Source organism: Epinephelus lanceolatus, chromosome 1 (genome assembly GCF_041903045.1).
Source record: "Epinephelus lanceolatus isolate andai-2023 chromosome 1, ASM4190304v1, whole genome shotgun sequence".
NCBI classification, from domain to species: Eukaryota; Metazoa; Chordata; class Actinopteri; order Perciformes; family Serranidae; genus Epinephelus; species Epinephelus lanceolatus.
In genome coordinates this window covers 37923631-37984578 of record NC_135734.1, presented here as the reverse complement: position 1 = coordinate 37984578, position 60948 = coordinate 37923631, and the positions used below count along the sequence as shown (strand labels likewise).

General features: G+C 40.2%; 3 protein-coding genes across 5 annotated transcripts; 1 reads left to right on the top strand and 2 right to left on the bottom strand.

The window, feature by feature from the left end:
* The first annotated feature begins 397 nt into the window (after nt 1–397).
* slc5a8l (solute carrier family 5 member 8, like) lies at nt 398–12152 on the top strand. Of its 3 annotated transcripts, none has more exons than XM_078170074.1 (18): nt 398–1250; nt 2249–2314; nt 2573–2624; nt 3004–3071; nt 3894–4048; nt 4335–4475; nt 4564–4693; nt 4804–4892; nt 5219–5331; nt 6335–6402; nt 6503–6589; nt 6725–6915; nt 8485–8594; nt 8731–8816; nt 8901–9961; nt 10301–10793; nt 10892–11044; nt 11132–12152. In XM_078170074.1, exons 1-15 carry the CDS (start codon nt 897–899, stop codon nt 9012–9014), a joined length of 1824 nt encoding a protein of 607 aa, XP_078026200.1. In that variant the 5' UTR covers nt 398–896; the 3' UTR covers nt 9015–9961; nt 10301–10793; nt 10892–11044; nt 11132–12152. The 3 variants fall into 3 exon arrangements, with proteins under 3 accessions (XP_078026200.1, XP_033482839.1, XP_078026197.1); XM_033626948.2 differs by having other exon boundaries at nt 11129–12152; XM_078170071.1 differs by having other exon boundaries at nt 10296–10793; nt 11129–12152.
* Nucleotides 12153–12224: 72 nt separating this feature from the next.
* sycp1 (synaptonemal complex protein 1) lies at nt 12225–23289 on the bottom strand. Its single transcript, XM_078166130.1, has 34 exons — nt 23218–23289; nt 22823–22907; nt 20331–20374; nt 20055–20219; nt 19837–19904; nt 19655–19728; nt 19474–19532; nt 19284–19350; nt 19037–19110; nt 18843–18951; nt 18084–18178; nt 17810–17994; nt 17649–17716; nt 17508–17569; nt 17275–17391; nt 17066–17170; nt 16810–16913; nt 16581–16698; nt 16394–16464; nt 16208–16289; nt 16041–16103; nt 15896–15958; nt 15755–15817; nt 15537–15653; nt 15343–15453; nt 15140–15232; nt 14955–15029; nt 14768–14854; nt 14530–14676; nt 13106–13174; nt 12898–12969; nt 12701–12808; nt 12535–12600; nt 12225–12421 (listed from the first exon to the last, which is right to left on the bottom strand). Exons 1-34 carry the CDS (start codon nt 23287–23289, stop codon nt 12281–12283), a joined length of 3099 nt encoding a protein of 1032 aa, XP_078022256.1. The 3' UTR covers nt 12225–12280.
* Nucleotides 23290–27611: 4322 nt separating this feature from the next.
* On the bottom strand, nt 27612–42821 carry slc16a1a (solute carrier family 16 member 1a). The gene is made up of 5 exons (XM_033626167.2): nt 42376–42821; nt 35100–35366; nt 31037–31180; nt 30054–30827; nt 27612–28655 (listed from the first exon to the last, which is right to left on the bottom strand). The coding sequence occupies exons 2-5, from the start codon at nt 35314–35316 to the stop codon at nt 28429–28431; spliced, it is 1362 nt and encodes a 453-aa protein (XP_033482058.1). The 5' UTR covers nt 35317–35366; nt 42376–42821; the 3' UTR covers nt 27612–28428.
* Between the last annotated feature and the right edge of the window lie 18127 nt (nt 42822–60948).

Sequence of the window (60948 nt, the reverse complement as noted above, 5' to 3'; positions counted from 1 at the left end):
CAGAACTCCTGATCTCACCAAGAGTGACTTGAACAAAATCATCCTTAAAATCCAAATATATTAGTTTACTAATACAAGTCATGACACTTAGTATCTGCTAGCGTACAGGTCCAACAGCTAACGCCTACTTTTCCTTCTTATCTGCAATATTTTTACAAAAGTTGTCACATTTGTGAGTTTTTGAAATCACACGACCCCAAAGTGACCCAATCATTAAGGTTTAACCTGCCCTGCCTCCTTAAATTACTTACATAATCAACACTACCGAGTAACCTGGAATTGTATAAAGACCACTCCTGGATGTGTCACCTCATTTCATTGGGAATGAAGACGTCTTGACAACAGGAAGTCTCTTGTTTGTCATCAGAACAAACCACTGGATCATCACTTTTTACTATCACTGAAATTATGGCTGTCCTCAATGCTGTGTGTCCTTGATGGATTATTAACTAACGTGAGCTGATCTTTATAGTCTGCCGAAAGCATCGGAGTGGTTCATACACTCTGAGATTTGCAGTGGCACTGGTTAAACTTTCTCATTCTCCTATCAGTCGGAGGGAAACTTATAGCTGATAGCTGGCTTGGCCGAGCGGAAAGTAACAGAGGACTAAAACAGTGGGCTCTCTGGATTTTTCTATTCTTTGTTGAAGGTTTGAAGAGAAACTTTTTATACGACAGCAGCTGATTTAAATATGCCTCACAGTTGACGGTCTGCATTTTTCTTGCTGTCTTTGTTGTTAATATAGGCTCTTGGTTTATGTATAACTAAAGTTGAGGAGAATTTAAGAATAAATTAGAGGGAAGAGCAAGGTTGCACAATATAGAAATCCCTCTGGATCTAAGCATTCTTAACAACAGTTTAGAAAAAAGTGTCAGCTCCTTCTGCTGAACTAACCATGGTTGGTACAGGTGGCCCTGTGGCCACTTTCTCTGTGTGGGATTATGTTGTGTTTGCTGCAACAATTTTGGGGGCAGCCGGCATCGGCCTTTTCCAAGCCATTCGAAGCCGTAAGGAGACCAGCAGCGCTGAATTCTTGCTGGGTGGACGGCAAATGACAGCTGTGCCGGTTGCCATGTCGCTCACTGCCAGCTTCATGTCTGGCATCACAGTCATTGGCACACCGACTGAGGCCTACCGGTTTGGAGCCGCCTTCTGGATCTTTGCCTTCGCCTATACCATCATGTCTACCGTCACTGCTGAGATCTTTGTCCCGCTTTTCTACAGACTGGGAATCACCAGCGCCTATGAGGTGAGGAAAATGTCACAGGCTGTAAATCAGGGGTGTCAAATTCATTTTGGTTCATGGACCACATACAGCCCTATTTGATTTAATGTGGGCCAGACCTGTAAAACTGTGTAAAAACCTGAAAGTAACAACACCTTCAAATCTACCCTTTTTAGTGTGAAGAAGAATACATTTTGCATCATGCATTTTTCCACACTCACTCAGTCCTCTACTCAGTGTCATTACATTTGAATATTTCTCCATGCCTTACACTACAGTGTAGTAATGCTTGCATCACCACCACAAAGTACAATGAAAGCATTTGAGGAAGGAGGTGAAGTTATTGACTAAATCTAACGTTTTGGCAGTGCCTTTACGGTTCCATCAATACTGATTAAAGTCTGATACAGATTCTTTTGTACTGAAGCTGCTGATTGACGATATTTTGCACAATATTCAGTATCTTTAAACAAGACCACAACAGGTATTCATTGTTTTTTCAAAGAGCTGTAATCTGGTGAGGGTGGAAAAGCCCCTGAAGCAGCATTTAACATGAAGTAGGATACATAAGTGCATCAATATTAGGTGTGCAAAGCCATCCAGTGGGTCACAGTGGACTCTTTGGAAGGTCGGTTCTGGCCCTCAGGCCCTGAGTTTGACACCCCTGCTGTAAATGATTATAATGGTTATGGTTGATCATAAGGGCTGACACGTGCAGCACCAAACAACTTAAGGTGTAAAGATCAATACAGCAAGCATGCTTCATTGATAGGCTACAGAAATACAAGACTTTAAAAGTTAATGTGGTTAATGATTCATCAACCATGGTAGGCAACGCAGTTGATTTATTTAAGTGATCAGGGGTGCATGGCTATCAAAGGCTGCACAGAATTTAAGTGCTATAAAAGTACTTCCTTCCCAAAAACACCTTTAATAGTTCGTTAAGCTGGATGTTAATCACTGTGTCATTTCAAATCATTTTAATGATGTCTGACTTTGGAGGTTTTCCTTTTTATTTCTAGTACCTGGAGTTGCGCTTCAACCGGCTCATCAGGATAATCGGGACATCAATGTACATTGTACAGACGGTAAATAAAACATGGCTTAATTTTCATAAAAAAGAATTATTCAATGACTTGTTATATTTAGATAATTAAAAACAAAAGTGCCAAACCACGATGAATGGGAAATCATTCCTAATCATCATGGTAAATGTAGCATAGTAAAAAGCAGCTGTCTTTTTCCTTTTTGACTTTATGTAAAATTGATTGATACCAATTACATATGAATCATATGCTTGTTGTTGCGTTTCCACCTAATCAACTAATGGTGGGCTCTCTTCTCAGGCCCTGTACACCGGGTTGGTCATCTACGCTCCAGCTCTAGCACTAAATCAAAGTAAGTGTATCTGTGGGCTCTTCTTGGAACAGTTATGAATAAAAAGTACTTTATGATGCGACTGTTTTCCAAAGGTACCTGTGTTAGTGTTGATTTGACCTGATAACAGAGTTTATATACTACTGACAGTAGCCAAGGGATATATTTGTGTTTCTCTCTGTCTTTTGTTTATGTCAAACACAGACTGAACCTAAAACAAAAGAGGTGACCACGTGTGTTTTTGTTTTAAACAAAGGGAACATTCACTGCTAGTGCCGTGTTGAAATAAATGGCTAAACACACCATTTCAGAGACTTGGCTTGAAGTAACTTAAACTGTCATGTTATGTCTAAAATAGGTTTATTCTGAATCATAATGGAGCTTTTTTGTCATTACTCAGTCACAGGACTTAATCTATGGGGAGTGCTGGTGGCTACAGGAGCAGTGTGCATCCTCTACTGCACGTTGGTTGGTATTGTGCATTTCAAGACCTTTTATGTACTGTATTGAAGTGATGATCTGCGTACCAAACAATAATATAAATGTTAAACTCACAGCTGTCCGGTTCATTGTGGTTTTATACTCTGGTGTCATCATCGTCCTGTTCCCTTGTCTCAAAGTCAGTGGGTTATTGGTTAGATACCCGACATAAGGTCTATGGTTAACACAAGTTGTAAGACTGCCAGGTTTTGTTCTACGACATAAAATACGTGAGTAAATGCCCCACTCGTAAATGTTGAAGCTTTTACAGTAGGCATCTTAAAAAGGTGGTTGCCAACAAGTGGCTGAATGAGACTGTGGAACGTGAGCACACCAGATATGGCTTTACAGCCTTGTTGTGGTGGTGATGATGAAGTCACGTGGTCTTTGTGTAGTTAGTTTATAGCCCAACATTAGATGTTTCTGTAGCTCTGGCTACTGAATTTACACATCAAAAATCATATAACTGGTGTTCTTTTGTGAAGATTACCCTACTGAACAAAACTTACAAGTATCATAAACTTCTGACTGCCACAGATTTTATTTCCTGCAATAATCAGAAATCCAATAGAAAAATCCCATTGGATTTTTAACAAGGGAACAAGGGTGATATTAACTTCCTGGTTAGCCTACAAAGAATGTCATCCGTGCACCACTCTATAAAACTGTCCGATCTACTTGTGATGCAAGTTCTCTTCATGATAACGTATAATTTTAACATCACAGTAAGCCTCGACTGGAACTAAATTGGAAAGACTTTAAAGTAGTGCTGGGAAATGATAAGCTGAATCAACATGGGTTTTGTTTCAGGGCGGACTGAAAGCAGTAATCTGGACAGACGTGCTGCAGATGGTGATCATGCTGGCAGGTTTTGTGGCTGTTATAGCTAGAGGAGCCGTACTGCAGGGAGGCCTGACAAAGATTTGGGAGGATGCCCGCCAAGGAGGGAGACTAGAGGCGTTTGAGTACGTACTCAAGCAGTGTCAGATAGCATTTGTTGTGAATTTGTTTAAACCAACTGTGATAACAGATAGATCAACTTTCCTATAATTGTTTCTTGTACCTATTGCTCTAGTATCCCAGAAAGTTCACTGGGAACTGTTCTGCATGCAATAATCAAGGAAACTGACTATCAGTGATACCTGCTTTCTGCCTCAAACGTGTCATCTTACATAATCAGATGTTTGTACTGTTGATGGCCCGTGACATTACATTCAGTATTCTTTGACGTCTTGTTGACTTTTGTCACAGTTTTGACCCAGATCCTCTGAAGCGTCACACTTTCTGGACTATCGTGGTTGGTGGCAGCATCATGTGGGTGTCCATCTACGCAATTAACCAGTCCCAGGTGCAACGCTACATCTCCTGCAAAACCTTGGGACATGCCAAGATGTGAGCGTTCCTGCAATGCAATGCAAACAGGATATTATAAGCTGTGAGCCAAGGTTCATGCACTGACAAGTCTTCTTTCACTTCTCAGGTCTTTGTATGTGAACATGGTTGGCTTGTGGGTGACTGTGAGCCTGGCTGTGTTTTCTGGCCTCACCATGTTCTCCATTTATAAAAACTGTGACCCATATACAAACAGCGATATAGGCACACATGACCAGGTAACTGCAGTTGTATCTGTCTCTTTACATTTCAACACATTGAAGGAATGCTGTTTGTTGTGTAACAAAGCAGCACTGTTAACGGTAAATGGATTGTGTCTGTGAACCAGCTGCTGCCATACCTCGTGATGGATATTCTGGCAGACTACCCAGGAATCCCTGGCTTGTTTGTGGCTGCTGCATACAGTGGCACCCTCAGGTGAGGCCTGGGGCAAACAAGGAAAAATGCATCATTTTAAGTTAGAAATGCTGTGTTGATAAGGAAATAATCTTGTAGATAAGGTGCAAAGGTGAGGAAAGAATGAGCTGTCCATACCTGGGTTATGTTTCTTCCTGGGAAAAATCCATGTCACTGTCTCACCAACGACTGAACAACTTATTGTTTACATTTCAAGTCATTACAATACGTGATGCAGGACATTACCACCTGCATGCTACCTGAGACTTATCTTATCTATATTCCAATCATTTCAAGTCTTCCTGTTCTGTCCAGTGACTAAGAGCTTACTGTTGCATATTTTTCAGCACGGTGTCTTCCAGCATTAATGCCCTGGTTGCTGTCACTGTGGAAGACTTTATTCTCCCAGTGTTCAAAAACCTCACAGAGAGACAAGTGACCTGGATGAACATGGGCCTGAGTAAGTTGTGTAAAAACTACTTGCACACAGCGTGATGAAATAAAATCATAAAATACCGCAGTAATCATCAAACGGTATGACACAAAGAAGCTCAAAAGATACCAGTAGACACCAAGATAACCATTATCATGTTATTCTTAGGTCATTTTAAGTGTTTCCAGTTCCACTGTGTGAGTTACGACATGATGAGAAATGTGCTAAAAAATAGATATCCTGATAGCGGATGAAATGAAATCATATTTTGGGAAGAGTTTGTATGTACAAGCAGACTTCACAGGGCGTGTTGTACAAGCTGCGGTTACAATAATCTACAGTGTTTCATTAGATAGATTTACTGTGGGAACACCTCCACAGGCTGGAACACGTAGGTCCTGTGAACTTCTTTTGGGAGGATAAGATAAAGGGTGTGGCTCCATTCAGCTGTCAAACAGGATCACAGTGTTCTTGTTCACTGTTATAGTCTTTAAACAGAGCTGATGTGACTTTGTAAAACCGCATGGAACGCAATTTAATACCTGTTTCACAACCAAGTGTGAAAGTAGGATATGGTGATATATAAATAAATAAATTTAAGGATGCATCGATTTATCACTTAAAGGATTAATTTAAGGTTTTGCTAAAACTGACACTTGCCTGTTATGACATGATAAGCTTCCTACTGCAGCCACCAGTGGTGACAGTACTTGCTATAAGTCTGGTGGTGCTGACTGAAATGTCACAAAAAATGGACAGATCAGTCCCTGTCACATCAGTCCTATTTTTATTTATTGTATGTGTAACATCTAACAGCCTTCAAACAGATAAAAAGATATTTTTTTAAACTAACATTAGTTTTTAAAACTGAAACTCACTGCTTTTTAAGACGTTCAAGATGTGCAGATACTGTGGAAAAGCATGACAAAACTTTAATTAAATATATGTAAAAGCACTAATTTCCTATTAAAATCAGACCTCAGTTACCACTATGACTAAATTCTGCTGAGAACATTTAAATATGTCGCAGGTGTATTCTTTGGTGCCCTGTGTATTGCAATGGCTGGGGTTGCTTCAGTGATGGGCGGCGTTTTGCAGGTAAAAACCACACACCAACACCACTGCAGCCATTTGTTGCTCTACTGCACCACCAAGAGCTGAATATTAAGAACTACAAGCCTCCTGTTTCTACTTTCAGGCAGCCCTGTCTGTATTCGGCATGATCAGCGGGCCTCTTCTTGGTCTTTACCTTTTAGGCATGCTATTCCGCACATCTAATTCAATAGTGAGTATGTTCTTTTTACTGGAACATTCGCCTGCACAACTGCACCCTCTGACAACACAAAGAAATCTGCCTCATAAAACAAATGTGACACATACACAAAGTATTTGACTGCAGCATGTCATATTTACTTTGCAGGGAGGACTTGGGGGAATGATCATTGGTCTGGTGCTGACTCTGTGGGTGGGGATTGGAGGCCAGATTTACCCACCCACAGCTGACAAGACAAATCCTCTACCGCTCAGCACCGTGGGGTGCAGCATTAAGGACCAAAACTTCACAACGACAGCTCCTTGGACCAGTCCGGTGACTCTGACCGAGCAGCCTGAGTGAGTCACGCAAACGAAGGTCCATCTGCTGTCACTCAAGCATGTGATGTGGTCACTGTAAAACTCAATAGCATTTTAATGTGGCAAACGAGTACAAAAATGACTCAATGCTTCAACGAAAAGTAAAACATTGTCAGAGCAGATTTTACTGTCACTACGCTAAGACTGCTCAGAGAGGGGATGCTCCCATGTGAATGCTGTAATGCTTTATTACTATACCCAAAATGTAACTTTATCAAATATGCTACACTCACTGCTTTTCTGGACAACATTTCAGAAATAGGTTTTTGTGTAGGCCTATGAAGAACCAAAGACACTCAGGGTAGATGTGTAGACACTTGACAACACTTGAAAGAGTCTGTTTATAACTGGTATTAACATGTCGTGTGACCCCATCACAAGTAGACAGCACTAAATACAAGTGTAAACGACCACCAAGACGCATTGTGATCCAATCACTCAAACCACTTACTGGGGATGTCTGAGACACATTTTGAAGTGTAAATGCTAATGCATCCTAAAGAATCTCCAACAAGGATTACGGGAGGGTTCAGCAATACTCACTACTGTAATGTAGTGTTTGGTTATTCAGAACACCACACTCTCAGAGCAGCACAGCGTACTCTGGGCACTCTGTCTGGGGAGACGGAGCAGCACAATGCCGAGTGGAATGAATGTGTGATTAACTTTATGGTTCATTAATTCATGTAGAAAAAGAACACTCTGTTTCTTTAAACAACCGCGCTCGCAATTTAGTGTAGGCCTACGTTATTGGTGCAGGAAGTGGGGATTGTTTTGGTGACAGCGCGCTTACACTTTACAACTTGCCCATTTTATGATGAGTTGGACTAAATATTGTGTGACCGTCCACTGTTTTTCCATTTGGAAGGAGATGAGTTGAATTCTGTTGACAGCAGCTTGAATGTGGAGGTAATCACTGAATAATGTAATGACTAAAAATAAACGCGTGGGGGCCTTTGACCTTGCAGTGTCATGAAGGCAGTAACGAAATCTGAACATAAGTGGTCAACTGGAGAAGCATGATAGACACAGGTGTGAACGGAGATGTGTCTCGGATCACCTAAACCAAGTTAATACCAGGTGTAAATAGGCTTCAGGATGTTTGCTAATGCAGTAGCTGACAGGAAGTAAAAAGGACCAAAGCTGTTGCCCTAGCAACAAAAGAACAATGAAAAGGTCTATATATATACCTGAGCTGCAACAATTAGTTGATTAATTGATTAGTCAACAACAGAAAATGACTCCATGACTAATTTGACGAGCTACCAATTCTTTCAGAATTTTGTTATGAAGAAAAATTATCACATATTTTTTGGTTCACTTTCTCAAATGTGATAATTTACTGCTTTTCTGTTTTATATCACTATAAATTGAATATCTCTGGGTTTTGGACTGCTGGTTGGACAAAAAAACAAAACAAGAAATCCAGAGGATAATTGGCAGATTAATCGATTATAAAGATAATTGTTAGCTGCAACCCTCATGTTGGTATAACAAATGTAGCCTTATAGGAGGATGACAACTAAAATTATTTCCTATGTGTGTCAGTGTGAGGCCGCCTCTGGCAGACTCCTGGTATTCTCTGTCCTACCTCTACTTCTCTCTCCTGGGTACACTGGTCACAATCGTGTCTGGTCTGCTGCTGAGCATGATCACAGGTGGGACATTATTTCCTAACCACTACTTTTACTGCAAGACACGTCCGTGCTTGTACGGTCTTAATGTTCCTTATTATAATCTTAACAAAACATAAACGCTTACTGTTTGGGAATGTATGTATCTATTCCTTTTCAGGTGGATGCAAGCAAGAAAAACTTAACCCTGATCTGTTTGTGAAGAAGAGTGACCTGATCTGCTTCAGCTCCAGGAGTGAATCAGATGTAGGAGTCTGACTGGATTATTACATACAGATTTATATCGATTTTGCCATATGTAATTAATGGTTTGTTCTCAACCCACCACAGGTATCAGACGTCACAGAAAAGGCTGCGACAGACATTTATCTGGAAGCTGACAGGTCAACAGTCCCAGACCATGAAGTGATGAGTAAAGATGTTGAAAAAGCCACCAAGCTGTGATGCTGCGACATCAATATACTGTATCGTGGAGAGACCTTTTTTTTCAACGGACATAAATGACAAGCTGTGATTATTGCGATGCTGCATCCATGTGATGTATATGATCTGCAAAAACAAATAACTGTAACTCCATTTCCAGTATGTGCTCATTTGTGTTGATATGGGTTATGATGTGTTGTTCCCCACTGTCACAGAGCTGCTCCCGTTTCCTGTTAAGCACCGATGTTGCAACTTTACTTTTATTGCCCTTTATTTAATTGTTCTCCCTGATAGCAGCTGATAACTTCATATTGTCTGCCTGAACACTGTCCTTCATTTAATGCTGACAGAGACAGGCACATTGGAATATGGTTTGATATTTCACAATATGTATGATGGCATTACTGTATTTGTTTAACACCTGGTTATTTTTATATGAAAATTGTGCACTCTTTATGAACAGTCTGTGTAAATTAGTCACAAATTCTACTTGATAATAAACATTTTGTACAAAGTTCAACTGTGTTGACTGAAAACACATGTACACAAGCATACACATTCAGCACAGAGCACCTCAGTGAGTGTATGACCTTGGTATGTATGTGAGAGAATGGAGGACAGTGAAGCCAAGAAAAATACATTTACAGTGCAGTTAATACTTTGGCAACACAGCTCCCTGAGCTTCTTCTCCGGGCTGTAAAACTGAGCGAGAAGGGAGGGACGGAGAGTGAGAGAGAGAGATTGAGCTTTGGTCTCTGTAACAACTGTGTCCTTTGTATCCTTGGCAACATACAATAGAGGAAGTTTACAAAGAACTGACCTGCCCACTTTCACCTGCCACCATGCCAGCAAATCAACACTAGCTGTTCCAGGTTTATAGGAAGTGGAGAGTCAGCCGTGACATGGAGGCAGACGCACTGCCAGCAAGGTGAACTGAGCCACTGTTTTCACTGACACAAACAATCAAGGTGAGTCTGATCTGTCATTTACTTCTTAATCAAGGTTTGGACTTGAGTCAAGTTTTCACATGAGAAGGAGATTAGGAATGTTTCCATTGTGGTGACTACAAAAGGTCAGAACAGGGGGGGTAATTATGTGTTTTCTTATGGCGCACACAGTCACGTTGAGTGTGCCTGAAGCCACTTCCTGAAGCAGATCTGTTAATGTAATACATATGACCTACTTAGGATACTGTTTTCACTGCATGGACTTTAGATGTTAACTGAATATTACTAAGATAAGGGAAACAAAGATTTTACATTGTTTACTAAAGTGTTTTTCAGCCTATGTTTTGTTTCCCAGTACAGGACTTAACGGCCATGGCTACCATCTTTGCCACACTGGCTTGTTACCTTCTGGCCCTCTCTTTTGTTGCGGCACAAACAAATTTGACTGTCACACCTACAATAACAACCCCTGGCTTAAACCTGACACACACAACGGTAACTTCATCTAACTCTACTGTTCATGTAACTGTTATCTCAAACGTGACTGAGAACACGACTCCTTTAACCAACACGACCCGGGACAATGGAACATTCACCACGACTACAGCAGCTGCGACTGCGAGCACAGGCCATCTCCAGACATCTCAGCCAACAACCATCATGACTCCACTAACAAACAGTACATCACAGATGACCACAACAGCTGGCACTCCAACATCTACTGCATTGACAGTGCCAACAATGCAGACCACAGCAGGTTACATAAGCACACCTGATACTACAGTCATTACGACTGCAAATTCATCTCACACTGTCAAAACCACCTCAGATTCAATGTACAGAACCACAGACGGTAAGCACCAGGCGTCAGTTTTATTACACATTTAACTGTAAGTTGATATTTAACTCATGTGAATGACTTTAATTTGTTCCTTTTTCCTGTGTTATTAGGTTTGGGACTAAACATGTCAGACAAGAACATGACTATTCTCTTTAGTGTTGTACTTGGAGTGTTTGCTCTGGCACTGGTTGGGTTCATGTTTCACAGATGCAAACACAAAATCCAGTACTTCCATCAACCTCTTCACAACACTGATGACACGGGTAAGGACTCCCACTTTATCACACAATTAATACAAACTATTATGTCTGTTATTAGCAGTCAAAAAATCCCTTTTTAATTTTCAGCAGATACGTTTGAGGCAGACGATGACACACTCGTAATTTCTGGAGGACTTTATGACGGCCATCCAATATACGACAACGTGCCGCCAGACCCACCAGACCAATCTCAATTCCGCCTTGAGTTCCTTCATTAAGAAGAGAGTTCCTGCAGTCTGAGATGTCACCTTTGGTACTTGACAGGATGGACTAAATCAATTTTCCTTATCCACTCATTCATACAATTCCAAGACTGAAATTTCACCCCTGTGAAATTTAACTTCTTGATGTGAGGCTGATGGCAAGGAGGAAGGGAGTATTATGATGGGCAGAACATTCAAACAAGGACAATGCTGATCCATTTAAACATTAGGTTTACTTACATCGCTGTTGATACCAGGATACATAAATATATTAAATATATTAAGACTGGAATACAGAACTACAGTTTCCCCACACCAACAACATACACTTGTGCAGAATGAATGAAATTTCATGCGAACACCACTAAAGATGAATTATTCAACACAACTGTGCTACAACAAACTGAATACTTTCAAAGCACCTGAAAGCATAGAGCGTGACTCTACAGTAACTTAAAACCTTGAACATCCAAACCCAAGACCAACGTGCTAAAATGTAGGAAAATGAACACCTAAATCAGTCTGTTGTTAAAAATACTGATAATCTGATGCGTAACGATTTTTTCTTTGCATTTTAAGAAAAAAAAGGCCTGTTATTACTGTAAATACTGTCAAATTTATCTCTAACATTGCTATATATGTCTGTGAAGAAAGTAAGAATTTGAACAGCTAAATCAATCTGTTGTCAACAATACTGTCGAACTGATCCACATCAATTGTTTCTATGCATGTGAAGAAAAAATGGCCTGTTATTACTGTAAATACTGTCTGACTGATCCCTAACAGTGCTACATGTCTGTGAACAAAGAATATGAACACCTAAATCATTCTGTTGTCAACAATACTGTTTAACTGATTCATAATGATTCCTTCTTTGCATGTCAAGAAATAAAATTAGCCTGTTTTTATGCATACTGTCCATTTGTTCACTAACAGTGCTACATGTGCATGAGAAGAAAACTGGAATTTAAATACCTGAACATCAATAATACTATTACGATTACGGTTTATGTGACCTGACCCGTAACAGCTCTACTTATCCAAATATTTTCTCACTGGTAGTCTTCTTTTTTTTGTCACAGCCGGTAACAGCAGTCCAACCAGCATCTCTCATCCTTTTCACTGCAGCTAACTTTAAGGAGTTCCCTGGTGATTTATGAGTGACAGGGCTCTTGATCTAAAAACAAAATTCAATCCAATTTTTTTTTTTTAAATAAAAATGACCAAGTATTATATCTTCTTTGACCATGTATACAATGCACACATATATTTTTTCAGATAGCATGTTACCTTTTTGTAGATGTTGAGTTTGTAGTGTGAAGTGGAAAAATTAGGTGCCGGCGTACTTGCAAAGGTCTGACAAAAAGAGAAACAGAAGGCCAAATCAGCTCTTGGCAATCTTATCTGATACTGTGTTCTTCTGACACATAAAGTATCAACCGATAAACAAACTCACCAAGAGATCATTTTGATCAGAGCTGTCAGACTTGGGGTCAAGCTCTATTGTGCTCTTCTTCCACTGCGCTGCCTTTTCAGCAGCAGGAGGTGTCCTTATTCTGTAGGACTGTGAGGGAATTCAAAGAGTAAATGTCAGCAGAAGTCATTAATATTTTTATTTAATTCAGAAAATGTCAAGATGATACTGTATATTACTTTGATCTGTGAGGTTCTGCCAACCCTGTTTGTGACATGTCTTGGGGTTTTCAGTTCTTCATTGTGAATTTCCTAAGATACAAAGTAAATGTCAGTCTGAGTTATTATGAATTTTACAGTAGCAGACAATTACCTTGACTCAAACTCTTGTGCTTATCATCAAAGCCAATCAACATTTACTCTATAAATAGATTAAAGTGTTATTTACATTGGTCTTTGCTGTTGTTCCATGTGATGTTGTGATAGATTCAGTGTCCTGAATCCATTCTCCATCCTCCTTAACCACAGAAAAAATAAAATATTATCACAGTTAAATTTAAGTCTTGGCACTATCATTCAGTAATAGTCAGGTCCATTCTGAATGGACCACAAATGACTCGCTAACATGTCAAGTTTGTAAAAAAAACCCCACTGTTTTGAAGTACAGTGAATTTTTGGCACAGAGCTTTTATTACGAAGTGCAGTTTCGAAGTGCATACACAAGTATGACGCTGATTGTATTACACTGTGTGGACTTTAAACTAATGACTACGGAAAAATCTGGATCCCGTGGCTGGACCAGTAAGGAACCACTGACATACGATACCATACGATATACTTTATTGTCCCATAGGGAAATTTGTCTTGGACTCATATGCGCTGCATACAATAAAAACATCGATAAACAGTACAGTAAACATAACAACAAATAACACATACCCCCTCCCCAGTGCGGTACAGTAGGCTATAAATAACATCAGATAACACATACCCCCCCACGCCCAAACATATTGCACATGTCCCATAGAAACATAGGAAACACCATGGAGCTATTTCACAATCCTACTACCTCAAGCAGCATAATTTAGGAGTTGGATTGAGATTGGTACAAGTGACCTTTTAAAACGGTTGGAGTGCAAATACCGAGAATGACATTTCTACTACAAATGTATGCACATAAAAATACACAACCTTTGCATGCACAGTGAAACACCTTCCACTCACAATTAAGGTGAAAAATGGACAGTATGTCTGGACTAAAAGGGCTGTTGAAAGATTATAAATTGGTGTCCCTGATGGACTCAGTGGGACTAACAGGTGGGTTAATACACAGTGTACACAGTATTTTCACTAGACCTGTCTTCAACATGAAAACGCATTCAAATTCCAGTAATAATTATGCAAGAATGCAAAATAAGTTAGAGGTGCAGTCAGAGATTCTAATCCAATACACTTTTTGCCAATACTTAGTAAATATCTCCTCACGCCCTACTGTTCATTCTGTATGTGCACTTAAAAAACATGTCCCTGGCTCTGTAAACAGGAAACAAAGTGGCAGAGAACCAACAGCACACACTATTTCAGCCAATCAACAGTAGGGGGCGTTAATGCTCATACACAGGATAGGGGAAAGGCCATAGATGTATAAGGAGAAAGACAGTGGGAGTGAGAGAAACTGTAAAACGAAGCTTCTGGGGTGAGGTGTACGATTTTGAGTGTTAAATTCAAATATTAACAATCCTTCAACAGAATCACAGATTCCACCTTTAAGACAACTTGATTGGATTTCTAGCCTCAACAGTTGTGAAAATGCCTGAAATAAAACAATTTTCTCAATCTCTTAAAAAAAACATGTAAGTAGATTAAACTCACAGCTTTCTTCATAACTGCAGCACTTCCATCATCTTTGCTATGGGAGGACACTGTCATGGTCTTGGAAAAGTGAAATATGTGTCTCTTCGATGACCTCTCTTTTGGAGTCTCTGAAAATCTCCCTTGGTTCTCGTTTGAGGCGGGTGACTAGAATTTGAAAGATTAAATCTTGGTTAAGCACGTGTCCAACAAACCATGTCGTCAGTGGTAGCCTATTTGCTCATGTGGAGGTTTGTACCTGGTTGTTTCTTGCTTCTGTGAGCTGAGTGAATTTCACTGATGGCATTTCTTTCTTCAGCTCAGTCAGCTCCTTCTGCATGTTATCCTAACCGCAATAAAAAGTGTTTCTCAAATAATAAACTGCCTCAAGTACAACTTATTAAAAAGCCAAAAATACACTGCACCTGATTCAAACTAGGACATACCTTCTTTACCAGTTCTGTCTTCAGCTGTTGCTTCAGCTGATCATTATCTGTCTTCTGCTTGGTGAGAGCCAACTCCTGATTTTAAGAATTTAGTTTCAACAATGTTAAGATATCATTTATTCATTATCTAATCGTTTCATCATGTATCAATAAACATAATTTTTCAGCACTTTTCAGCATCATACCAGTGATTTCCTATTGGCAACAGCCTCCATCTCTTTCTTCTTGAACTCATCAAGCTCTGCGTCCTTTTCTTCAACCATCCGGTCATACTGGCTCTAGTGAAAACACGTCAAATCCTCTCCAGTGCAACATGTCTTTAAATTGACAGTGATGCTGCACAAAATCATTTCTAGACAGTAAAACATATGCTTTATGATGACCTTACCTTATGTTTCTCCATCAGTGCCACCATATCTGCTATCTTATGTTGACACTTGAGTTCTGTGTCCTCCTTGTTCTTGATGGCCTCCGCTGCTGTTGATCTGAGCGTCTGTACCTGGAAAACAGGTGCTTTTGTTTTCATTTGTTTATCCTGAGCACCTAAAAATGTGGGAAACAACATAACGTTACATAATAAACCTCATTCTCAAGCTCTGCTGCAAAGGTTGATTTGGACTCAAGATCCTGAATCAATTTCTGATGGTCTTCTTCATTCAGTCTTTCAAGGTTCTGTAACTCCTCCTGAAGACTGTGGATCTAAAGACAAAACAACCATCAGGTACATAGGTCTACTAATTAATCTAAATGAATTGTAACAATATTAAAAACTGACAGATAAATATAAAACACTGCCATACCACAGTTTCAAGTTGACTGGATTTTGCAGTCCCCTTTGCCATTTGTTTCTTAAGCATTTTATTCTGAAAATACACAATTCAGCTGTTAGCTGTTTGTCATCCGACGTGCTGTAAATCTTTAGTTTGACAGTCATCACAAACCTCTTTCAGGTATTCCTCCTGGGCTTTAAGTTTTACTTCAAATTTCTTCCTGAGGTTGCACAGCTAAAAAACAAACAATTTCCTTGTTATTTGCAGAAAAAAAATCAATAGTAACAGTATTACACATGTTCAGATTTTCAAACACCTTTGTTTCCATGGATTTGATCCGGTTTTCTTTTTCTGTAATTTTCTCCTGCAGCTCTTTACACTAAGACAACAATCACAAAGACATCATCATTTGATACTTTTAGCACAAGCATTTTTATATGGCCCTAAGTTTTTATTGATAACTTGTTTGGTTGGCATACTTACAGTTCCTTCAATTTTCTTCTGCAGAGTCTCAGTTTCCTGATATTTCCCCTGGGTTTTGCTTTTAATGGTGTTTACTTCCTCTCTATTTATAGAAAATATAAAAATATAAATCTGAAAAAAAAAAAAAAACAAAAAAAAAAACTACACACTATCAAATCTCTTTAGATCATTTAAGTGCAAACTAACCGTAAACTGAGGTTTTCTTCTTCCAGTCTTTGAATTTCTCTTGAGAGCTTCACAGCCTTCTCCTCACTCACCTGATCAGTCAGGACACACTCAGAATGATAGTAATTAAAAACAAAACTGACATCTAACGCAAACAGATAATGTACACACAAAAATGGTCTATCACATTTGGTTGGATAATTCAGACCTTCATATTTGCCTCAATGGCTTTTATATTGGAGGATCCGCTCTCAAACTGCTGCTGAATGGCTGTCTTCTCAGACTGCAGCTCATTAAAGTTGGATAATAGCTCTTTGTACTGTACTCTTAAAAATGACATAAATTAAACATTAGACTAGATTACGATACGATAACGACAGTTTAATATGATATTCTATGTGCTAATATTATGGAATAATGGGCTATTAAGGACTCACTTATGCTGTGAGATGTCTTTTCTCAGTTGCTCCATCTGAAGGGTGTTTTCTTCATTTTTCTTCACTTCAGTAGACAGTTGACCCTCCAGCTGCTGCACTCTGATCTGAGGGCATAATACAAAAACACAGTGTGGTGAAGCTATGTACTGAGCTTAATTCAACAGTCAATCTTCTTAGTGAATATTTTTATTTGCTAAAAAAGATCTCCACTGCGGGTAAGAGATGATGAGTGCAACAAGAAAATGCATGTAAAAACCTCGATCACTGTGGACTTCTCCTTTAAATCTTCTTGTGCCTTTTCAGCAGCTTCACAAGCCTTTTTCAGTCGGTCAGTTTCCACAAAGGCAGCCTCTGCTTCATCCTGTATCAACAAAAAATGTTATGTAGGGCATGAATTTCCAGGTATCTGTACTTGACTATGGAATATCCTTTGTCCTTCTAAGATGAAGTATCTACTTATATCACCTTAAATAGCTGGGCTTCTTCAGTTTTCCTTGAAAGCTCAGCTGTGAGTTCCTCCACTCTGACTTCAGTGACGTCTATCTTAACCTTCATGGACTCAGTGGACTGAGATTTTTTGTCCTGAGAGCAACAATGGCATACTGTGAGCATCTTCAAGTTCTCTTCTGTCACATTCAGACTTCAATGAATGGTTGGGAAGCAAAGAATACATTCTAGAAAATTAAAACACGCCCTACCAATTCATCTTCAAGGATTTTGATCTGCCCATCCCTCTTTGCACTCTGCTCCATGCTCTCTCCTGTTGAGTGAAACATTTTCCCTCAGCTTGGGAGAGCATGAAATAAAAACATCTACATACTTCACTCAGTGAGGCTTACCCAAAAGTGTGTTTCTCCTTTCAAGTTCCTTGTTGTTCGCCTCGAGTTTATCCTCAAGCTCCTTGGCCCTTGAAAATGGGTCATGACAGGAACATAACGACATGAGGAAAATTTTGTATTTGGTCAGGAAAATGCTCTGAATTTTCAGCAGCTAATTATACCTCTGTATTTCTACGGCTAGTGAATCCTCTAGCTCCCAAATGGTTGTCTGAATCTGCTCCAGCTTCTCTGCTTGTTGATTTTTAACTCTGCTGAGCTCCTGCAGGCGTAAGTCTTTGTTTCGAATCATCTCTGCATATTCTTCTTTACTTTGTTCCAGCATTGCAGCAATAGCTTCACGATTTTTCTGAGGGGTAGAGACATTTCTAATCAAAGCAGACAATGTATGGCAGAGCCCAGTTTCACTGAAAATGACAAGAATCTCAACACACTCACCTCAGTTTCTTTACAGCGCTGCTCTGTGGTTTGCAGTTTTTGAAGAAGGGATTCCTGAGCGGTTTTTGAGCTTTTGAGAAGTTCATTCTGTTCACCTGAAAAGTTAGTAAATATTTAATGATATAATTCTTGGTCTCCTTCTTTAGTGTCCCTTCAAATGACAAAGTGTACTAATACTACAAAATGTGCTATAATTTTAGAGCAAGGTTTACTTTTCCATAAGCAGCTATTGCAAAATACTGACACATTTCACACACAAGAAATAACAACTATTTTAACTTTAGTAATAGTTCAAGTATTTTAGTTGTTGATGTTGCAGTCAAAGCTGCAATGTAATGCCCAGTTCAGACCAAACATTCACGACGAGGTGAGTTGAAATGTGCAACTATTTGCAATGCGCCGTTCTGCAACGTTTTAAAGACCTGCTGGTTCACACCAATGCAACTAGATGAGACAGTGTATCATCTCTATGCAACAACTCTCTGTACTTCAGTTCAATTTCAGGCTTTTCAGGCTTATTTTGTGACTGAATATAATTTGCTCCTTCTTAAAATATGAATGAGGATAGTGATAGTGAAATACTGGCTACAGTTGCATTTGAGGTCGTGATGAACAGCGAAACACAAAAGGAGCATCAGATGGACTGTATGCATAATAAATACACCACAATAATGTAAGTAGTGCCAATTAGTTAGTCAATGATAATGTGTGTGTGTGTGTGTGTGTGTGTGAGGGGGCATACGTGCATAATGATCTTACTTGTTGCATCCTGAAGTTGTTTGCAGCGCTCCTGGGTTTCATGGAGGTCAAGCAGGAGTGCTTGTAGCTCGTTTTCCTTATCCTTAATTTTCGTTTGAAGTTCTGCAACCTGTGAATATGAGTGTTAATCCTTAAACTGCCTGTTTCAAAAGTTACCAAATAAAGTGATTTGAAGGCCATTTTATTTTACTTACTTCTTTCTGCTTCATATTATATCCTTGATGATATTTCTCTTTGAGATCTTCAAATTGCAGCAATGCCTCTTTGGCTGGAAGAAGATAAAATGGTACATTTTTCTTGTTGGAGGACATGTTGTCTTGCTTGTTAATTCATCGTATGTCACAGTAGATGTTTAAGTTATTTCTGACTGATTAAAATTTCTCTTAATATTTAGAGTTACTGTGGTGAAAAGCCTAAAGTTACGGTAAAAGAAACCCAAACCTTTCCGCATCTCTAGCTGATCAGCTTCTGCTTGAATGCGAAGGGTTTCAAATGCTTCTATCAGTTTCTACAGAAAAAAAATCACATGTCAATTCACTATCAAACCTTCTGTCCTGCTGTTTTACTGACTTCTGTGCCACACATTATTATTTAAAAAGGAAAAAAAGATATAGATTTGGAGGTATTTTACCTGAATACTTCGACTGTTTTCCATAAAGAAACCATGTGTTTCTTCTCTTTCAGATTCAACTAGAGAATGTAAAGATATGTTATAAAATATGCAGCAATGTGTCATTATACTCAACCTCTTACTAATATGGCTGGTTAAGACCCATATCCTGGCAGAAAAATATAAAGTGTGATTTACTTACATAGATGCACTCTCTCAGCTGAGTGTTGCAGAGTATCTTTCAGTACATTACACAAGTTCCTTGTTGCGCAGTTTCTGTATTCAAAATTTAGAATTTGAAATTAGTAAAAAAAATGTATACAGACAAAACATTAAGATTTAAAAATTACATTGATGTTTATCTAAACCAAACACAGCCCGTACTTCTTCCTCAAATCCTCATTTTCACTGATCTGTTCCTCCAGTTTTACGCTGAGACTTTCATGTCCAAACTGTAAAGACATAACACACACACACAATAAGACACAGCAACATCAAGTGTTAAGTATACTACTCCTCTCATATATATAATACCTCGATTATAAAAAGAAAAGAATATGTGGTTAGAGTGAGAGAAAGACTGAGAAAACTAAGGCACACACCTGCAGTTCCTGAATGACTTTGCGCTGAGTTTCAATTGTTCTTTTGTTGTCTTGGAGTTTCCTTTCCTTTTGCACAGTGTCGGAGTCTACCTTGACCTTCCAGCGCTTAATTTTGTCCACTTCATCAAACAGCGCAGAATAAAGCTGTCCAGGATTGCAATTACTCTGGGAATAAGAACAATCATGGGAAATAAAATGACACTTTTGAATAAACACGTTGCAAAGGCCAAGTCTATCCTATTCATGCTTCACACATTAGTACAATGAAAATATTACCTTGCCTTTTTCCATTGGTGGCACGACTTTCACCTTGGTATTGTCTTGGGGAGAGACAATAATTCATTCATTATAAGGTTTATTATACTTGTCAACTCTTTATCCTGAAAATACACTGCTCAAAAAAATGCAGGGAACACTTAAATCATCAGATCTTGATGAAGGAATTATTCAAGTTGAAAATTGTAACTGATTCATTGCATTATTTGTTGAGAACAAAATGATGTAACAAAGGTGGATGGAAATGAGAGCTGGATTCAAAATCACATCGAAAATCAAAGTAAAAAATTGAAATCACAGGCTGATCCAACTTGCATGAATTTTATCACAGCAACTCATAATGTGACTCAGTATTGTGTATGGCCCCCTTGGTCTGTATGCACTCCTGACAATGTCTGGGCATGCCAGTCATCTAGCCTTCGTCACCCAGGAACTGCCTACACACTCTGGCCACATGAGGCCAGTCATGCTGAATGATGTTACAGGCAGCGTTGTTCACCACGGCGTCTCCAGACTCTTCACACCTGTCACATGTGCTCAGTGTGAACCTGCTCTCATCTGTGGAGAGAACGGGGCGCTAGTGGCAGACCCGCTAATTCTGCTGTTCTCTGGCGAATGCCAGTCGAGCTGCATGGTGCTGGGCTGTGAGCACAGGTCCCACTAGAGGATGTCGGGCACTCATGTCACCCTCATGGAGTCTGTTTCTGACAGTTTGGTCAGAGACATGCACACCAGTAGCCTGCTGGAGGTCATTTTGTAGGGCTCTGACAGTGCTCCTCCTGTTCCTCCTCTCATAAAGGAGCAGATACTGGTCCTGCTGCTGGGTTGATGCCCTTCTACGGCCCTGTCCAGCTCTCCTCTGGTAATGGTCAGTCTCCTGGTATCTCCTCCATGCTCTTGAGACCACCTTCTTGTGACTACACGTATAGATGTGCCATCCTGGAGGAGCTGGACTACCTGTGCACCCTGATTAGGCTGCAGGTACCACCTCATGCCACCAGTAGTGACAAGGACACTCGCAGAACACAAAACTAGAGAAGAATCAGCCAGGAAAGATAAGGAGAGAGCAACTGTCTGTGGCCACCACATGTAAAACCATTCAGTTTTTGGGGGTTGTCTTGCTTTTGCCTCTCCATTGCACCTGTTGTCACTTTCATTTGCCCCAAAGCAGGTGAAACTGATTCACAATCACTTTTGCCTTCTAAGTGGACAGATTGATATCCTTGAAGTTTCACTGACCCGGTGTTATACTGTGACCCTTAAATATTCCCTTAATTATTTTGAGCAGTGTATCCACCTTATTTTTCACGGAAAAACGGAGGCAAAACAGAACGCAGCCAGCTTCCGTTTTTTTGTGCGACACTTCCGGTCCAGCACTCTTACCACTGTGTAAATGGGAATCGCCTTGTTGTTTACCTTGCTGAGTTTAGCTATATATATGTATATATCACATTTTTCACGTCACTATATCACCGTTTAGACTAATTTGATGTTTGTAAAGTCTATAAACACAATGACTGAACAAACATTAGTATTTTCTTTGTGTGTAATTAATAACATGGTTATCGTAGATTAGCTGGGCTAACCGTTAGCTGTTAGCCGTTAGCCGTGTCTGTAATAACTCACTAAACTCACAAAGTGGCCCGTGAAAAAAATATTTTCTCCAGCGGATGTCTTAGTTACAACATGATTGAGCTAACTGGAGTAGTTTCATGTCGTATCCGACAACGGGAGGCTTTTAACGGATGACGATCCTGATGTTAGCTTTGCTGCTAGTGTTAACGTTAGCTCTCCCTGTCAGCTGCAGCCTCTGATGCTTTCTAGACATCGTGATTTCCCAAAACTGAATAAATACCACACATAGCAACACAAAACTGCTTTGCTAGCTCAATCATGTTGTAATGGCTGGATGGTTATTGCGTACATGCTGATTCAGGTGCTATCAGAGCCGATCTGCGCATCACTATGGCTTAATGATCAACTCAGTCAATTAAAACAACCCGTCCTGTGTTAGGAGTGTATGTCGCTGACAGAGAGAAAGAAAGAAAGAAAAGGAAAAAAAGATAGAAAAGCAGCGTACACCTCACATATTTATTTCTCACAGTTGCGCACACGTGTGGCTGGCATGCAGAAGCACCGTCTGTGTGTCTGTGTGTCGAGGGTGCGAGCCGCAGCTTCAGCTGCTCAGGTAGAGAGGCTGTGTAGCCCGGTGTGTTTTTTCACTGATTCGGTTCTGCAGGTTCTCTGCTGGTACACTGGAGACGGGATCAAGCAGTTTGTCTCACTCGGGATAGATTGTGCTTTTTTGGTTCATAGTTTATGATTGACGTGCGATTTATTCGCGTTTAGAGGGAATAAATTTCCGTTATAACAGAAACGTGGGCACAGTTATCTCTACAAAATACACAGACTAACTAACTAAAAAAAAAACGGAAGTTGATCACTATTTACTAATAAGGTGGATATAGCCCGTGCTGTTTAATAAAACATACCTTGTCTGGTTGGTTTGGTTAGTGTCACCACATTTGTCTTGGGTAATGGCATGCTCTGCTCTTTCTCAAAATATTTACTGCAAACCTATGGGAAAACAATTATGTTAATGATTATTACCTCTTACATGACAGCAATCATTAATTAATCCTTTCAGCCTAGAACAAGGGAAACAAGTGTACATACTGTATATTAATGACTTCCACTGCTAGTTAAGTAAATAAATAAACAGTTGGCTTGATATTGTACTGAAGGAATGTGCCAGTACTAAGTTAGCATCTAAGTGCCTTGATTTTATTCATTAATATTTACTGGTGGTTAATTAAATTACCTGCTGCGAAGTATTGGTGAAATCACCACTTTTTTCAACGACTTCCTGAGGTCGAACAGCAGATACCTGTGCGGTATTCATGTTATTCACCCGGGGAGGTACCAACAGTTTGAAGTTAAAGCCTCGGTCTCTGTCCATCCTGAAATGACCACACAGATACAGCTTCTATTAGGCTATCAAACGTAAAGTAGCTGCGTGTAACTGACACTTAACGGTTAACGGCTAAATTAGACTTTTATCAACAGCGAGACATTTTGTCGGAATAAACTATGAGACGTAACTTAAATGTCTGACAGTGTTCATATTATTTAATTTCACCCAATAATATGATATTAACCATTATTTAGGATAGGTTAACTAACGTTAAGCTAATAAACGTTAACGTTAGCTCTCTCCTAGCAATTCAGTTTTGCTAACAAGTTAACCGGCGTCACTTGACGTTAGCTTACGTTATTTTGCTAGTTAGTAATATGACCTACCTTAATTATTTCCTACGAAACATGTCGAAATAACTACCAAGCAAAAACATTTAAGGTTGTCACGACATTATGTCGTTAAACAACGGTCAGGTAGTTACTCACCTTAACGGTTTTACTATTGGTGTGCGGGCGCGTGCAACAACTGTCCCGTTCTAAAATGTCACGTGACATTAACGGTTCATTTCAAACTTGGTGTTAATGGCCGCTCCGATGATTAACGTTAGATCCATTATCGGACAACAGCACCAGCTCTTATGGAGTCTCCTCGGACACACTCGCAGGAGATGCTCGATTTGCGTGTATAATTAATAATGTTATGTAACGAAACAGCACTGAGGATACAGTGTTGGAGAGTAACCTGTTACATGTAATTAAATCACAAAATAAATGACATAGTAATCAGTTACTGTTACTGAGAAAATAAAATGTGTAAGCTAAAAATTAAAATATTGGTGATTACAAAGGGGTCACATCTGGATACATTATTTAAAGTTAAAAAGTTTATATGCAGAGCTCAATATCCATTGTTACTTTGCAGCTTTTGTCTAAACAGTTGTTTAATACAGTTTAATACATTTGTTAGGAAAGTAATCAAATGTCATAAGTTATATTACTTTGATGAAGTTATCAAAATACTTACATCACTTATTACATGTTTATCAGGGGTACTAGTAATCTATAACCTATCATATTTCAAAAGTAACCTTCCCAACACAGTAAGTTAATCAACTGTCCCTTTGTCACTTGCATAGGTCTGACTACTGGTTGCCATTTAGGGACTGTTCTTTACTTAGAGGAGAGTGGTGACGGGGGAGTGACTTTGTTTTTTTTTTAAATTTAGATTTATATATTTATTTTAATTTTGACCTTCCCCAAAGCTACAAATATTTAAATTCTTTGAGTATCTCTGAGTGACTGGCCTAAATGCATGACCATCCCTCCATTATATATTAGTAATATGTTCTTTTTTAAAACGTACCCTTCCATGTCCGAAAGTTAAAAATGAAACTTTGAAGATGAAATCCTGGAGCTGAAAAAAGTTCTATATTTTCCACTCTTGTAATGCATGCTCGTAAGTTGTTGTTTTTTTTTTTTTAACTTTTGGACAAATTTTAAAAGAGACCCAGAATAAAGTGATTTTGATGAAATATTATAATATATATTACTCTTTTTTTTTCTAGACGGAGATGTTCGACGCACATGATGTGGAGGACAGTTTGAAATTTGAAAATCCAATGATAATTTTTGATCTTACAGTTTCAGGCTATGATAAATAATGTAATTTTGGCAATTTTTCAAGAACACATTCATTCCAGACATGTTTTCTTTAAAAATTTGTGGTAAGATAAATATAAAATACAGCCATTTAAATTTGTATGCCCCTTCCCTAAGCCAAAGTAAAAAAACATAAGTCCCTCCTTAGTGCTTAAAAATTGTTTGACATGCCTCCCCCTTTTTGCATCACGCCCTTCCCTCCAATAAGTAACGAACAGTCCCTTAAGAACTGAAAGGTATTAGCTGACATGTATTAGTTAGATGGCAGAACCAGATCCCTAACTTCTTGTTAGTGTCAGAAGCTCCACCTTCTGGAAGTTGTAGTATTAAAAAAAAATTCACTTCAAGGATTTTGATCTGCCCATCCCTCTTTGCACTCTGCTCCATGCTCTCTCCTGTTGAGTGAAACATTTTCCCTCAGCTTGGGAGAGCATGAAATAAAAACATCTACATACTTCACTCAGTGAGGCTTACCCAAAAGTGTGTTTCTCCTTTCAAGTTCCTTGTTGTTCGCCTCGAGTTTATCCTCAAGCTCCTTGGCCCTTGAAAATGGGTCATGACAGGAACATAACGACATGAGGAAAATTTTGTATTTGGTCAGGAAAATGCTCTGAATTTTCAGCAGCTAATTATACCTCTGTATTTCTAAGGCTAGTGAATCCTGTAACTCCTGAATGGTTGTCTGAATCTGCTCCAGCTTCTCTGCTTGTTGATTTTTAACTCTGCTGAGCTCCTGCAGGCGTAAGTCTTTGTTTCGAATCATCTCTGCATATTCTTCTTTACTTTGTTCCAGCATTGCAGCAATAGCTTCACGATTTTTCTGAGGGGTAGAGACATTTCTAATCAAAGCAGACAATGTATGGCAGAGCCCAGTTTCACTGAAAATGACAAGAATCTCAACACACTCACCTCAGTTTCTTTACAGCGCTGCTCTGTGGTTTGCAGTTTTTGAAGGAGGGATTCCTGAGCGGTTTTTGAGCTTTTGGGAAGTTCATTCTGTTCACCTGAAAAGTTAGTAAATATTTAATGATATAATCCTTGGTCTCCTTCTTTAGTGTCCCTTCAAATGACAAAATGTACTAATACTACAAAATGTGCTATAATTTTAGAGCAAGGTTTACTTTTCCATAAGCAGCTATTGCAAAATACTGACACATTTCACACACAAGAAATAACAACTATTTTAACTTTAGTAATAGTTCAAGTATTTTAGTTGTTGATGTTGCAGTCAAAGCTGCAATGTATGGATGACCTTCCCCAAAGCTACAAATATGTATGCAATGACCTTCTCCAAAGCTACAAATATGTATGCAATGGCCTTCTCCAAAGCTACAAATATTTAAATTCTTCCAGTCTCTCTGACTGACTGGCCTAAATGCATGACCGTCCCACCATTATATGTTAGTAATATGTTCTTTTTTAAAACGTTCCCTTCCATGTCCGAAAGTTAAATATCAAACTTTGAAGATGAAATCCTGGAGCTGAAAAAAGTTCTATATTTTCCACTCTTGTAATGCATGCTCGTAAGTTGTTGTTGTTGTTGTTTTTTTTAACTTTTGGACAAATTTTAAAAGAGATCCAGAATAAAGTGATTTTGATGAAATATTAAAATAAATGATGAAATATTACTTTTTTTTTCTAGACGGAGGTGTTCGACGTACATGATGTGGAGGACAGTTTGAAATTTGAAAATCCAATGATAATTTTTGATCTTATAGTTTCAGGCTATGATAAATAATGTAATTTTGGCAATTTTTCAAGAACACATTCATTCCAAACATGTTTCTTTAAAAATTTGTGGTAAGATAAATATAAAATACAGCCATTTAAATTTGTATGCCCCTTCCCTAAGCCAAAGTAAAAAAACATAAGTCCCTCCTTAGTGCTTAAAAATTATTTGACATGCCTCCCCCTTTTTGCATCACGCCCTTCCCTCCAATAAGTAACGAACAGTCCCTTAAGAACTGAAAGGTATTAGCTGACATGTATTAGTTAGATGGCAGAACCAGATCCCTAACTTCTTGTTAGTGTTAGAAGCTCCACCTTCTGGGAGCTGTAGTATTTAAAAAAAAAAAACACACACAGTGAATAGAGAAAACATAAAATCACAAAGCACCCTTTAACAGTATCAAATTAATTGTGATTTTATATGTTATTCTGTATTTACTGTGTTCCACCCTCTTTCTTGTGTTCTGGTATTGTAACAAGACAAGTATGACTTCCATTTGTTTGCCTCACAGTTTGCCATTCAGTATTTCTGGAGCTATTTCTGGAGCTTCTACCACCAGGGTTGTGCACAGGTGTGCTGCATACAGCCAGTGATTAGACTGAGATTGGTTACTTTTACCTGCCTGTCCATTGTTGCCTTATGTATGCTCTGATAAAGGTCAAATAGACTGAAAGCTCAACAATAAAGTGAAACACTGCATAGATGTAAGCGTGTGGAAACCTCTTTCTACCTACTGTGGTTGTTAGAAAACACCAAGAGCACAGTTAGATTAAATGGCTTTATGCTGTGGAGCCATTTGTCTTATAATACAAGTGTCACAGATGACTATACAAATGCACTTCCTCCATCTGGTCTGCTTAACAAAGGTTAATGACATGATACTGGTGTTGTGACGAAGACAAATAGCGTTAGTTCATCTCTAAAAAACATTTTTCTGATCTCAGATTAATGAGAAACACAAAATACACTTTGTATTCTTGTCAAATGACAGTTTATTTGTTTTTATGGTGTGTTCCATATACAGTAACTTGCAGTCCGTGGCACATTTTCCTACCATGAATAGATATACAATGAGCTTAAAAGCCCTCAGAATCATAGATACTTTTCACCAAAAAATGGACCATACACATGTAAATGAGAAATAGATAATTAATATGAATATATTTGTGGAATTAACAAAGTGATATTGGCACCAAGGATGTCCTCAAACCTTCCTAAACTGCACAGAGCCGACAGGTCCTTGTGAACAGCAGAAAGTCTTTATAAATGGGTCTGAGAGACGGTGATACAAGCATAGTGAGATGAACACTATAATTAAGCACTTTTACAGAAACTCTTTGCAATCGCTTTTAAAAAATAAGAGAGCGGCACTTTGAATGCTCCCTATTGAAAAATAGCTTTAATTATCTGATGGTACATTTTATAAGGTTAAAATACTAGAAATGGTGTGCTGCAAAAAATGTAGTGATACCATCTGAGATTTAAAAAATACCGTAATATCCTAACAGTATAAGTGATATGTAAAATTGTCAACAAAGCACATATAACAGTCCCCATGAGAATACTGGAGGTATTTGAGGCTTTTTGTGGTGGTCTTCCAAAAATGATTCATTATGAAACAGAAGAGGACTAAATAATGTTTATCCACTGTCCTGTTTCACTCAGCCATCTGTTTATATATATACATACATATATATATATATATATATATATATATATATATAGATAGATAGATAGATAGATATGCCTCGCAGACCAAATTAACAATAATGTAATTTAAGATGGTACATAATATTAGACGGTGTCGTCTGTGGTCTTAGCCTCTTTGGTAGCACTCTCCCTGGTGTACTTTGCGTCTCTACCTCCCATCCTGGCCCTCCTCTCCTCCTCTTTTTTCTCTTTGTCCAGCAGTCGATAGTTGCATCCCATTCCCACAAACAGGAGGACACTGGAGATAATGAGGAGGACCCCGCAGCTCTGGTATGTGTACTTGTAATCGTGATAGATGTCTTTGAACTTCCCTGTGAAGAGAGAAAGACAATGTAGAGTTTTTAGTCATTGCCAACATTTAAGAAGTACAGTATGTCACTGCTGGAAAGATGGTCTTTTCATAAAACCGGGCTGTCTATGCAGGAGACAGATGCAAATACTTTAAAAGTTGCTTTATGATCAGAGGAAAGAGGAAAAGGGCTGAAAACTTACAACTACCAGAATGCACTGCACCACAATCAACCAATAAATGACGCAATGTGAGCTTGTCTGTTTTGACACAGAAAACAATATGGCCGCTGGCTGGTAACAAACGATCTTGAATTACAGTTAAATTGTAAGCTAAAATAGGTCTCTGAAAACATCCAAGGCGAGAAATCGGCAACGCATTTAAAGATATGGTTCGTATTTGATCAGCACTGCTTAGTTCTGCCATTTCTATTTTAAGCCTGAAATTGACATTGGTTATTCAGAAGTTGCTATATTTATTACTTATTAACAATGTATTTACTGAAAAATCTCAAAATCAAGCTTCAGATCATTTTTGATCACAAGAGTAAGGCTGCTTTCAGACCTAGAGTTCGCTCGCGAGGTGCACATTAATAATCCTCCAGGTCTGTAACATGCTCATGTTTAACTCAAACAATGTGTAATGCGACTGTAGTTGGTTTGGATTGAGGTCGCAACACGTTCTCACCACAAATGAACCACACCAGAGTTCATTTGTAACTGCGCTGAGACCACCTCTTCAAGAAGGTCTCAGTCTGGATGTTCTGGTGCGCACCCAAGTGTGATTGCTGTGTTCACACCTGCCCAAACGAACCGCACTTTAAAGGCAAACAAACTGGAGTTTGATTGGACCGAACCAAACAGGGCAGGTGTGAAAGCACCCTATAACACTAAACACAGCTACCTAGATGAGTTTTTTCTTCATCATGAGTACGGATATTGACACATTTTACTGGTATGGTACTCATAGTTGTAAAAAGTACATTATCTGTACCAGATACTCGTTTCATCCGAGTGTTCAACTCAACTCTATAAAACGTGAGAAATGGGCATTATGAAAACAGAATCTTGGTTTATATTTGATCAGCACTGCCTAGATTTACCGTTTGATCTGAGTATGGTCTGAGTTTGAGAAAGAGAAAGGGGTGGGTCTCTCTCAATCCACTTGTCTTCGTGTCAGTTGTGGCGGCCATACGAAAAGGCAGAAGTACAATCTGTAGTTTGAGCAAAAGCTCTACAGTCAGCGAAAAACCATCAGCTGAGATGAGCAGGTAAGATGGAGGACAGTTTACCACAGTTGATTTATACATACTGCCCACATTACTTTGAAACAAACCTGGTTGAAAATCAGCAGTTTCCCTTAAAGCTTTGGTAACTACACAGAAATAAATTAAAATTGGTACAGTGAGTAATGTACTCACCGAGCAAAGGGGGTCCTAACAACACAGGACCACACTCCACGATAGTGACCAGCCCAACAGCACTGGAGAACCGCTGGGCTCCCACCAGGTCCATCAAGGTCTCAAACAGCACTGAGCTCAGCCAGCCAAAAGCAAACCCAAAGAAGATGGAGTAAATCACAAAGCCTTTGTAGTCGACCGAGATTGGTGCTAGAATGTGGCAAATCCCGTTGTACAACACAGAGGCAGCAAAGAAGTACTGTATTCTGGGCCGCACCCACTTGGTGTTCGCCACAATGCCCATCGAGGGCCGAGCAAACATGTCCACAAAGGCCAGCACAGACAGTAAGAAAGCTGCCTTCTCTTTAGGGATGTCTTTGCTCTTTGCGTAATTACTGAGGAACACCAGTGGTGTAAAGAGGCCTAAGAACATGATGATATTGCCAATAATATAAAGCAAAAAGCCACGGTGCTTGAACAGAGAGAGGTCGATGAAGCTGTTAATTCTCTGTGCTACAGTCATCCTCTCTGTGGTCTTCTCTGCAGGTTTGGGTTTCGGTCCTATGGGTCGCATGAGGGAGCCGGCAACACAGCAGTTGAAGAGCAGGCCACCCAGGATCAAGAAACTTCCTCTCCAGCCAAACTTGTCAAAGAGCCACGTGTTTATAGGAGCCAAGGTGGAGAGAAAGACAGGGCTGCCAGCCATGGCAATTCCGTTAGCAATAGGCCGCTTATTGTAGAAGTACTTGCCAATCATAGTGAGGGCAGGGTTGAGGTTGAAGGCCAATCCCAAACCTAAGAGAAACATTTTATAAAACAAAAAAATATAAATTAATATCGGAGTTGAAGAAGAAGGATTTGAGCATTAAACCATGTTTGGAGATTCAAAGTGTTTCTTGGTACTTTTATCATTGAAGAACACTAGATGGCAACAGCGCACAGTAAAAAAATAAATAAGTGACTCATGACCAAACTTAAAAATATAGAAAGTTAAAATTAGGTACCTCCCACCACACCAATACAGAAGTACAGCGCTTGAACTGAATTGCAGAAGGAAGCACCAATGAGGCCCAGTCCAGACAGGCATCCTCCTGCAATCATAACAGGACGACTCCCATATTTATTCACCAGGATGCTGCTGATGGGACCTGAGGAGCAAAGAACAATGCATGAACACACACATATTAAAAGCTGAGAGATGGTGATTTCCTTGCAATCACTGATGCACAGGTGTGTATTTAACCACCAGAGGGCTCCAGTGCCACAGCTGTGGCTCAGCAAATTCAGACAACTTCTGCAATCATTTCTGTCAGTGCTGCACTGCAGTAGATGTGTTCTCATGCCATTAATAATGCGATGTGTCAGAAACACCATGAAAACTGTGATGAAATGAGCATCTCTTTGCTTTAGGGATTCTCAAAAGTCGACAGAGGAGTAATTTGTTGGTGGATTCTTCTTAAATGGGCTCTGAATATGTTTAAAATCATGACTGGAAGTACAGTCGAGACCAGCAGGAGGGTGTATAAGTGTGTGTGTGTTTGTAGGGGTGGGGGTTATGGGACTGGTGTGTGTATGGGGTTAAAATAAGAACCAATACCTTTGTAAGTACAGTTTTTGCAATTTTGGCACCTGGTTCACGAGCACCAAAGAAAGAGCGACAGAATGAGGTAACAGTAAATCACCTTATTCATATGCGCACACCTTGAACTCAACTCCAATTCAAGAAAAATCAGTATGACTTGTAAACAAATGACTAAAATGCACGCAGGGCTCAGGTTGCAAAACACCATCTCCATGTACGGCGTATAACAACCGGCCTAAATGAGTATGAGGACCCACATGGAAGACACTTCTGCCTTCCTGCCAAATCCCTGCACTACCCAATGAAGCTAAATAGAAACTGACAGTTTTTGTTTAGAGGTTGTCCAGACTCATTTGCCAGCACGGTGCAAGACAAAGGGTTTTTAAATTGTAATGCAGGCAGTCTCCGCACTAACAATGAGTTCTTTCCTTCCGCCTTGCAGGGAGAGTTGCTTAGGATAAAAAGGTTGGAGACAAACCAATGTAGAATATTATGAATGTAATGAATCAAAAATTGAAGGAGTACAGAGGTACGCAACAGTAGGTTGTTAATGAACTTCTCCTGCTGATGTGCTCAGAATTTTAACATACAGCCACTGACTCGGCTGTCATCTCCTCACAGCGCTGACAAACATTTCCTCACTTACTTTCAATTAGCATGCATAGCTTGCTTTCATCTGTGTATATTTAGACCTAAACATTTGCATTAATTAAAAGTGTTACACCTGAATATGCATATTGAGTCCACTGTGACTCATAACTGGGAGGACGGGTTAGGACAGGAACAACAACTTGTGAAAGTTGTCTAATAGAAAGCAGAACTGCGGTGGCCAGCAGAAGAAAAATTGGATGCAATGTAGTCCCAGTGGGCAACTGAGCACCGTCAATTTACGTCTACAAAACTGGTTGTTTTGCCACTGACAGGCTCAAATTGTTATTCTAGATGTCTAATAACTTAAGGAAAGGATCCCTAAAGCAATATTACTCTCTGAAAGCAGTAGATCATTTTTGTTTAAACAGAAACAGCCCTGGAGTTGTTATCGTCAGACCCACCAGACTCCATTGAAATAAACACTTCATTCAAAGTCAAGGGAAGCAACAAATGAATTCCCAAAAGCTGTCTTGGTTCATCTTTCAGGGTATGCACAGGTAAATTTAATACCACTTTAAATGAAATTTAAGACTAAACTTACGATAGAAATACACACCAAAAGCGAAAATATACTCTTTCCAAGTAAACACATTGATGTCAGTTCAAAATGAATAGTAAAAATGACCCGGACGATACTTTATGTGCTCACAGCTCTGCATGTGCGATTCCACTGCCCTGATCCCCATTTTACTACATGGGAAGAAAAAATGAACATTGGGCACTCATGTGGAACAGGAAGAGATGCATTTGAATTAAGTTAACTAAGACTGGTTTCGACGCTAAGGTCTTCATCAGGGTGCAAAAGGGTGGACAGGAGTCAAGCAATGTTTTTATAAGCTTGGTAGGGGGTATCACTCAACCTTGATTAATAAATGAGCACAGGTGGGTGATAGCAATGGATTACAATAAGAAGAGAGATGTTTTCCTCCCGTGTGATGCCCCTTTTCTTCAAGGGCCCGTCTTTTTTCTTGAGCATCATAAGATAAAGACGGTCCTCGAACATACGACTATCTCATTCTTCAAAGTGTGTTTGTCTAGACCCCATTTTACCACCTTTGAAACACCTTTGACATACAGTGCAGTTTGCTTGGTACTGGCTTCATTCACCACGAGTAATTGTTGTTATTCTTTTAAGATTTTTGTCCTTTCACTTGCATTTCCCCATTTTTCATAGCTTGCAAGGTCCTAGTTTAACAATGCAGACTCATTACGTGATCTAAGTGCCTTAAGGGGGCAAAAAATAGGGGCACTGGGCACATACAGGTGTTGTGTCGAAGTCTGGTACCTCGTCAAATAGTGTTTCCCTTCTGTTAAGATTATGTTTCCTATAGCACCAACACCAAAAATGTAAGACTCCAATCTAATACTTTTTAAGGCCTTTTATTGGTAAATGTGTATTTCAGACATTTTGAGGCTTTTTAAGGATTCGCAGCCACCCTGATCTTTGCACTGTTGCAGCAATCTCCAACTCTGGTTCTGTTGAAATAAACCCTTTAGTATCTAGTTAACTGTGAAACTATGCTGGCTCCTTACACAATACATTACTCTTTATTTAAATGGAGTCTGACGATGGTGATTTCAGGGCTGTTTCTGGTTGCACAAAAAGGATCTAACTCTTTAACATAAAGTCTGTAGCTCTAGGGATCCTTTCCATAAGTTGTTGCACACTTGCAATGATAATTTGAGCCTGTCAGTGGCAAAAACAAGTGCTCCTAGTGGTAATTTATGGTGCTCAACTGCCCACGGGGATTACATTGCAGCCTGTTTCACTGCTGCTGGTTGTAGCCCTCTCTCTCTACTGGACCAGTTTCAAAAACTGTTGTTTCCGTTGTTCCCTTAAACTCAAAAGCATCAGAAAACTGAGTCAAGGTTAAAAATCCCAAAGTTACACTTGAAAGTGAAGCTCTGCTCGCCTTTAACATGTCATACTGTTGAAGTTAATGGCAGACATTTGGCAACTTATATCTATAAATATGATATACAGTTAAGATAAGTTTAGATGTAATGTTCAACACTATGCAATGGATGCAATGCTGGCCAAGCAGTAACTGTATTTTATTGCTTGCAGATCTTGTAAATACATTTTCCACTATGGTCTCGAACAGAACATTTGATATATAGAGGTAGTTTCATATAGTTTAATATTTTCCACATCACATCAGTTTGGCACACTGAAGCAACTTTCCTAAAACCTCCCTGAGATTAGAAAAAGATGCCTAAGTCATCATATTTCCAGGTTATCACACGTTAGAGTAAAGAGAACTGCAGTGTTTTGATTTCAGAGCAGACGGTCTTGAGGGACGACGAGAACTCCTTTGAACTCTGTTCTCTCCTTGTTGAATATCACGCACATGAATACAACTTCATCATCACCTGGCCTGACCTGTGACATCACGCAGCGCCTCACTCATCTCAACAGTGCAGAAACACAACCAAACCCCCGGTGGTCTCCCGCTCTCGAAGCGTAGGGAGAAAACAATAAGCCCGTACACAAGGCTTGAACCGATTCATGTTCTCCAGAGACGGATAATGTTTGCACTTTCCTAACAACACTTCAGTCGAGGAGTTACAGTATTGTTTTATCTCAGTATGAAATGTTTGATTTAAGCCACACTATAACGCTGAGAATTTGTGGCCTCTTTGACTGAAGCTGGAAGGAAACAATGCAACTCTGTGCTTGAGCAATGGATCGGCTTTTAGCACTCCAGGAATAAATCTTTTACAGTTGTGCTAAGAGCCAAGAATTGATTCCATCGGTAAATCTTCCTGACGTGCTAAATGTCAAGAGTTAACAAACCCATATTAGGCAGGTTGTATTTTGGGTCGTAGCTCACCTCCGCCGTACATAACGGCTAACATGATGGAAGAGATCCAGGACACCTGGCTGCTGGTCACATCGAAGATCGCCTCAATCTCCTTAAAAAAGACAGTGATGGACTTGGGGAAGGCATAGGAGAAGCCAATAGAGATGAAGGCCCCGGCTACCACCATCCATCCCCAGCCACCCTCAGGTGGTGTGTAGCCTACAGGACCACCGACAGCGGGCGCCATTTTCTCTCACAAAACTCTTTGATTTCAACACGTTTTACAGAAATGAGGACCTGTGGAGCAAAAAACAAAACAAATTCAGTTATTTAAACTTCTCAGCTTTGAAATGTTTGACATCAAGAGCTCAGAACATTCTTGTATCAGCTCTGTGAAGGGCAAATGTCAACAAGAATTTCACTTGGGATTCAACAGCTATATTATTAGACCTGGATACTGGACCCTAAGATGGCATCTGCTCAGTCCGATGACAACTGCTTGTATGGTACATACAGTTTCAGTTACTGTTTCTAGGGTTTACTCTCAGGGCATGTGGCCCTCTAAATGCACAGCATTGTTCCCCCCTCAGGCCCCGCCTGTGAGGTCCCACAGTTATGGACTTAATATTATGATGACATCACAGATTTTTAAATCACTTTTCTTGACTTGATGTCAATGGTACAAAAATTCATGATAGGAAGAGTCAGATTTGACCTTGGTTGCAGTTCAGTGAAGCCTATCCCAGCTGACACTGGATGAGAGGCGGGGAACACCCTGGACAGGTCACCAGAACATCACAGGGCTGACACATAAAGACAGACAACCATTCACGCTCAATTTTGAGTCACAAATTAACCTAACCTGCATGTCTTTTGATTGGGGGAGGAAGCCGGAATACCCTGAGAAGACCCACACTGACATGAGGAAACTCCGCACAGTGGGCCACAGGAGATTTTATCGTCATAGTAGCGCTAGTAGCCACTGAGAAAAACTGGTAGCAAGGCTGCGTGGCGTTCCTGGAAGCCTGGATTCAAGATGATCTAATCATGCATAAGGAGCATGGCAAATAGTTATTAAGAATTTCATTAGCTGATATCTAATTGGGCAATAAGAAGAAGAATTAAAAAGACTTAACACAGAATAAATGTAAATCAGTTTTACCATAGAATCAACGTTACAATTGAATTCATAGACATTTTACAAAGGTTTCAGAAAAGAAGGATCTTTCCGTTAAAAACTATTTTCCGACTGTGTATCATTAAGAGTTCACTTTGGGTGTTTCCTGTAGCAAAAGTTTGTTGATATTGTTAATACGGTCTAATTGCCAATGTAACAAGATCACTAATTAGCTAACACCTGCATGCCTACATACTCTACCATCATCCGAGGTGGTAGATGTGACTCACAGCTGTGATCTGTGTTTCAGATGTGATTCATTTTAGCTATTTTCACAGACAACCTTTTGAGACCTGGGCTGTCAAGGTGACTGACTAACTTATATCATCATATAGGTATTAGATAATTCCATATAAATCATTTATCTTTTCTTCTCCAACACATTGCCTTATAACTCTTAAGCTCCTTCTACTGTATAGGGGTATACATGCTGTGCTTCAATGACCATGAATGGAAGAAGATGGTGTGCACCAGTTTAAAAGTTAAATGTTGTTTAAAAAGGTTTTCATGTTAAGATTTGATCCTGAACTGCTGATGTCAAATGATTCAAAGCTGAGGAGAAAAGACTGTGTTCTTCAAAGAGACAATGAAAGAGGAGAGCAAAGTATGACAAAATTGCTTTTACAGAAGTGTTAACTATTTTTTCTTTTAACTGCCCTTCAATTATAGCCAGTTTTTTTAATCTCTTTAAGACCCATTAAGTGCTTCTCACATTGTTTGAACTCTTTAAAAAGTATTTTACCTCCTGTGTAGAAGATATCTGCTGCTTGCTGTCAGACAGCATCAATCTTTGTCTTTTTCCATCTGTCTCATGCCCTCTGACCGGTATGTCTTTTCATCAGTGCCGACTGATCAAATTTACTTCTACTGCTGAATAAATGCACCTCAACATGTGCTAAATACAGTTTGTGCTCTGTATACTGACATATAAGTACAGCGGAGTGCCTCTGCTTTGCTGATACCTCATATGTTTTTTGGAAAGAGGTCAGCATTGTCCAAAAATACCTCCCTAACTCGATAAAAGGGTTTAAGATTAAGGATGCCATTTTTGGCCTTCCTTTGTTTTGATGTTCTCTGCGTGTATCCACTGAGCTCCCACCCGCTGCTCTCCCACAGTCTCACTTTAGAGGTGATGAATAAGAGTCCATCTGCAGAGTCAAACAACTTACTGTATTGTTTACACAGGGGAGACTATCCAGAGAAAACATCGATCAGACCATGAACACTGGTTGAATTCACACTGTTCAGTAGCTCAGGGCGCTGATGATATAGTGTTTTTCATCCGAGGAGGACTTGATTTGGTTGATGAATAGGTTTAGTGCTCTGAAAACTTATTGGATAAGCCAGTTGTGTGCAGCGAGTAGTGAATATTTAATGTGTTAAAGAACTTTTGTTATTGAGCTGGGATTTTAGCTGCGGCTATGCAGCTGTAAATGTGCCTGCTGCATTATTCTACAGATACAGTAGGTAATGGGGGTAAAATAGCAACTTTTGTTTTTTATTTATTCATGCAGACATTAAGGGTCACTTGGAATAAATAGATGGTAACCACTTGAGCCAGACAAGGCATATTGGCATATAGATAACCTACAAACTGCTGTGTTTATATGCTGTATGTTCAGAGCTGGGTATCTGTACTAGAAACCTTTAAGGCAGTGGTTCCCAACTGCTCCAGCCCCAGGGTCCAGATTTCTCCTTCATCATTAGTTCATGGGCCACACAGTTTAATATATGCAGCGTCATACTTGCTTTTGGCCATATTGTCGAGCTAGTTTTCTGTCTCTGTCAAGTAGCTGTCGAAGGAAACAGCACTTCAAAATAAAAGCTCTGGGCCAGAAATTCACTGTACTCACTGTATGTTTTTTACAAACTTGACATGTGTGCGAGTCACTTGTGGTCCATTCAGAATGAGCCTGGAACCACTGCTTTAACATACTGACGACATGACCCACTAACATGTAAACCTCTCCAGTCAAACGATACCCCCTGGTCCTTCGGTAGCCAGATCTAGAAAAAAATGACTGTTTGTATTGTTTTGCTCGCAGCCAATCACTGCATGCATTCTTCAATTTAATGTGACATGGGATTGGCCCACTACCCCAGCAACTGCAACCCATACAGTCAAATCAAGGAAAGCTTATCTGATGGGATTGGCATTTCAGCATTTTACATTTTAATACAGTTATTTAATTAATATTCTAATAATTTGAACACTTTCAAAATGTATTTATGTAAAAATCATTTGGATGGAGAAGGGTGGTGGCGTTCTACACAACTGAATGCTTCCCATTCACATAATAGTATATCGACTAAGGTAGGAGGATAAAAAAGACATAAAATGAAGAGCTTTATTTGGTATCAGTATCACCTTTAGGGTACAGGTATTGTCATTTTTTAACAGCAGTGGTTCCCACCTATTGGGTTGCAGTCCAAAAGTGGGTCGAGGGTCCATTCTGAGTGGACTGCTGTGTCAAGTTCAGGAAAAACACACTTTATTTTGAAGTACAGTGAATATCCAGCACAGAGCTTTTACTCTGAAGTGGTGTTTCCTGCTGTAGAGTGAGTGAAGAACAGACAGCTACTTGACAGAGACAGCAAACTAGCTCGACGCCATGGCCAAACGCAAGTATTACACTGAACATATCAAACTGTGTGGACCTTGATCTGATTACTAAGGACAAATCTGGACCCCGTGGCTGGACCAGTTGGGAACCACTGATTTAAACAACACCCAGCTCCATGTTTCACACTGGATGATCAAGGATTTGTTGGTATGTTTTGCTAAGACTACAGTAACTTCAATTGATAACAGAAGCATGTTAATTGTGTCAGGCTTTTACTTTTACTTTAACACCATAATCAAGATGAGGTGGAACTCTTGGGAACATTATGTACCATGTGTGCTGTACTCGAAAAGATAAGGTTAAGATGGCGAAGATAATACAATGACAATAAAAGGCATTCAGATTTCTTTTTAGCTTGTCCTGAAATAACAGCACAAGATACTACAGTTCCAATTAACACATAGGTTAGGCTATTATATTTGTTTAATCTGTACATACCCTTATGATGTTAAACTTTTTCATTTCAAATGATTAGGTTTGTTAGATATCACCGGCGTCTATTCTGGTTACACAATTAACCTAAGTGATGTTACTTAGCAATCAGCATGTGCACTACCTCGTTCCAGTTTTAATGTTAAGCTGAGAAAACATCCCTCTGTCTCATTTATACCTCTTGAATATTATTAAAGGGAAATTTCGGTTTATTTCAACCTGTCTCCTATCGTCCTAAATTTGGTTCAAGTGACTAGTAACATAGAAATAACAGTTAGCATGTTAGCCATTAGCCTAGATACAGCCGTAGCATCAGACCTGTTAAAACGTAAGTGAACGGGCATCCCTTCAAGTGCAAAGTTAGTCCACTAAACAAGCTTTTTTTTCCACAAGGACCACCTCATATTGTTGGGATAAATGTCAGAGAACATATAGAAAACGACATGTAAACGCGTTGTCTTACCTTACCGGTGTGCTGCCATGTTTGTTTATCCCTCTAGCTCTGCTTTCCAAAACGCGGCCGAAATATATCTCGCCAGCTCTAGATAAAGCCCAGCTGGATACTAACGTTACTCCAGGTGGAGGTGTCTCGTCCTCGGACACATCCAGACCTTGAAAATAAGGCTGCAACCGGTCCCATTCCTTGCAACAGAGGCATTCCTCTTCTGTGGGCACTGGGGTGCAGCATTCACAGGTACACCACCAATCTCCAGAGCTAAAGCCTTGTGGCAGCCATTCCTCCTCTCTCGTCCTCTAATGTTACCTGTTGCGCCTCTCTCTCTCTCCTCCTCCTCTGTTCAGGCGACCGTCCGGTTCTGCCTTCCAGCTGTTGCCCTTGTTCAGGCATGCTATGAGATCGCTGCTTGTTCTCGCGATATTTCGGCCACGCTTTGGAAAGCAGAGCTACATTGTAAACAAACATGGCAGCACACCACTATATGTTCTCTGACATTTATCCTAACGATATGAGGCGGTCTTTGTGGAAAAAAAAGCTTGTTTAGTGGACTAACTTTGTACTTGAAGGGATGCCCGTTCACTTACGTTTTAACAGGTCTGAAGCTACGGCTGTATCTAGGCTAATGGCTAACATGCTAACTATTATTTTTATGTCACTAGTCACTTGAACCAAATTTAGGACAATAGGAGACAGGCTGAAATAAACCGAAATTTCCCTTTAATTCTACTACTGCATCCTTGACTTTATTAAAGAATGAATATGATTGTTGTCATGAGGTGCTTTATTGCAACAGTTATGAAACTGTTGTCAGCTCTGATACATAGAAAAGGTGGCTGTTCCTTCACACCTGTCACATTTCTTACTATAATAACTGAGGTTCTGCACAAACATAAGGCCAGTTGAAAGATTTTCACTGTCTGAATACAGTCACCACACATCCACCAGGCGGCCTCCCAGATAGGACAGTATGCTGGGGAAATGTTCTTAAGTGGCAGCAGAGACAACGTTGTGTTCTTTAAAGAATGAAAAATTCAGTGGTTGACTTTAGATGATGAATGGAGTGACGAGTTAAGAAGGACAGGGCTCCAGATAAAAAGGCAAAACCGCTGAAATAATGAATAAAACAGATAATTTCATACTAAGGATTGATTGCTCTGCTTTAAAATGGAGAGAAAGGCGTCAAACAATTCAGTGAAAACTGCAGAGTTGATTTATTTTAGACGAGTGCAGGAGAATGAAATAAGTAGACAAATGGGCGAAGGCAGCGACGCTAACCCCCGTCACACTGTAAAAGCTCCAAATAAAGCAGTCAAAGTGCCACTTGACAACACAGATATACCCGCACAAAGAAGGGCAGGCTCAGCAGAGGAGTACAGACACAAGAGGATTTGGTGTCACTGCTTATAAGATAAAGGAATTAATTTGATTAACATGAGTCACCTAGTCATAGCATGGTTGAGACTCTGGACTTGGTATGTGAGGCGATAAAACCCTGTTGTTGGACTTGACCATCATTAAGGCAAAACACACCTGGTCCCATGTTAAAATGCCCAACTTTACAGCAGAAATAAACGTGTTAACAGCCTGGTACAAAAAATGTTTTTAGTCTCTGTAGCTAATTCAACATTCATGATAACTTTACTCGCCTGTTAACATTTTATCAATGTCCAAAGTTACACATATTTAGGGGGCAGGCCACTTGAGTGACAGGTTGTCTGTGAGATGAGATGTCTAACCTCTGTGTATAAATTTGGTCATTTCTGGCTCCAAAAAGCCAAGACGGTGAGCAGCTAGAAGAAAAGTTCCTTGAGGGCTTTCTACCAGAAAGGGATCTCTTGGTTAAAGTTAGAAAAAGTCGCGGTTTGGCTTAAAAAGGATTCGATTTCTGTCAGAAAAGGTTTCTTGGAGAACGCCGACAAGAATGTCTCCCATGTGCAGATGGTGACAGCCAAAAGGCCGAACTTAAGGCTTCAAAATGGCAGTCCAGAAACCAATGGGTGACGTCACGGTAGCTATGTTCATTATTCATACAGTAATAATATTGACCTGTATTATACAAAATAAAAGACTGAAACAATGCAGTTTCTGCAAATGTGAGTTAATGATTTGAGGACAAAACAGCAGGAGGTCCCTCAGCTAATATGATTAATATTAATAAGTGTGAGTCAAAGAAAATTAATTTATTACATTCTACATCTAATTGTTGTTTCTTTTCTTGACAGTAAGGTTGGAAATTATCACAACAAAAGTCGCTTGAATAATCTTGAAAGAACAGGAACTGCTACATCTTTGCCTAATTTCTTGTGCTGCAGGAAACCCAGTTTTCATTCATCTTCCCTGCAGCCATGCTTTGGGCCTTTTATGACCCCCAGGTTTCTAATACCACTTATTAGATCTGGCAAATTTGTCTGATTAATTATAGATGAGAATAGCTTGTTAAATATTTGCTCAGAGAAATCACACACTCACATAATAAGTATTGTTATAGCCCTGACAAAGTAATACATCTTTCATGAATATCCAGCTGAAAATAGCCTATTTTTGCAAGTAATCATTTTTAAATTGATGTCTGTTAAATGTTAAATGTGCATAGTGTCTGTGTATCAAGTGTCTTACCTTGGCAGCAGCTCTCGAACAGGCCCAGATGAGCTGTGCAGATAAACAGCAGTCTCAGAGGCACGTTAACACGCTGCAGACATCTTTGAATGGGACTGAATATCACTGAATATGTATGAAATGAAAAAGAAAAAAAAGAAGTCACTGCATATGTTTCACAGATACTCCAGACGTTATCTGTAGGTCTATATCCACTGTGACAGTCCAAAAGTTGCCAGTGGCACCTCAGCCTCAGACCTCATGTAAAGTGAGTTAAGTGAAGCTGAAAAGTTGAGTTCATTCAGTGTCCACATCAAACAGCTGGATGGGATCTGGACACTATGGGGCTAAAAGTGGAGGTCAGTCAAGTTCTTATTGGCTGTGGGAGGCTTAGTGCTGGGCCCCTACAATACTCTCTCCTCCCCTCTGTCATGTGCTGAGCTCACGCACACACACATGCACACACACACACGGCTGAAGTAATTCACTGCACGGCCCTATAGTACGTGTGACCCCAGAGGATATCAAGTACCGTCTGCACTCTAAGAGATAAGATGCTTTCGGAGACGCTGATTTCCTGCATTAGCTGATTTATCAGTGCCTTTCAATTGACTATTGCTGCTATAAGAAATCCGGTTTACCTAAACAACAGACATTGTTTACCCTCATCCTCCTGAAAGAAAGATTTCTGAACACTTGAGGGGTCAGACATGGTTGAGCCTTTATCCCGAAATTCCCTGAGGTGCTATTAATGAGTCTGTATTGGAGCTTGGGAAAGGAAAGGCCTGAGTACAGGAGGTTATTGAAACAGTGTGTACTCGCAAAGTGCCTTCAAATTCTTGACACCGTTGAAACATTATTTCTCTTTGTTACGTTGTTTTGTGTTGTTCCCTTCATATTTTACACTCCAATAAGGACTTTTATTGCTTTTCAAACAGAGGATGCAGCAGTGCACCACCTACAATTCAGTGTTTTCTCCTGGGCCGGCATTTATTCACAAGTGCAAGAGTGTGAAGAATAGGAATGGATTTAGGACAAAGACATTCATATTTGCACACACACATACACACACACACACACACACACACACACACACACACACACACACACACACTCAAACACACACACCCACACGCTGATTTGCATGCAGTCGTGGAATCTGCAATTGCCCACAAACTTCAAATACATGCTTAGAAATTCTAAACAAAGAAACTTTTTGTCAAATCTCTGACGTATCTTAAAGCTATGCTAATGACAGCCTCCAGAGTTGTTCCGTAGGCTGGTCCACCACTTTGACCCAGAGTGAAATATCTCAACAGCTACTACATAGATTGTCCTGAAACTTTGTAGAGACATTCATGGTCCCCAGAGGATGAAGCCTGCCGACCCTTAGTGATCCCTGACTTTTCCTGTAGCGCCACCACCAGTGTTAGGCAGTAACGCGTTACAGTAATAATATTACTTTTTCCAGTAACGAGTAGTGTAACTAATAACAAATGAAATTTCAGTAATAATAGTACAATTACCCCAAAACCAAACAACTTGTTACGTTACTTTCGTTATCACATCAGGACTGACTTGAAATACAACATCGCAGCAACGGACTGATTTTAGTAATCGTCATGCTGCGGACAAACGTCACAAAGCAGCAAGCTAGTTGGAAATGCTTCCCTTAGCAACTGGAAATATTCCCATTACTTAAGTTTTGTCGGGAGGTAAGATGACAAGAACACTGTTGCTGTAGGTAGTCGGACTTAAACTCTTTATATCGCAAAAAACACGGTCTGAAACACCTCGGCGAGTACAAAAGACAGCACAACAACGTGAAGCTCCAGGAAATACACCTTACCAAAGGTGAGCCCTACTCGACTGCAGAGGTCGCTGCACTGGCTAAACAACCAAAACTGGATTTTAATCGTGGACAGCTGCAGCTACAAAGAAGTGATGAAGCTTGTGGTTGGATATGTGGCGGATGAAATGTTGCTCCACGAGTGACTCTCCAACACCGCCACCACCAGGCTGAAATGTGTGGCTCAGAATGAAATATCTTGACAGTTACTGGATTGATTGCCATTACATTCGCTACATATATTCAAGGTCCCTCATGGATAAACTCAGGTGTCTTTGATTATTCTCTGACTATTCTTGGCAGCACCACCAGCACCACCCTGAGTTCCTCTGGTGCAGTGGTGTCAAACTTATTTTAGTCCATGGGACACGTACAGCTCAATTTGACCTTGAGATGGCCGAGCCAGTAAAGCGATTGCATAACAATCTATAAATCAGTGGTTCCCTGCTCGTGCAGTCACAGGGTCCAGATTTCTCCTTAGTCATTAGTTCAAGGTCCACACAGTTTATTATATTCAGTGTCATAACAGAGTTTGGCCATGTTGGCAAGCTAGTTTGTTGTCTCTGTTAAGTAGCTGTCTGTTATTGACTTACTATCCAGCAGGAAATGGGACTTCAAAATAAAAGCTTTGTGCAAAACAGTCACTGTACTTTAAAATAAAGTGTGTTTTTTACAAACTTGACATGTTTACGAGTCACTTGCGGTCCATTCAATTTGGACCAGTGACCCACTTTTGGATCACGACCAACCAGTTGGAAACCACTGCTATAAATAGCAACACCTCCACATTTTTTCCTTTCTATTAGTGTAAAGAAGTATAATCTGAAATAATTCAAATATTTACATAACAGATGAAGAACAGCCTGAGGTGTCTTAAAGTCAGGTGTCAGTTTTTCCACATTCACTCAGTCTAATTCTTTCTGTCATTACATGTGCATATTACCATACATTTCCACTCCTGTGTAGTAATGCTGGCATCACCAAACCAAACTAAAGTGGAAGCTATCGAGGAAGCTAAGTTAAGTTATCCCCTGCTTCAAAAGCCATTTACGATTAGAAAATGTCAGTGTCTTTGCAATACTGTTCCACCAATGTTGCTTCAAGATAGAAGTCCGACACAGATTCCTTCTGTTGTGAAGCTGCTGACTGACAATAGTTTTGCACAATGTTTAATATCTTTGAACGTGACCACAACAAGTATTCATTGTGTTTTTTCAGAGGGCCGTTTTCTGGTCAGGTTGGAAAAGCCTCTGGATAGCATTTTACATGAAGTAGACTACTCACTGTTTAACTTGCTCCTGAAACCTGGCACCACTCAGGGTGCTTTCACACCTGCCCTGTTTGGTTGGGTTCAATCAAACTCAAGTTCGTTTGCCCCCTAAGCACGGTTTGTTTGGGCAGGTGTGAACACAGCCACCACACTTGGGTGGGCAACAAAACACCACCTGTTCAAGAAGGTCTCAGTCCGCTTACAAACAAACTCTGGTGTCGTTCATTTGTGGTGAGAATGTGTTCCGACCTCGATCCGAACCAACTGCAGTCACATGACACATTGTTTGGGTTAAACATGAGCATGTTACAGTCCTGGAGGATTATTAATGTGCACCTCTTCCTGTACTGCCTTAATATGCTCATTCAGCACATCCAATGCATCAAAACATTGTTTTCTAGTTGGAGCCGCGCCTCGTTTTCAAACTGTGACCAAATTCAAACTGTATGGTTTAACTAAAAATGATGAGCAGCGCTAAAATCAACCTGCGTAGTTGTCCCTCCATTGTGACATTAGAAAGTGTCACATTTATCTTGCAAGTGTACTCTTCTTCAACGTTTGGTTTACTTCCTGGATTTTTCCCCACATGGAAATTCTGACCAATCAAGAGCAGCTTTCTCGCACAAGTCATTTGATCTGGTCCGCTTGTACATGCTGCTGGAGAGCACAACTTTCTTACAAATTTAGTCCCTGATTCGGACCGAAGCAAGACAACTCAAGGTCTGAAAGCACTTTTAGCCTTCACATGTGCATCAATATTAGGTGTGCAGAGTCATCCAGTGAGCTGGATTGGACCCTTTGGTGGGCAGGTTCTTGCCCACGGGCCGTGTACTTGACACCCCTACTCCAGTACCACCGAGAAGTTGACCTTCATGTTTTTTAGTGATATGTCTCAAGAACTATTAGATGGATTGCTGTTGAATTTGGTTCAGACATTCATTGCCCACCCTCCAAGGATGAATTAAAGTGACTCTGATCCAATAACCTTTCATCTAGCACCATAATCAGGTCAAACTTTTTTGGTTTGTGACCAAATACCTGCAAAACTTCCCATCATCCTCAGCTGTACTTTGTGTTCAGTGCTTAAAAGCAAATATTAGCATGCTAACACAGTAAACTGAGAGGAAGTGGATGATGACAAACTGATGACCTCATGTGCTAAGGATGCACTTTAGTTTAAAATCAATATGTTGTTGCTGAGGGCATGACAGGGAGTGAAGAGAGAAGACAGAAGAGTATACAGTTAAAGAATTATGATTCAGTTTTTCTGATTAATCTTAACATTTCCTCAGAGGTCTGGTTCAGTCTGCAGCTCGGTGGTTAGCAACCACTGCTGTAAATGACCCTACAGTATTGTCAAGAGGGATTAAAATTGATTAGCTTAGCTACGTGAAACACAGCTCCTATACAGTATAATAATCTGCTGTAAAACTGCTCTATGTTCTCAAACGAGGACATTAGCAATCAATATACACCACTAGTGTTCTTTGTTCATTACTAGGAGCTTAAACGCAATGCTTTGCTGTACTGTATACCCCATCTCATTAAGTTAATCACAGGATGTACCTCCTCTTTTTCTCAAGTATTACAAAATAAATCTGATTTGCGATATTATAGGACCATAAAGTGGCTCGTGAAGTTGGTTATTTAACAAAAACAATACCACCAGTGTAACCAGGACCCACATAAACATTGCATCACCTCCAGCTTCAGTTGGACTGAGTGTAATTGCACCCGCAGCATTGACACTCACAGGTCAAAAGTCAGTGGCAATTACCTATCGCCCAGGTATGGAGGTGCGGATGAAACTGGAGTAAATCCTGGCTTACTGAACCGAGAGAGAACGGGGTCTTCATTAAGGGTCAGGGTGAGGGCACAGTGTTGCAAAAGCCAATTAGCTCACACATACAAGTAGGAAAATATTTATTCCAGTTAGTGGCTGCAGCGACAAGAGAGCTTTCACCTGGTACAGTGTATTTAAAGGCCTTACTGCACTTCTAGCTCAAACACACATTCACATAAACCGTGCGTGTGTGTGTGTGTGTGTGTGTGTGTGTTTCTCTCAGGACAGAGAAGCCGTTTCTGGCAGACATTTTCTGCTGTGGAACGACGCCAGGCAGCAGAGTCACTGAGACACTGAGCCTCAAAGTGACTGAAGGTCTGTCCAGCTCTGGCTTCAACAGCAATGCATCAATTGCTCAGGAAAGCAGTTCAGGGGACATTAGTCTCTTGAATGGCTTACTAAAGGATGTAATGCACTTATTAGATCCTTGAGAGTCGAGACAATAAACTCATCACACTGGGATACAATGCACTTTTTGGACTCTAAAAAATGAAGTCTGTTGTACCTCTAGAGACCAGAGCTAGAGCCATATACAGGGCTGTGGCTGACGATCAAACTATTCCTGCTTTATAGGTACTGACTGATCAAAGGCAGTCAGGTACCAAAGGTTAGCAATGACCTTTATATAATATATATATTTCCTGCTTGCCCCAAAATTATACCTCCAGCTGTTTATTCTGTATATATCTTACTATTGCCACTACACCTGCACAATATATGGCATTACACACTGACCAGCCAAGACATCCAAGCTACTATGACGTAAATGACGTTGATCATCTTGTTATAATGCTATGTTCTGGGGAACCTTGTGTCCTAGCACTCATATGGACGTCACTTGCCACGCACCACCCACCCACACACTGTTGCAGACAAAGTTCAACCCCTCATGGTAATCAGCACACTCTGAGGGCAGAGGAACATCCAGCAGGAAATTGCATCATGCCTCACACCAAAAACTGCTCAAGAATGGCCCAAAGAACGTGACAAAGAGCACAAGCAATCAACCTGGCCCCCAAATCCCTAGATCCTAATCCGATCGAGCTTCTGCTGACGTGCTGGTAGCCCAGAGATAGCCCCGATCCACAGTGGGGCCTCCTTGGATGGGACTGGTTCTGACCTGTTGAGGCACGAACACAGGATTCCTGTGGTGTCTGGCACCAGGGTGTTGGCGGCTGATCCTTTGAGTCCTGTGGGTTGTGAGGTGGCGTAACCAGCACGTCCCACACAAGCTCGATCGGATAGGAATCTGGGGAATTTGGAGTCCAAATTGACACCTTGAGCTGTGTGTCATGTTTCGCAGGTCATTCCTGAGCAGTTTCTATGGTGTGACACTGTGCATTGGCTGCTGCCATGAAGGGGTATACTTGTCTCGAGCAGTGTTTGGGGTGGATGATATGTGTCAAGTGCCACCCACATGAAATCCAGCAGACAAGGTTTCTCAGCAAAACAATGTACTGTAACAAGATGTACAATATTACTCACCCCACCCGTCAGTGGTTTTAATATCTTGGCTGATCCATATATTTTACCCACATACTCTATTATAATACCGGCTGTAGCCACTGCAATGTCACCCATTGGTTTGTGGACTACTGTTTGTCGAGTTAGGCATTGTGGCTGTAACCATTTTGTTTTTTTGGAGCCAGATGTGACCATATTGGGATGATTGGAGCGAGGGGGGGGGTCTGATTAAGAACCTGAGGACACTGCTCTGGTGGCGTCTTGTGAGTCACAAGGTAGCCATGCCCTAAAGCATACCCTGCTTTATCATCTATTTGACTCTAAATGGGATCATAATTTACAGAATAAATATCATGCTGTATTTAAGAACACTTCAAACTAGCGACTGAGACCAGAAGTTCATTAGGAAGATGTTTACTAAGGTAATAAATAAGTGAGAAGTCTGGTCATTTCCTCATAGATTTTATACAGTCAGACAAATTTTGCAACTGGTGAAGTCTCCCCCTCCTGGCCATTATAAAGAATGCAGCTTTAATCTACAATTGTAGTATCACAGATAATGGGACGTCCTGTAAGATCACAAAGGTCCTTATGATCCTTGACTTTGATTCCTGGAAATCCAGGGTATTTTAGGTAAGGAGAAATCCTCCAAGCATTCATGATCTATAGTCAATTCTATCTGTAATTTTTTTCCAATATTTTTCACATTTTTTAGTGGCTATCTCAGAGAAAAAGTCAGCTGTTCTATAACACACGTTTCCTTAACTATTTCTATCCATTCAGAGGTTGTTGGTTGTCTTTACTCAGCCATTTCCTGGTAGAAGGAATGCAGGTTTAAGGCTCCTTTGCACTGACTTCACTTTTCAGACCCCAAAATGACCCCTTGACTGCTGCAGATGTTCGTACTGTATATATATCAGTGTATTCATATCTACATCTATTTTATATTCTATATTAGGGCTGCAATGATTAGTTGATTACTAATCGACTATTAAAATAATCTGTGACTATTTTAGTATAATAATTTTGGGGTTTGGGAGAGACAGACCGACATTTTTCAACAGTTTAACACATTTTTCAATAAAATGATTTGTCGACTAATCGAAGAAATAATAATAATAATAAACAGATTAGTCGACAATGAAAATAATCGTTAGTTGCAGCCCTATTCTATATACTGCCACTGTAAATATGGACATTATTCTACACTTTATTGCTTTTTGCATTCCTGTTAAATGCTAATAACTGCATGACACTGACACTCCCTGCAATAACTATGAAGTTAAACCATATCCAATTAGCAAAAACAGCTGAATCACAGGCCTAGTTTCTGTATTAAACTTTGATCAGACTCAGAGACAAGTATTTTAAATGAATTATGTAAAATGTAAAACAACAGGAATCAATTTTTTGACCACTTCAAGTCAATGAAAATAAGCTTAAACACAACACTGATGTATCACCTTTACAGTCGAGAGTTTGTTGGCATAGAGTTGCTTATTTACTTATCCAGTGCAACATTACTATTCCTTTGGAGTTGTGTTTCTGAACCCCCGATGAATTTAAGTCCAATATTTACATGTTTCCACATACAGCATGAGCTTTAGGAGGCCTGTAGTTCTTGTGTATAAATAATGCAACATTATTATGAACCCAGAAGAGAGGAGAATAAGTGTTAACATTCCTCAAAGTAATAGTATTTTTGTCAGCACTACTTTTACTACTGACGAACCTGACTCCCAATTATTTATCCTCATCTTCAAACTTCAAACTTCCTGGTGAGATTAAAAACCTGGTGTCCATGGCAGCTTTAAAATGAACCTGATCATGTATCCTAAGAGCCGACAGTGTCAACATTTAGTCGAAGGGGCATCCTGGATAATGATTACAACAGCTACAGCACTCACTCATTTTCTAGATACACCTGAGTGCATTAATGCCATTACACAATTTAATCTTTCTAATTTGCACCGTGTTGTGTGGCTGAACACTGGAGTGATTGTGCATCCTGATGTGACCAGAATGCAGGTCTGTGCCAGGGCCTCTGCATCACGCCCGGAGGTATTTCATCAAATTACAAAGGCATTTTTGGGGGAGCATTTGAATGCTTTGTTACATGTCAGAGCACATTTCAATGTTATCATGCAGGTTCTGAGACACACATGGTGGGTGGTAATACACAGCGGTGGGCGCCACAAAGGTGGCCGGTGAAAGGATCGGAAACTACAACTCTAGAGGAGTTTTTGATAAACACCTCCGTCACACAAGCTTTGTTTTGATCTTTTGTTTGTTTACAAGCCTCCTTCCCTTCCATCAGACACACACAGTGTATACTTTCTCTCTTATTGAACACTTCAAGCACTCCTTTGTGCTGTCAGATATCCGGCTGCACAATGCTTGCTGCCATAAAGGCTTCAACTTTGGCCAACAAGAAGGTGGACTGAACCGAGGGCACGTGCACTGATTTAAAGCCCTGGGTTGATTTTCTCTTTATTCTCTATCTCTGGACTTGTCCGCACATCTGCCATGTGTGCTGTGGTCTGGGCAGTTTTCTGTGTCGGGGCTGGTGTGTTTTATTAATGTTGAGTATATCAGGATGCTTCCATCTTAAAACGCAACCTGACGATCAGAGCTCCAATGATTAGTCGACTGAAAGAAAATTAATCGCCAACTATTTTAATAATTTGATTAATCGTTTCAGTAATTTTTCAAGCAAAAATGTCAAACATTTGTTTCTTAAATGTGAGAATTTTCTGCTTTTCTTTGTCATTTATGAAAGTAAATGAAGAGTCTTCAGGTTCTGGGTTGTTTGTTGGACAAAAGATGCAATCTGAAGACGTCACTGACTGGAGGATTTTGATGAGCATTTTTCACTTCTTTTTTATATCTTATAGACTACATGATTAATTGTGAAAATAACTGGCAGAATAAACAAGAATAATGATAAGTTGCAGCCCTTCTGACGATGCATGTCATGCCGGATATTGTCACTTCACTTTCTCACCTAAACACACTGCATGTATCTTTGAGGTAGGTCTGGGAAATTAATTTCAAAATTAATCGAAACCGACATTCAGAACCTCTAATCGATGTAATCCTGCCCATGTTGGTAATTTCTTTTTTTTAAATTTTACATTCTGTTAATACCTTCCCCACTGTGTGTGTGTGTGTGTTCATGTACTGTCCCCTTAAAAATGTACAACTGTGTGTGTAGTCACGTGACGCCGCCCCGTCCAGTCCGTGACCTGGAAGCAACATGGAGGAGAACTCAAACACCGAGCCAACTGTGCAACTTGAGCAGCTTGTACAAACAGAAATGCTATGTCCTTCATTTGGACACATTTTGCCTTTCGTGAAGACGACGCCAAACAGAAAAAAATTGAATCTAAACACTGCAGAAAAAACGTTACGTAATACCACTGATCTGTGTCAGCACTTGGAGCACAATCACGTTACTGAACATGAACAGTGCAAAAAAAAAAAAAAAAAAAAAAAAAAAAAAAAATCGCCCAGCAACAAGTGCCTCCACAAAGCAGCTCTGGATAACACAAGCATTTACAGAGGCTACACAATATGAAAGATTCAAGAAAACAGTTCATCTGTGTGTTTCCCTCGGTTATTTTAAAATCACAAAGGTAAGATATGCACTTGCGATGGTATGTTGAATTCTGGTCGGTAAATACTATCTGGAATCGTTGAGTGTTTCTTACAAAAAAAAAAGTTAGATACATGCAATATATTGTGGCAGTGCACTAAAACTTGAGAGAATTAATTTTTTGGACAAATTTAAGTTTTACTATGGCTGATTTTATCTTCCAGCTCTTTATTTTATTCATCAGCCATTTCAGAGATACTGCAAGAGTGCACTGCAACAGTTGGCATTCTGTTTGTCTTATTTTCTACCATTTGCAGTTTTGCACATTAGAACTAAGTTTTTAGTGTTTTGGAAAGGCATTTTGAAAGTTATCAGGGCAAACATTGTGGCAGTGCACTGAGCGAAATGAGCTTTTGTGTTTGTGCATTTTTTTTTTTTAAGGAGACTTAACTATGTTTACTAGAACAGGCATTTGAGAACCTCCTTGTACTTTGAAATGTCCTCTGTTACAAATTTTTTGGGCAACAAATAATAAATACAGCATGTTTTCAAAGTCAAAACAATCGTTTGCATAATCGTGATTTCAATTTTGACCAAAATAATCGTGATTATGATTTTTTTCCATATCAAGCAGCCCTACCAACTGGTGGGAGGCCCCGGGGCAGACCCAGAACATGCTTGAGGGATTACATACCTCATCTGGCCTAGGAATGCCTCAGGGTCTCCCAGGAGGAGCTGGAAAGCGTTGCTAGGGAGAGGGATGTCTGGAATGCTTTGCTCAGCTTGGCATTGGATAAGTGGCGGAAAATGGATGGATGGATATGAAGTCCCTCTTTCCTACTTAAATCTGCAACAAAGACCATTTATCTTTGTTTAGTTTCTATTTTATATTCAGTGTGTTCATTTGTTGTGGTAATTTGTTGCACTGTCTTTAATATTCTTGCTCCAGTTTGATCAATAACTTATTTCCCGCAGCTCCAACAACCCAATTTTCCAATGGGGATCATTACAAATTAATCTAAAACTAAATCTAAACTCACACCCCACAGACATCTCTGGAGATAAAAAAAATGTTATCTAACAGTGTGAAGGATGTACAGTCGCACGTCACACACTCCTCTGGTTTCTGTGTCAAGAGATAAAATACCTATGGCGGGGCACGTTCTGTCATCCCAGGGGTCCTATTGTTCGATGAAGAAGCATTTCAGGAAATGATGCGACGACCCCTACAATGATGGCCCATTGTGTAGAGTCAACAAGTGGAAGACGGTAATAAAGTCCCCTTTGAGTTTTGTTTCCTGCTTCCTTTAACACCGCCTAGAAATTATCGGCTTTTGTTTGTGAACAATAACGACAACACGGTCTGTCATGAATCACTTTAAGATGAGAACTCAGTCTCCCCGTTACAAACTCATAAGCAATAAAACACACCCTTATTTAATTCAATATGTTCAGGGATGCACAAAAGTGTCATATTGTTTCTGTAATCACTAGTTGCAGCCCTGTAGATGACACTGACGTATGAAATAATAAAGTTAATGGGATTTTTTTTTGTGACTTGCCCTTATTACCAAAACACTTCTGGGGCTTCAAATGCAACAGAGCGGCACAGTTGCCACAAGAAAATTTCAGCTTTGTACGTTTCTGCAAATCACGTTACATCTGCATGTTTCATACGTATTATATCACTGTTTCTAAAGAGTGTATGAGCTGAGTTTGTCAACTGGAGGTGGAAGGGATGGTGGATAGTGTGTCATGTTGGCAGGTCACCTATCAAGCTGCAGAGCAGTGTTTGAGACCAACCAATGAACAAAAGTGCTAGTGTTTCAGCAAACCATCACTGTTTTCCAGCAGCTTTTTAGGCGCCAAATGTGAGTGTTTTTTACCAACTGGTCACTGTTTTACAAGCTGCTTTTAAGTCACCAAATGTGGATGTTTTTAGTGACTTGTTGCCATTTTTCCAGCAACTTTGTGGGCACCAAACTTAAGTGTTCTTAGGCGACTAGTCACTGTTTTACAAGATGCTTTTTAGACAACAATCCTGAGTGTTTTTCTTGACCTGCTGCTGTTTTTCCAGCAACTTTTTGGGCACCAAACCTGGGTGTTTTTCAGAGACTTGTCGCTGTTTTCCAGCAGCTTTTTAGGCACCAATCCTGAGTGTTTTCAGTGACCTGTTGCTGTTTTCCAGCTGCTTTTTAGACACCATACATGAGTGTTTTCTAGCAACTCGTCGCTGTTTTACAAGCTGCCTTTTAGGGACCAAACCTGAGTGTTTTTAGTGGCCTTTTGCTGTTTTTCCAGCAACTTTCTGGGCACCAAGCATGAGTGTCTTCTAGCGACTCATCGCTGCTTTACAAGCTGCTTTACAAGCTGCTTTACAAGCTGCTTTTCACGCACCAATCCTGAGTGTTCTTAGTGACCTGTTGCTGTTTTTCCAGTGGCTTTTGGGGCACCAAAAGGTAACTGTTTTTAGTGACTCAATGCTGCTTTACAAGCTGCTTTTCAGGCACCAATCCTGAGTGTTTTTACTTACCCATTGCTGTTTTTCCCGCGGCATTTTGGGCACCATGAGTGTGTTTTTAGCAACTCGTGCTATGGTGCTACAACAAGTGGTTTGCTTTGTTACAGAGACATCGCTGCATTTCCAGCTGGGACTGTCCCCCAAAAGTCAGTATTTTAAGCCAAAATATGATATTTTCCTGACTGTAACCCAGTGTTTTTTGTGCCTAAACGCAATTGTACATTAACAACAGCATTCAAAAAACGTTAAGTTTCAACATAGCTGCTACATAGTAATGTACAAATGTAACAAACAGAAACTTACAATGCCAATATGTTTACTGGAGACTGGGTTGGATAGAGATAGCTGAATGCCTTTAGGCTTTAATAGTATTTCTAAACCCTGTGATTTGAAGCCATCTTGTGTTGTCAACATGTTCACTCCCCTCTAACCCCAGTGGTGCCGCAGGAAGGTGGCTGTAGTCATTAAGGTATCTGAAATGTGATTGGAGCATGGGGCCAGACGGGTGGAAGCACGAGGGCAGGGGAGCTGGATGTGAGGTAGGCAGGCAGTAAGAGGAGAGCTGTTCTGCTACTTTGTCCAACAGCACGGAAAGCTGACCTTGAGGGGAACGGGGAAAATTGACAGGGGGGAGAGCGGTAACAAGGGCCAGCTATATATCAGGGAGGCAATTTGGAGCAGTTTATCCGATGAGGGTCAATTCCTGCTGCAGTACCATAGATCAGAGTTTTCAAGCCCAAGCGTGCCTTCATGGGGAGAGGTTAGGATGGATCCATTTTTGAATGACTGAGCCGCTGATCAAGCCCCAGCAAATCATTCACACAAAACACAGAAGACTGGGGTAATCATGAGGATTTGTGATGCAGGAAAATGTGCATCAGCAGATTTATCTCCTACTATTTGTGGCCTTGACGCTCTGGCTCAGGTCCAAATCAAATCCTTTTTGAAAGGCAATTTCCCAATGTTCTTTTCAATTATTTTACATATCAAGGACATGGAACAGGTTATTATCTAGAGGATACAGGCATTAATGTTATTATTATTGCCAGCGATAAAAATGAACACCCTCATTTGTGACCAAAGCCTATTCCTCCTCTGTATAGAAAAGACATCAAAGATCTATACTAAATCTGTCAGTGTTACGCCGCCATGCCAAGAGAGAGCAATTTTACAGATGCCTTTACTCTGTGTCTGACCTTTTCTATTGCTGCTTCTATTTTGGATCACTGTCTCTGCACCTCTGAGACTGGCCAGATGGCAGGTCTATTGAGTGATAAAATTTGAGAGACAAGAGCACTGTTACGCCACGGGACTCTTTGGCTCGGGCCCCAGCTTCACTGAAGGCTGGAATGAGCACATAACTCCTGCACAACATTTGAATTCCCCTTCATTATCTTGTCCTCCTGCGCGGTCCACAGACTGAGCTCAGTTCATATGCTCTGCAGATCAAGTCAATATAATGAAGATGGTGACTTATGTAGGACATCTACATGCAAATTGTTCCAAAATGAATGGGCTATTTTTTTTTGTTTCTAAAATAAAACTCCTATTGTAGAGCCAAATTATGAAACCCAATAACATAATAATGTATAGAAGTGGGGACATCTTGTGGACAAAGTTTATTTTGCACCATGTTGATGTTCCAAATATAAAACTGGAGGCCTCAAAATGCTGTGAAATAAGGAGACAACTATACATTAAATGTAATTTTAACCTTCTTCATTCTTCCTTTCCCCTACTTTTATTTATACTCAGCACCATCTGCTCAGAGATGCGTCGTGACAATCAAGTGTTTAACCTTGTTAACATGTCCATATGGTGTTTTTTTTTTTTTTTTTATATGCTACAAGACATATGAGCGAAATAAGCAGTCAACGTCACAGCTGAGCATTTCCACCTTGGAACTACAGTGTACCAAAGACAGTCTCAAAACACAGATTCAGACATTCAGGATTTGTGATGTCACAAACCTAAAGAACCAATCCTGTCAACTTACAAAACCAGAAGTATCAGAGGAGAAGCAGGTGTAGCTACGTCGCAGTATTTTGCAAGTTAATTTTCACTCTCACTTCAACTTGTCAGAGCTGGTGATCAGGGACAAGGTTTAGTCTCGCCACCAGACAATCAGAGATCTCCGCCTTCTGATAGTCTGGGGACACTCCTTTCTAAAGTATGTTTAACACACCGGCGAAAACGGCCGGCAACAAAGCAACGCCTCTTGCATTTTTGAAAAGAACACGCCCTCCCGGAAATGTGCGCTCCCCCTTTTCTCGTCTGCAAGGAAACAAACACACAGAGAGCTTGAAAATGGATGCCGAGAGATTTAACTCCATTTTATCAAACGTGTGCTCAGTCCACAAGATTGTGGAAATGAAGGACTTACAGCGACTTGAGCCATTTTGTACCGCTACACGTGTTTCTAGTCGGACTATGTTTACAAGCACAAGAGTTCACAAGGGTTCTGCAACGTAGGGAGTTTTTTTAAACTCTGAAATTGTATCCGCCCATCTAAACACAAAATAAGAGAGAAAGTCATCAGTCTTTAGTTGAGCAAAGTGTCTAAAGACTGACTTATGAGTCTAAGGTTTATCAGACATTAGCAACACATTATTAGCTGTTTGATGATGTAGTCAAGCTAAAGGCTCGTGCTATTTATTACTGTTCAAAAGCGGAGGATGTGTTTACTCAGCAGAGGTGAAGGTCAGCAGGTGCGCTCGAGCTGTAGGCGAGTGGCTGAGAGGTGAGTGGAGATAAAGGTGGGGATAATTTGCATATTAATAGACCGCTGACTATGAAATGAAGCAAAGGTGCTGAGTTACATCTAAGCTAATCTCTATGAACAGATATCTGCATATGTATGTAGAATCTGTATGCAACAGGACCAGATTTTGGTATCGGAAGCGTTCTTGTTTCTGTTTGTAGTCTGAGTAGTATTGAGCAATCATGTTAGAGCGGCTGGTGAACAGTCCATGTGGAGAGCAAAAAGAGGCAGAACCCATCGGCCATTACCTGATGATAAATCAGCTTTATATATATAATCATCTGCATTCATGTGCAGATATTTGTTCATACAGTTTAGCTTAAATGACAGACGAGGAAGTCTTGACATGCATATCCACTGGCTACAACAGAACCCCTGAAATGTTGGCTGTTGCCCCCAGAGGCTTATCGCCGTCAGACGCACAACGTGATTTTGCCAAGTAGGACATGCTCGTGGATCAACATCCCACATCGCATTCCAGGACCAACATTGCAATCAACCAATCTCAGATTACAACACACACAGAGGAAGTATGACTTAATTCTCTGCTCAGGACGCCATTACTCCATTGTATCTTTACATGGCAAACAGTGCTTTGTTGCTATTTTAGTGCTATGAATGTTGCATAGAGCAGCGGTTCCCAACTGGTCCAGCTACGGTGTCCAGATCTCTCCTTAGTTATAACTTCAAGGTCCACACAGTTTAATACATTCAGCATCATAATAGCATTTGGCCATGCCATCAAGCTAGTTTGTTTTTTACAAACCTGACACGTTAGCGAGTCAGTTGCGGTCAATTCAGCATGGACCTGCAACCCACTTCTGGGCCATGACACACCAGTTGGGAACCACTGGCATAAAGAACATTCAAGGCATTCAGAGATGTTTGTCATGGAAAAAAATAGATATATACACATATTTATATTTGATGACCACACATGAGTTTCTGGGAGTTTAATCAATGCTGGAGAGGAACTTTAATATCTCAACGGAAATGGCTAAAGAAATAATTTCAAGTGTTTAACACGGCATTCCTTTAAATAATCAAAAAGTATTTTTGTTTTCCTGGCAGGGTTATCTAGAAGTATTTTGTTTTATTTGTTTTGCTTTCTGGCACACATAAAGAAAGTCTGTATTTCAGCACTTTCACTTGCAGTTGGCATGTACTATGCACCATGTGTCTGCAAGTGTTGTTTTGTGTTCCTGCTATTCCCCCGACCATGCTGTGCTCAAACATTGGAAGTGGACATTGTATTTCAAATCACGCTGAGGGGAACACAAATATGTGAACCAAATTTCATGGCAACCTATCTAATAGTTGTCAAGACATGTCACTCAAAACCAGAATTGTCAACTTGCTGGTGGTGGTACATTAAATAAAACCTCAGGGGAGCAAACTCATTAGGATGCATCCTCTGGGAACCGTGAATGCCTGTGCTAAGTTTCACGGCAATCCTTTCCATCCTTGGAGCTCTGCTGTTCCTGGCTGGCAGATGATTTTTTAAAAAACATGTTTAACAATTTTCAGCAGCTATTTTTGTGGTGAAGTGTCGATCCAAGCACTGTACATTTTTAAACCCCTCTCTGTCTTATTATAACTCAAATCTCATCATTGTGTGACTGCTTGGGTCAATGACTCATTCATTCTCGTTAGGTGTTGGTTTTAACTGCATCCATTAGTGTCTTTGTAATGCCACGGCAGCATCACAAGCATTTATTCCGAGTTTAGTAAATCCATTTATCCATGAATTCATGACTATAAAGCTTTGTCAGCTTCAAGACTGAAGTATACATACGAGCTAATACCTAATGAAAGCACAACAAAAGCGAATCAGAGCCAGAAATGGTCGGATGAGCCGGGCACATTACCGCGGAGATCACGGAATATTTATACAACCTGATTCGAGTTACAGTCAGTTCCCTGCTTATACAGGATTTTCACTGTATGCGGTCATAAAGCAGATATACTACACAGTCGACAATGCACTTTCACATCTTATCTGTGCTCTGTTCATTTTCCGCTTGAAGAAGTTGGGAAAATTGACTTAGAATTGCTCCATGCAAAGTACCTGCACTTTCCACTCACACGGTTAGACACAGAGCATCGGAGTGTGGCACAGGTACGCATGGTTTTCATCAACGCAGGAGACCCAGGGCGTCCGCGCTGCAAATAAAAACCATCAGCACTCCCCGCTCTCATTAATGTACTGAGGTGTGTAGAGGAATTTAAGATGCAGCTTCTTTCCTGTGGAGACACATAAAAATGCTGTGTATGCTTGAGTAAAATAATGGATTATGCCGCCAAAGCGTTACCTCCGTCTCCTTCTCAAACACTATTTGTTGACTGTTTAGAAAGGATGACACAAGTTGTCCTTTTATGTACATGTAGGTGTACTTCTTTAGAAACACAGTCTTTATATACACAACAAATTCCCATGTTGCACTTTATTTGAGCAGCCCACTCTTTACACCTCACAGTGCAACGGTCAGCACAGTAATTTGATTAAAACCCCTGAATACATCAGCACGGCACTTCCTTGTGCAATCTGTGTCCTTGTCCTCTTTAGCTAAAGAGGGGCAGGATGCAACGCAGCGACATCCATCATAATAATTTCCCACTTTTCAGAGGCTAAAAATGGTAATTTGGAGACAAACACGACGTAAACAAAAGTTCTGAAGAAGTGAAGAAGTCTGTAATACAATACCATTTGCATTTCATACATCTGTTTCCATGACAGGTACATACAATCCTTTATTTCTGCCTCACAGAGCTTTCTCTGAATGCTAATTCTGTGCTGCTGTCAGAAGCTTTGTCAGGAAAGGTATGTAAGCCTCGACTGTCTGAAAAGCTCCTAATGAATAATTAATTGGTGCCACCGCAGTTAGGGCATAATTTACCTCACCGTTTCACAGTGATTTTATTAAGGGCTGCGGCTGGCTGGCTGGCCAGTCAACTTAGAAAGCATGCAATATTCATCGCAGGAGAGATGCATGGGACAACAGCTCATAGCCTGAGGATTTATTTAGGAAAAACAACAATAACATCAACAAATCCCACCCTCTTGTAAAAGCTTGGCATGCTTCACAGCTCCTCCAGCATGTGTGTGCGTGGCGGATTTGTGGTAACCTTTCTGCAGGAAGCCAAATGGCTCGAGAGGAGCTGTTCTCATACCTCATAATGCAGCGGTGGCCTCCGGGGAATAAGGCTGCAGAGTGGTGGTGCAGGGCAAGGGGAGCAGTGAACGCACCACCATGCTGTCCTGTATGTGCAGAACATACTGTATGAGCCAAA

Coding starts and splice junctions, on each gene's coding strand:
- slc16a1a (XM_033626167.2), bottom strand. CDS start 35,316: ATGGCGCCCGCTGTCGGTGGTCCTGTAGGCTACACACCACCTGAGGGT. Junction 30,828..31,036: donor CTGTATTGGTGTGGTGGGAG/GTACCTAATTTT, acceptor TGTTTCTCTTAG/GTTTGGGATTGGCCTTCAAC. Junction 28,656..30,053: donor GTTAGGACCCCCTTTGCTCG/GTGAGTACATTA, acceptor CTCTCTTCACAG/GGAAGTTCAAAGACATCTAT.
- sycp1 (XM_078166130.1), bottom strand. CDS start 23,289: ATGGACAGAGACCGAGGCTTTAACTTCAAACTGTTGGTACCTCCCCGG. Junction 20,220..20,330: donor CACCAATGGAAAAAGGCAAG/GTAATATTTTCA, acceptor TCTTATTCCCAG/AGTAATTGCAATCCTGGACA. Junction 17,570..17,648: donor AAGGAGAAACACACTTTTGG/GTAAGCCTCACT, acceptor TTCACTCAACAG/GAGAGAGCATGGAGCAGAGT.
- slc5a8l (XM_078170074.1), top strand. CDS start 897: ATGGTTGGTACAGGTGGCCCTGTGGCCACTTTCTCTGTGTGGGATTAT. Junction 4,049..4,334: donor GGGAGACTAGAGGCGTTTGA/GTACGTACTCAA, acceptor CTTTTGTCACAG/TTTTGACCCAGATCCTCTGA. Junction 4,893..5,218: donor GCATACAGTGGCACCCTCAG/GTGAGGCCTGGG, acceptor CATATTTTTCAG/CACGGTGTCTTCCAGCATTA.